We start from the raw sequence: 72,089 nt of genomic DNA on the forward strand, positions 1-72,089 counted from the left end.
AAACTGAATTCCTGATCTTCTTCCCTAAACCTGTTCCTTACTGTCTGCCCCGTCTCAACTGCGGACAATTCCACACTTCCAGTTGCTTAGGCCAAAATCCTTTGTATCATCCTGACTTGTTTCTTTCTCTCACATTCCACTTGTAATTCATCAGCAGATCCTGTTGCCTTTACCTTCAATTACATCTGGAATAACTACCTCTATCACTCCCACCCTGGTCCAAGCCAACATCCTCCCTCATCTAGACTACTGCAATAACTTCCTGACTGGTCTCCCTGATTAGTGGTAACTGATTGGATGTAAGGTATGGGAGAGAAGGAGGAGTCAGATGCCGTCCAGGTTCCTGGGCTTGGATGGTAGAAACTGCTTTCCAAAGTGGGATAGGAAAGAAATTGGCTTGGGGGTTGAGGGAAGAAAGTCACCCCTTCAGTCTCTTCTCTACCTAACAGCCAAGGTAACACTGTTGTTAGCTCGTGTAAGTCAGATCATGTCCCTGCTCTACTCAAAACCCTCCAGTGGTGCCCCATCTCATTCAGAGTAAGAGCCAAAATCCTTACAATGACCAACAAAGCTCTACATAATTTGGCCTTCACTAGCTCTTTCCATACACTCCACTCACTTTGATGTAGACACAGTAGCCTTTTTGATATGCCTTGAAAAATCAGGCATACGCCCACCTTGGGCCTTTGCATTTGTCATCTTCCCAAATACAAAAATGGCTAGCTCCCCCATTTCCATCAAGTCTTTGTTAAAAATGTCATCTTTTCAGGGAGGCCTTACCCTGACTGCCCTATTTAATTGTAACCCAATCCCCAATTCTAGTACTCCTTATCAGCTTTTCCTGCTTTAATCTTTTTCCTTAGTTCTGATCATCTTCTAACTCTGAACTCAACAAAAGCAATGTTGAGAAAGACCAGGCCAGATTCTACAATGAGAACATACAGCAGAACCTTCTACGGAATGCATCATAACATCCATAAATGACTTTTTTTCCCAATAAATTTATTTATTTATTTTTGGCTGAGTTGGGTCTTTGTTGCTGTGCACAGGCTTTCTCTAGTTGTGGCGAGTGGGGGCTACTCTTCGTTGTGGTGTGTGGGCTTCTCATTGTGGTGGCTTCTCTTGTTGCGGAGCACGGGCTCTAGGCGTGTGGGCTTCAGTAGTTGTGCCTCACAGGCTCTAAAGAGCAGGCTCAGTAGTTGTGGCGCAGGGGCTTAGGTGCTCCGTGGCATGTGGGATCCTCCCGGACCAGGGATCGAACCCGTGTCCCCCGCATTGGCAGGCAGGTTCTTAACCACTGCGCCACCAAGGAAGCCCCCATAAATGACTTTTTAAAAATATTTGTATATTTTGTTGACTGCTCTATCCCTAGCACTGAGAAGAGAACCTGATATACAGTAAATGTTCAATAAACACTTTATTGAATAAACTCAATGAATGAATGAATGAATCAAGCACATCTTAAAGACTGCCAACATTTAAGGTTTTAATGAAAGAGGATGAACTTTCAAAGGAGACAGAAGGAACAGCCAGAGATGGAAAAAGAACTAAGAGAGTCTAATACCCCAGACATAAAGGGAATTTCCTGAGTGAGAGTGTCTTTTCTTATTCATAACAAGCCCTTTTCAACCATACCTGAATTTATACTAATGAAGTTACTCAGGGCAGAGCCCTAGATTATCTTCAGGATTGGGGAACCAACCATGTGATCAGAGGCTTGGAACTTTCAGTCCACCCCCTGACCTCTGGGGAGGGGAGAGGTATTAGAGATTGAATTCAATCACCAGTGACCAATGAGTAAATCAATTGTGCCTACGTAATGAAACCTCAATAAAAACTCTGACAAGGTTTGGGGGAGAGTCCAAGTTGGTGAACTTGATGTGCTAGGAGGGTAGTATGCTGAGAGGGCATGGAAGCTCTGCACCAATGCCCCTCCACCCTCTCACCTCTACCCTAGAACTTGCATTTGGCTGTCCCTGAGTTATATATCCTTTATAATAAAATTGTTATGGAAACTATATGCTTTCTTGAGTTCTGTGAATTATTGAATTGGGGTGGGGGGTACAGGGAGAGGGACATGAGAATCCCTGAATTTATAGTCAGCCAGGCAGAAGTGGCAGTAACCTGGGCACCCCATTTGCAGCGGGCATCTGAAGTGGGAGCAGTCTTGTGAGACTGAGCCCTGAATCCAGGGTCTGTACTGACTCCAGATAGTTGGAGTCATAATTGAATTAAATTACAGAGGACTTCCCTGGTGGCGCAGTGGTTGAGAGTCCGCCTGCCGATGCAGGGGACACGGGTTCGTGCCCTGGTCCGGGAAGATCCCACATGCCGCGGAGCGGCTGGGCCCGTGAGCCATGGCTGCTGAGCCTGCGCATCCGGAGCCTGTGCTCCGCAACGGGAAAGGCCACAATAGTGAGAGGCCCGCGTACCACAAAAAAATAAAAATAAATTTAAAAAAATAAATTATAGAACTCCCAGTTGGTATCGGAAAATTGGAGAACTGGTCATTGTTTCAAAAAACCAAACATTCAGTCAGGAAGGGACAGAGTCTGATTTGAACCCAAATTTTGTTCCACAATGTAGTTAAAGAATAACTAAGGCTGCCAGATCATGCCACATGAAAAGAAAAGAGGGCAGAGGACAGATGTCACAAAATTCAATAAGAAAGTAAATGATTCCACAAAGAAGCAAATTTCCAGAGATACAGGAATTAAACTTGGATGAGTTGATGCTGAGGAAACCAAGAGAAAAGGAAGTTTAAAGGAAAGTAATCAATACTATTAAATGCTGTGAAGAGATTAAATAAGACAAGGCTTGACAAATATCTACTAAATTTAGTAGTTGTGGATGACAATTCAAACAGTACCTGGGGCTTGAACATAAAGAGTTGAAAAATGTGTTTGTTTTTTCTTCTTGAAAACTTTGGCCATGGTAGAAAGAGAAGGGATAGCAATGGGTTAGTAGTATAGGAGTGAGGGTTTCTACTATAATTATTGATTGTTGTTTTGGGTGAAAGAGGCTTGAACAGGTTTAAACAGAAATGGGCCAGAAGTGGAGAGTGCTTAATGGTAGATGCCAGGCCCACAGCTGAAGAGTCTGGTTAAAAAGCAGGCTGACAAGTTTTTACTTTTATTTTTATAACTTCTGTGTTGTTAAATTTTCTCAGCATGTACAATTGATATTTTCTCTGTATTTAATTTAAAAAAAAACAAAGAAAGATCCTTATTTCAAAAAACAAACAATCCTTTCTTCACCCCTGGCTGCTGCCCTCTCCCCTCTTCAGTCATTCTATTTCTGTTTGTATGAATTTGTCCACATGCCACTCATCCCTCTGCAACCTCCAGTCTGGCCTCCAGCCTCACTTCACATAAGCAGTATTTGTTAAGGTCGCTAATATGTTCTGTGTCATTAAATCAAAAGACATTTTCAGGTCTCTCTCTCAAATTCCTGACTTCTCTATTTGCACACTGGACATCTCCATAGGTATCTCTAAAACAGAGCTCACCTTTCTTCCCTCTGCCCCCAAACACTTCTTTTCCCACTTCAAAGAGTACCTTCCACCATCCCCCATCCAAGCTCAGAAACCGAGTGACACCCTGACTCCTCCTCTCTCCATGCCCCAGGTCTCATCCATTACCAAATCCCTTCACTCCCACCCACCCCCATGAGTCTAAAGTATATTCCTGATTCCAATACAATTTTAATAGTCTCCATCATGATCTTTCCGAAATATCGATCAGATAATGACCCTCAGAGGACATAACAGTCCTCCTTGGCTCCCGCCGCCCAGAGTAAACCCCCAGCATATTAGTATGGGTGGTAATGATCCTTCAGGATCTTGAAGGCCCCACCTGCTTCTCCAGCCTCATCTCTCCCTACACCCCTGTCCTAATAATGCCCAAACCTCACAGAAACTGTTGGTAGTTCCCTGAATTTGAGTGACCCCCATGCTGTCCTCTGGCATGGAGGATGATGCCTGGACACCCAGCACGTGCAATGTCCTGTCCTCTCCTACCTCAGTTCTGGGCCAACTCCCATCTGCCCCTCAAGACTTAACTCAGACTTCACCTGCTCAGGGATTTAGTAACTCATACAGAGACAGTGTTACTGTTAATCTATTGTAGCTTTCCTTTCCAAGACTCTTAAGGCATTTGGGTTAGTGTCTAATCCTAAATGGTTTTATACAAAAGTAAAGAAAGTATGGCCTATAGTAATGCCACAACTACAGAAGTGGATTTGTTTCTTTATGTACATGTTGGTGCCTTAAAATTTGTATTGGGCATTTGTAAGTATTTATAAATGGTGCTTTTTATTACTCATGGCATACCAAGGCGAAAATAAGCTTTGTTAAACAGAATTCTGTAAAGAATCCTTCTTATCCAGTACAACACACGCCACTCATTACCAGAATCTTTATCTAACAGCTTAGATCAACCAATCCAGGTGTCTTTACATAACAAATCTTACGGGAGTCTTTAACTCTGAATTCAATGAAAGTAATGTTGAAAAAGACTGATCCAGCACTCTGTAATGAGAACGATATAGCAGAACCTTCTTAGGAATGCATTATAACATCCATGAAACCCTACATTTGATGATGGCACTGGACCATGTAATTTTCTCCAGGGGTTTTATCTGTAAAATAGGGATAATAATGGTTCTTTCACACAATTATCCAGATGATTAACTAAAGAGAACTTTGAACTGGAGGTAAAAAGTTGGGAGCATCAGCATATGGATGGTGTTTAAATTGAGAATTGATGAGATAACCTAAAGAGAGAGGGTTCAGAGAGAAAAATAAAAAGCCCCAGCCCTCTTTCCAAATGTTTCCGATTCATTTTTTCATTCAACAACTATTTTCTGAGTGCCCATGATCAGTCAGTTACTGTACTAGACACTACGGATGTAGGGGTGAGCCAAAGAGACACAGAGAAAGCTTATAGTCTCCTGAGAGAGGCAGAGAAATATATATTTAACTACAAACTATAATAAGTGCTTTAAAGGAAAAGTTCCAGCCATTATGGAAGAATTTAATGAGGACCTAATCATATTAAATAAAATATTATATGTAAAGCACTTAGTATAGTGTCTGACACACAGTAAACCCTCTAGCCAAGGAAGGCCTCACTAAGAAAGTGACAATTATGCTGACAGCAAAGGATTAGTTGGAGTTGGCTACGTAGAAAATGGAGTGAAAGAGCACTGCCAGCTGAAGAACACACAAGGCCCTGAGGCAGGAAAGAGCTTGGGATGTTCCCAGAGCTGAAAGGGGACTTGTATGGCTACAGCACGTGATAGTTGGGAAATGATAACACTTTCTACCTGGCCACCCAAGGTAGAAATCTCCCTTTCCCCCAAGTGATAAAAATCATTTTAAGAAACCACACAACAACTCTAGATACTACACCAAAATAGTAATGATGCAAATGAATTGTATCTGCCTGAAAATAAGCCTGCAGTCTGCTTTCCAACTTCCCCTTTCACAGCCACCCTTCTCCCACTATGTTCCCTCACCTACCCAGCATCTCACTTTGGTACATTGTCCCAAGGATAAGAAGTCAAGAATAAGTCCTTCCTGAGGAAGAGTCCTGTGATAACAAATCAGAGAGAAATTCAGCAAGAAATATTAAACAAGGCAGCATCTTACTGTCATCCAGGCTACGTATAAATGCAAGGTTCCGAATTTAATTTAAAATTCAAAAGTGAAATGGTTATCAGAGGGATACATATTAACACCACTATTTGAATTGAAAAATTACAGACTCTTTCTAATAGAAAGATTGATTTCACTGACTGATTTTCCAGTGAGGGTTGATTTTGCCAATTAGTTCATATGGCAAACATTTTCCAAAACTTAAATATGCAGCCATAAGATTTTGACAAAAATATATTTAAAGTACATATTCATTATACAATACACAAAAATTATAAACCTTATAACTAAGTTTATGAGAAAAAATTTAAATATCAATTTTAAGATGTATGAGAATACATAATTTTTCAAAATTATTTTCAGGTTATTCTAGCAAAAAAACAAAAATGTGAAGACCACTGGCTTACAGGGTTAACTCAAGTGTCCGCTAACTGAATGGGGTATAGGAATGTGAAACAAGCAGAGGTCAAGGGTGATCCCTAGATTTATAACCAGGAAATATAAATTTGAGATTAACTCACAATTCATGTATGTTCACATTGAGAGTTGACAACAGTGCAAATAACTCCTGATGAGGGTAGCTGACTCTGTCTTGTGTATTTGCAATAATTTGCAATTATTACCTTGTGAATTTATATTTGTAGTAACAAATCCATTTTAGCATATGTGATTGCATTTATGTATTTGCTCTTTGAATTCTACTTTAAAATAGTTGTACATCTCATTGGTCCCCTCATTACATAATAAGTATAATAATTTTAAAAATTCATGTATGTTCATGGTTCATTAAGGTACCTCTTAAATTTTTTCCATTATACTTCATTAATTTTTTTTTTTTTTTTGGCCGAGCCCTGTGGCTTGCGGGATCTTAGTTCCCCAACCAGGGATTGAACCTGGGGCCCCCGGCAGTGAGAGCGCTGAGTCCTAACCAATGGATCACCACTGGTTCCCTACTTTATTAAATTTTAGAGGAGATGGTATACTACAGTGTAGGGGTGGAAAACTTTTCCCTTCTTCCTTTCTGGCTGGTCTAATAATTAAATTGACATAAAGCAGATTAACAGAAGAAAAACAAATTTCATGCATATCGGAGGCCCAAAGATACTCAGGCAATTGAGGTTTACATGCCACCCTCAGCTAAGAAGAAGGGGTAAGGGTCTGGGGCTTCAAACGGGAGGAAGGCAATTCACAGGAGGATGAGAAGAGCAAATGTTTGGTGAGCAAATATTTGATAAACAAATGTTTGCCATACCACATAGCTAAGTCTCTCTGATAAAAAGTTATCTTTGGTATTAGCTCTTTTCCTGCTGTCAATCTAAATTCTTTTAGGCAGTTAAGGGGAAGGTAAACAGCTCTTCCAAAGTCTGTTGGGCCTTGTTTGTCATCAACTTAAAATCCACATGCCAAAGTGGTATATTTTGGGGTCACATATTCTGCTCCCCCTCAATGGTAATATTGGAAATTTTGGAGATTTGTGAAGGTCTTGAAACTTAACTCTCAAGAATATCTAAGGTCCACTATAGCTTATATGTTCACGTTCATTCTGACTTCTGTTCTATAAAGAGGTCTAAGTTTGCAGTTTTAAAAAAAGTAATGTAAAAGTTTACCGGGGGTGGGGGGGAAGTTTACCAGGAAATAAGGCACCCAGTTTAAGGTTAAAAATTAAAGGACCAACTTGTAGTCCAAGATGCAGTAACAAGGACTGGATTTACCCTCTCACCTTAAAGAACACTGACCCTACCCCACTCCCCACAAAAAACACCACCACCACACAAAATATATGAAACAACAATTTTCAAGATACTGGACAGCAGCCAATGAAGGACAGTGATCCCTGAGAGACTGGAAACAAATGAGGAGAGAGCCCTACGATTTAACTTAAGAGGGTTTCCAGGCTGCCACACAGGGGAGGGGAACTCAGGTGAACCTGTTGGACTCCTGAGTTGAGGAAGTGCAGCTGAGAGTATGGGGAACCCAAGGTGGCTAGTGTTTGTGGGACAGAGTGCTAGAGAGGACAGACCTGTACAAAGAAAGAACTCCGGAGATCTGCAGAGTGTATTCAGAGTATTGATTGGTGCCTTTGTGTGAGGAAACTATCCCACAGATGCTGAGGAGAGAACTATTGAAAGAATGAGAGTAAACAGTGCCCAGCACTCACAGAGGGCCAGGAAGAGAGCCTGTTCCCAACAGCTTAGACTGGAAAACATCATGTTTCATAGGGCATTGGATAGAGTATCAAAAAGGTCTTTCTTCAGTAGTGGGAAATCATTAACCCTTGACTAATGGTTCTCAGCCAGGGGTAATTTTGCTTCCCCAGCCCCCAACCAGGGGACAATGTCTGTAACATCTGGAGACATTTTTGATTTGTCAGGACTAGAGGCAAGGTGCTACTAGCATCCAGTGGGGAGGCCAAGGATGCTACTAAACATCTTGCAGTGGACAGGACAACAAAGTATTATCTGGTCCAAAATGCCAACAGCGCTGAGGTTGAGAAACCTTGCCGCAGACTCAGCGCTGCTCTGGTCCTTCCTAACAAATCTTAAAAGCAAGACTCAAAAGGATCACACTGTTTCCCAGTAAATTAACTGCATCCCAGAGCAAAGCTCAAGATTTACAGGAATACAAAACTATCTGGCACCTGACAGGGTAAAATTCACAATGTCTGGCATTCAGTTCTTCCTCATCTAAATAAAGATCACCGGGCTTGCAGAGGTGCAGGAAAATACAACCCATATTGAGGAGAAAAATCAGCTAGTCGAAACCAACCCAGAACTGACACAGACACTAGAAGTGGCATAAAATGACATTAAAACAGTTATTATACCTGTATTCTATAAGTTCAACAGGTTAAGTAGGGATATGGCAGATATAAAAAAAGACCCAAATCAAACTTTTAGAGATAAAAGTACAATGTCTTAGATGAAAAATACACTGGATGGGATTTAACAGCAGATTACATATTTCAGAAGAAAAGATTCGTTAACATGAAGGTATAGCAATATAAACTATCCAAAATGAAACACAGAAAAGAGAATCTTTTTAATGAAACTTAAAAAGAAAGAAAAGAGCAACAGTGAGCTGTGAGACAATGTTATGTGGCCTAACATACAAGTATTTGGAGTCCCTAAAAGAAAGGGGAGAGAGAAGAGAACTGAAAATAAAGTTGAAGAAATAATAGCCAAAAATTTCCCAAATTTGATGAAAACTATTAATCCACAGATCCAAGAATCCCAATGAGCCCCAAACACAAGAAATATGAAAAAAAAAAAAAAACCATCAAGGCACATCATAGTCAAATTGTTTAAAAAAAAAAAAACAGTGATAAAGAGAAAATCTTAGAAGCATTCAAAGAAAAAAGACATCTCACATATAGACAAAAATAAAGATGACATCAGATCTCTCATCAGAAATAATGCAAGCGAGGGCTTCCCTGGTGGCGCAGTGGTTAAGAATCCGCCTACCAATGCAGGGGACACAGGTTCGAGCCCTGGTCCGGGAAGATCCCACATGCCGCAGAGCAACTAAGCCCATAAGCCACAACTACTGAGCCTGCGTTCTAGAGCCTGTGAGCCACAACTACTGAGCCCGAGCACCACAACTACTGAAGCCCACGCGCCTAGAGCCCGTGCTCTGCAACAAGAGAAGCCACCCAATGAGAAGCCTGCACACTGCAACAAAGAGTAGCCCTCGCTCGCCACAACTAGAGAAAGCCTGCGCACAGCAACAAAGACCCAACACAGCCAAAAATAAAAATAATAAATTAATTTTTTAAAAAAGAAAGAAAGAATGCAAGTGAGAATATAGTAGAGCAGTATCTTTAAAATACTGACAGGAAAAAAACTGTCAACATAGAATTCTATACTCAACAAAAATCTTTCAAAAGTGACAGTAAAATAAAGATATATTCAAACACATGAAAGCTGAAAGAACTCATTACCACACTACCCACTAGAAGAACCCCATACCACACACACAGACACACAGTACAAAAAATAAAGGAAGTTCTCAAGCAGAAGAAAATGATACCAGATGGAAATCTGGATCTCCACAAATGAATGAAGAGCACCGGAAATTAAAACTACATGGTTAAATGAATAAGATTTTTTTCTTATTATTTAAAATTCTTTAAAAGACAAATGACTGCATAAACAAAAATAACAGCAATGTACTGTGAGGGTTTTAACATTTACAAACGTAAAATGCATGACAAAAAGAGCATAAAGGCCAGAAGAGAAGAAATTACACTATTGCAAGGTTCTTACAGTAGGAATAGCCCTGCATCTACCAAAGAAAATGAATGCATGGTTAAAAGCCTTCCCACAAAGTAAACTCCATGCCCAGGTGGCTTTACTAGTGAATTATATCAAACATTTATGAAAAAAGTGCCGATTCTACACAAACTCTTCCAAAAAATTGAAGAGGATAATACTTCCCAACTCACTCTATAAGTCCAGCATTACTTTAATATCACAACCAGAAAAAGATATTACAAGGAAAGAAAAGTACAGACCAATATCCCTCATGTGGCTTATCTGGGGAAAGCAAGGTTAGTTTTACATTCAAAGTCAATCAGAGTAATTCACAATATTAAACAAATTAAAAAAGAAAAACGACATGATCATCTTAATAGATGCAGAAAAAGCATTTGATTAAATCCAACGTCCACTCCTAATAAAAACTCTCAGCAAATGAGGAATAGGAAGGATTTCTCCATGTGTTAATGAGCATCTATCAATACAACAAACGTACAGCTAACATCATACTTAATGGTGAAAGACTGAATACTTTCGCCAAGATCAGCAACAAGGCAAGCATATCTGCTTTCATCACTACTATTCAACACTGTACATGAGGTTCTAGCCAGTGCAATAGGCAAAAGAAAAATCTGTCCAGAGAGTAAAGGAAGAAGTAAAACTCAGATAACATGATCATCTATGTAGAAAATCTAAGGAATCTATTAAAAAGTTGCAGATAAAATGTTTGTCTATGTAGAAGATCTAAGAAATCTAATCAAAAGTTACTAGAAGTATCTGCACGGCTAGAGCCCATGCTCTGCAACAAGAAGCCTGTGCACCAAAAAGAAGAGTAGCCCCCGCTCGCCGCAACCAGAGAAAAGCCCCCACACAACAACAAAGACCCAGCACAGCCAAAAATAAAATAAATTTATATAAAAAAAATTTTAAAAAACAAAACTTACTAGAACTAGTAAATGAGTTTAGCAAGTTTACAGATATAAGATCAATATATTAAACAGTAATTGTATTTCCATATATAAGCAATAAACAATCAGGGATTGAAATTTTAAATGTTATTTACCATAGCATCAATACATATGAAATACCTAAAGATAAATATTACAAAAGATGTACAAGACCTGTATTACAAATTATAGCTGAGGGAAATCACAAAAGATTTAAATAAATGGAGATATACAACCTGTTCATGAGAAGTTTTGTTGATGAGTATAACTTGCTCATGAGAAGACTCAGTATGCTAAGATGTCAATTCAAATCCCCAACGGGTTTTTTGTAGGTACTGACAAACTTATTTTAAAATTCATATGGAGGGCTTCCCTGGTGGTGCAGTGGTTAGGAATCTGCCTGTCAATGCAGGGAACACGGGTTTGATCCCTGGTCCGGGAGGATCCCACATTCCGCAAAGCAACTAAGCCCATGTGCCACAGTTGCTGAGCCTGTGCTCTAGAGCCCGTAAGCCACAACAACTGAAGCCAGCGAGCCACACCTACCGAAGCCCACGCACCTGGAGCCCGTGCTCCACAAGAGAAGCCACCACAGTGAGAAGCCCATGCCCCACAACGAAGAGTAGCCCCTGCTTGACACAACTAAAGAAAGCCCACGTGCAGGAATGAAGACCTAATGCAGCCAAAAATAAATAAATAAAAATTAAAAAAAATCTGCAAACAAGAAATGCTGGAGAGGGGGTGGAGAAAAGGGAACCCTCTTGCACTGTTGGTGGGAATGTAAATTGATACAGCCACTATGGAGAACAGTACGGAGGTTCCTTAAAAAACTAAAAATAGAACTACCATACGACCCAGCAATCCTGCTACTGGGCACATAGCCTGAGAAAACCATAACTCAAAAAGAGTCATGGGGCTTCCCTGGTGGCGCAGTGGTTGAGAGTCCGCCTGCCGATGCAGGGGACACAGGTTCGTACCCCGGTCCGGGAAGATCCCACATGCCGCGGAGCGGCTGGGCCCGTGAGCCATGGCCACTGGGCCTGCGCGTCTGGAGCCTGTGCTCCACAAGGGGAGAGGCCACAACAGTGAGAGGCCCACGTACCGCAAAAAAAAAAAAAAAGAGTCGTGTACCACAATGTTCACTGCAGTACTATTTACAATAGCCAGTACATGGAAGCAACCTAAGTGTTCATCGACAGATGAATGGATAAAGAAGATGTAGCACATATATACAATGGAATATTACTCAGCCATAAAAAGAAATGAAATTGAGTTATTTGTAGTGAGGTGGATGGACCTAGAGTCTGTCGTACAGAGTGCAGTAAGTCAGAAAGAGAAAAACAAATACCGTATGCTAACACATATATATGGAATCTAAAAAATATATATATGGTTCTGAAGAACCTAGGAGCAGGACAGGAATAAAGACGCAGACATAGAGAATGGACTTGAGGACACGAGGAGGGGGAAGGGTAAGCTGGGATGAAGTAAGAGAGTGGCATGGACATACATCCACTACCAAATGTAAAACAGCTAGCTAGTCGGAAGCAGCCACATAGCACAGGGAGATCAGCTCTGTGCTTTGTGACCACCTAGAGGAGTGGGATAGGGAGGGTGGGAGGGAAATGCAAGAGGGAGGGGATATGGGGATATATGTATATTTATAGCTGATTCACTTTGTTAGAAAGCAGAAACTAACACAACATTGTAAAGCAATCATACTCCAATCAAGATGTTAAAAAAGAGTATATACTATATGATTCTATTTAAAACGTGAGAAATTGTAAACTATAAGTGACGGAAAGCTGACCAGGGACTTCTCTGGTGGCACAGTGGTTAAGAATCTGCCTGCCAATGCAGGGGACACGGGTTTGAGCCCTGGTCTGGGAAGATCCCACATGCCTCAAAGCAACTAAGCCCGTGCGCCACAACTACTGAGCCTGCGCTCTAGAGCCCACAAGCCACAACTACAGAGCCTGCGTGCCACAACTGCTGAAGCCCGCCTGCCTAGAGCCTGCGGTCTGCAACAAGAGAGGCCACCGCAATGAGAAGCCTGCACACCACAACGAAGAGTAGCCCCCGCTCAAAGAAACTAGAGAAAGCCCGCGCACAGCAACGAAGACCCAACGCAGCCAAAAACAAATAAAATAAAATAAATAAATTTATTTTTAAAAAAAGAAAGAAAGCAGACCAGTGTTTGCCTTGAGGGTAGGAGGCATACGGAAACTTGTGGGTGACAGGCTCATTATCTTGATTGTAGTGATGTTTTCATAGGTGTCTACATGTAGCAAAATTCACCAACTTGTACACTTTAAATACATGCAGTTTATTATATGCCCCCATTAAACCTCTATAAAGCTGTTTACAGTATTAAAGGAGAATGGTGAAAACACAAGTTTCACACAGTGGGCTTATTTCATTAAAGCACAGTTTTATCAAAAACAAGGATGAAAATTTATTCTTTGCGTAAGCCGCACAAACATCCAAGAAAAACTTCCATTTCCAAGACTACCAATCCTATTCCTAGACCGTCATCCGCCCCATCTCCTTCCAAACTCGGCCAGACATTTCATGTGTTGTCAACATGAATACCTCTGATAAATACCTGGTGAGGAAGCCAGGTCAGAGTGTGGGTGACGGATCCAAATGCACTGCCACTACCTGACAAATTTGAAAGTTATACTGAGTGAAATTGACCTAGAAGAGCTGTTGGTACATTTACAATCTTAGCAGGGCTGGAGTCTATTTATGGGTTTTGATGGACTCTAACTACATTGTAATTTGTACATATATACAATTTTAAGTTATCTGTATAACCTATCTTCTTATTCACTAACAGAAGTCATCTTGATTTATGGGTTTGTTTTATAATGTGCCTCTATCTGCATGCACCACATGGAAAGACAATAAACACAAAAAATACTTCGGGCTCTTGCTGCTAAACAAGTATTGAAGTAATGTGTGTGAGCTATTAAAAGAAGTACTACAATTAACAAGACAATTTGGCACTGTCCACGCCCTCAGGAAACTGGAATACTATACTGAAAAGGAGACAACTTCTCTTAGAGATAGAGGGTATGGTACGTGTGTTGGGGGAAGGGGGGCCATGAGATAGTCTCCTAAAATTACAGAATATCAACAGCCACCCCTTACGCCAAATCATCTTCAGTTTGAGTCGTTCTTACACGCCTTAACTCTCAAATTCCCTCTATCTCAGAATGCTATACCCTTACTCCCAGTTAATATGGTGGGTTTAAAATACACCGGGCATTCTTTCCTACTGACAAACTGATGGAGAAGTTCATGTAATCAAGGAAAATATCTGATACTAATTGCTCACACACACAAAAAAAAAGTAGAAGGGGCCTCTCTGAACTTAGACCCAAGCCCAAAGCCAAGTTTATTTATCTCTGATAAATCTCTCCTGATACTAATCCCTCCAGTCCCACCTTTACTATGTGAGTAGTTACAAAGCTCTGTTGGTGGGAAAATACTGTGTAATGATGTGCTGGAGGTAAGCAATTCTAGTAACCCGTTATTCTAGTAACCATTAAGAGTCTTAAAACTTCACCTCGGGATGGACTAAGACTGTGGTATATTGGTAAATATTTAATAAGGTAAGAAAGGAAGGCCCTCATTTGCAGTATCTAAGTGAATACTCCCAGTCAGTCAATTTTAAGCTACCACTGTGATGTGACTAAATGCGATGTTGGGAAGATGTGTGCCTAGTATTCCCCCCCATACAAATGAGATAAAGATAAATAACCTCAAGAGCACATACAATAGTAAAATGTAGTAAAAATAATTAGGTAGTTACAGTTTTTAGTATCTAATACTGTCACCGGCCAAGCCCATTAACAATTCCTGGGAAATAAAAATATTTATTACCCAATTCCTGGGTAATAAGACAAAGTTTAACCTTTTTCTTTCTCTTTGTGCTTAGTCCAGTTTCACTTGCTCACAGGGTGTTGCATGCAGAGATCTTACACCAGGCCCTTCAGACCAGAGTTCCCAGTGTGAAAAGGCACCTTTTCCCAGTGTGAAAAGGCCTGGCACCTCAGCTCTGGGCCCCTGTCCAGAAGTGCTGCACAGGCCCCTGCAATCCAAAAGAACCCTACAAAGCAGCCCCAGCCAAACGCCTTTGGGGAACAGCACGTACTCGAGAGCTTGAACTCCCACCTCTTCATTCTTTGACTTCGTTTGTGTTCGAACCAAACTTGGTCTCCTACTGGCTCCAAGATACCGGTCAGGACACTTGCTGGGGACTCACTGGGGAGTGTCATTACAATACCTTCATTTTTTTAATATTACTTAACTGTAGGTTTATATAATTTAAATTTTAATAATGGCAGTGTTTAAGGATTGGCTAGCCGAATACTTACAATTTTAACGAGACTGTTCAAGTCACCTTCAACACACCACTGGCCTGGGGGTACTTTCTTTCTGAGGTGAATACAAAGTAACTTCTAACTTCGGTGACTCCTACTGAAAGAGAAGGTCCTGGCAACAAGTAAAACTTGATATATTCTTTTTAATACAACAGTGAAGAAACAAGGGCCCAGGTACAATTAAAGAGCGTACAAGGTGTTAGGTGGTGGAGTGGGGCTTGGAGCTCAGATATGTCTCCAAAGCTAAGAGATGAATACATCCGTCAGGTGTTGCTACAATTTCTAGTTGAAAAAGCCAGACTCGAGGACTTTTAGCTCTGCCCGGAGCCTTAAGGGTGTGTGTGGAGGGGCGGCGCAAGAGGTGGGGAACGTAGCTTTCTAAGCGTTATGTCCTCTGCACCCAGAAGTCTCTCTACAGATCAATCCCAACCATGGATTTGTCCATGGCCTCCAAGAAAATATTCTATTCCTACAATCCGCTGTGTGCGCTCCTACCCACCTGACGGCTTAAGTCTTCTGCGCGAGGTAGAACTACTAGGGAACAGAGAGCACAGAACTCGGTCGGCCGACGCGAGTCGGGAAAAAAGCCAGCGAATCCTCATTAGTAGCGCGTGGCCGCCTGGGCTGAGGGGGCTGAGGGCCGTGAGCTGTAGCCGCGGACCCGCCCTCCCAGGCCTCCTGGTCCTCCCCAGGCCGCCGAGCCGCCGGCGCCCCGCGCGCCTCTCCAGCCGCCCTCTCGAAGCTTGACATTTGCTCCGGAAGTGGCTCCGGCGCCCGAGGAGGGCCTAGGATTTTACCGGACGAAAAGACCGACGCCCCCGCTGCCTTCACGCCCCGCCCTCCGCTCCCCTAAGTTAAAGAGGAAGAGCGGGCCGTTGGGTGGCTGGTTGGGTGAGTTGGCCCCTGCCACGCCCGGGAGCCAGCCGCCGCACTTCCGGCGGCCGGAGCCCCGCGCACGCTCGGAGCCATGTTGAGGAGCTGCACCGCGGCACTGCGCACGCTCCGGGCCCTGCGCGGCAGGCGGGAAGGCGCGTTCCCCGCTGCGAGAGACCCGGTACTCGCGCGGGTAAGTCCCGGGCGCTGGGCGGCGGAAGTGGGCAGAGGGGTGGGACTTTCCGTCAGGAACAACCCTGTGATGTGGATATGTTCAGCTCTTTATCCATTTCCTCAGCCAGCTGACCTCAGAATAAAAGCTAACATCAGCTCCAAGAGGCATCAATGTTAACGGGGTCACCGGATCTTTCAGTCCTGAGATTCAAGCCGTAAGAAACTGCACAGGAGGGTGACGCCGTTTGTTGGTTTTTTTTTTTTTAACATATTTATTGGAGTATAATTGCTTTACAATGGTGTGTTAGTTTCTGCTGTATAACAAAGTGAATCAGCTATACGTATACATATATCCCCATATCTCCTCTCTCTTGAGCCTCCCCTCCCATCCCCCCTTCTAGGTGGGGTGACCCGTTTTGAATAAGTGTGCAGGATGCTTGAGTCATGTTAGCAGGTCAAGGAATACAGCTGCTACTAATATTAATAAAGAAAGGTTGTGCCTTAAGCAAGGTCACATAGAAAACACGTGGTACAGTTGGAATCTGAACCGAAGCAGTCTGCCTCCTAACCATTACATTATACCCTCAGGAGAAGAGTACGTCTCTAACAAGGGTTTAATCCTAGTTCTCTACTACTAGTTTATCTACTACTTTACTTATCTACTAGAAAAACTGTTAAGATATTCCGTCTTACCATTTTTCAGTCAGCAATTAATACAGATATTTGCTGCCTCTCACCAGCTATATCCAAGGAATATCTAAAGATAATAGTTTATAGGGATATTGGCTTAATTCTAGATAATTAAATTAAGTGGTACTGCTTAAATTGTCCTCTCTGAAGGAGATCAGTTCAATGAAAATAATCATTTTGGACTCGTAAAGGACACACACAAGTGGATCCCATTTAATGATAGTTAAAACCATTTTAACATCTCTGAAAATGTTAAGTTCAAGAACTTTCTTTTTTTAATATTGATTTATTTTATTTTTGGCTGCATCAGGTCTTAGTTGCGGCACGCGGGATCTTTGTTGCGACTTAGTTGTGGCATGCGGGATCTTTCGTTGTGGTGCACGGGCTTAGTTGCCCCGCCGCATGTGGGAGCTTAGTTCCCCAAGACCAGGGATCCAACCCGTGTTCCCTGCATTGGAAGGCAGATTCTTAACCACTGGAGCACCAGGGAAGTCCCAAGTTCAAGAATGTTAAAACAATTTCTATACAGTCCTTATTATTAAGCAGTCTGCTTGAATGAATAATGAAATAATGTTCACTTTGAGAGAGTCAAGGTAACTAATAATAATTTATAATGAAATCAGCTTCCTTGATTGTTTTAATATTAGAAATAATAAAGACAACCAACTTATATTAAAATAAGTAATAGTAAATGGTTAAAAAATTTTAAGGTGAAGTTTTTAGCAAAAAGAAAGGAGAGGCTGGCACTTCTAATAGAAACATTTAATAAATATTGTAATGGGATTCTAATGGTATTAGCTTTAGGGAATAAGTAATAATTGATGGAATGAGGATGTTTTTATTGGCAGTTATTTAAATTTTTCCACTTGAAGTCTAAAGACTTGTGGTTGAATATAAAAAAGAGCATTAAGTGTGGGCCATTTATAAGAACAAAGATGTCAAAAGAGGATTCTAAAGTTACAGTCTCACTTCCAGGCTCGTGCAGAATATACTTCTCTTTTCAACTTTGGGTTAAAGTATCTACAAGACTGTGGTTGGGAGCCTCCAGATAGGGCTATGCGGTAGTCATGCTTCTTTCTTCTGGGCCTTGTGTCTTCTACCAGTTCTTCTCAATCCTTTGGAGACAGGAGATGATACCTCATTCCACTTATCACCATTTTAAGGCATTCAGGATTGTCTTGAATAAGTGGTTCAGCTTCTACTGTCTTAATTAAGAAATTCTTCGATATAAGAGGAAACCTGACTTTAGCAAGGATGTCAACCATAAATGGCTGGCAATTAGGTTCATCATATTTCAACCACCTGACTGCAGCGTCGTAAACCTGATCCTCTGCTCTCACAGTTAGAGTGTCCTGATTGAGGAGATGTGTAACTCACCTGGCATCAAGTTGTAGAAATTCATTAGTTTTATAAAATTCAGTAAAATGCTGATGAATAAAGTCATCTGCAGTTGCGTTCAATTTAGGACAGTCTAGACACTCTGCTAGCCCACTTATACCAAGACAATTGGAAGCATCAACTTGTTCTTTGAAAAAAATCAACACACATTTCTTCACAGGTTCAATCTAGTACTGGTTTGCTGCATCTAACAAAGGCTGAACATTGTTGCTATTCACAGAAATTCTAATGCTATAAGTGAATTCCACAAGTTATTTAATAATGTCAGATTCAGCATCTTTGAGTTCTACTTCAAAGAACTTTGATTCAAGCATGTTAGTTGTGAACATTGAGTTTAAAAAATAACTGGCTGCAGCAGGGACAACACAGTGAACAGCTGTCTTTCGTTCCTGGACCATAAGGATCACATCACACAGTGTTTTCTTTGGATTTATGTAGCTTGTCAACAAGGTTCTGCAGTCAGTGCCTCCCAGCGTGATTTCAAGTTGACCCTGGGTATAAATCCCTGGGTAGACCGTAGATTCAACTATAGTTGGGTGGTGGATTTAAATCACTGTTTCCGCATGTTATTCATGACGCCCATGAAGTTTGCCAATTTAGCTTCCTCTCGAGCAGCAAGTTTCTTTTCGGTCTTCTTGCCACTCTTCTCCACCCCAGAGGCTGCCATCCTCTGTCAGCACGGTTCACGCCTGAACCGCCGTTCCAGGCGAAGGGTTGCAGGCTCCCGATACTCTGGGGCTTCTGTTTATCAAACACCTTGACCGGGATGGGTGGCTACAGCGCCCTGCTCCCGAACCAGCGAGCCAGCGGCGGACCACTGCGGTAGGACAAGGCCCTGTGGCCCCCTCAAGCTCGCCGGGAAGTGACGACGCGGGCTCTGCTGCGTCTCCCACAGAACCGAAGCCCAGAGAAGGAGCCTGTGCCAGCTTACTTTTAAAGAATAATGAGTGCAGATCGGTTATTAATCCTGTACCATAGTGCACTTTGGAAAATAAAATGCCCTGTGCTAATCTCACAACAAAGATAGATTCGTTTCTTTAATATGTTGGTGTCTTGTAATCTATGTTGAGAATATTTCAGGCTTTATAACAGTAGTATTTACAGGGCTTACAAATCATGCTTCTTTTGGTTCAGTAACTTAATCTTAAAAAGAGACACATTAAAAAGTTGTAACTGGGCTTCCCTGGTGGCGCAGTGGTTGAGAGTCCGCCTGCCGATGCAGGGGACACGGGTTCGTGCCCCGGTCCGGGAAGATCCCACATGCCGCGGAGCGGCTGGGCCCGTGAGCCATGGCCACTGAGCCTGCACGTCCAGAGCCTGTGCTCCACAACAGGGGAGGCCACAACAGTGAGAGGCCCGTGTACTGAAAAAAAAAAAAAAGTTGTAACTTAAGTCCCACTTGAAAAATACATAATCAGAGATCTAGCAAGACCTTTCCTCTATTCAGGGCAACAAAAAATAGTGATTATCCCTCACATCCCTCATGCCCAGAGTCTATGCTGTGTATTTACAGGTGCCTTTACTTCAAGTATCTCTTAATTCTCATCTCCTTGGACTGAAACTTTCATTATTTTTATTTCTCACAACATCATAGTGTTCATCTGTGGTCCCAAACTCAACATGCCCCAAACTAAAATTAATGGTTTCACTCCTACTTTCCGCCTCCTGACGTGTACATGAACACTAACGAAAACCTCCCCTTTCTTTTCCTTCTATCCACTCCAACCTTCAAACCACAAGTCAAGAATCATCCAAAACTCTTCTACTTTCTCTTCCCCCATGATCTTACGCCTCCCTCCCACCCTCCCTACCCACCCCAATCATGTAGTTTTTAAAGTACATAAATTCTGGAAGTAACCTAACACACACAATTAGTCATAAATTAATATGTATTGACTAATACCTGTCAATTAAGAGGTAGAATAGGATGTGTAAGCTTTGGAGTTGTGAATTTGGGCTTACCGCATCCATAGGTCTCATCTTAAATAGGGAACTCTAGGTTTGATCAGTTCTAGCATCCTTTCATGGACCAGTGCAACAGAGATAATAAAGGCTTTTAGGAATTAGAATGACTCCCTTGACCCTGGGCTCTCCTACCTGATTGTAACTTTGAAAGTCTGGGGGATTCAGCTAAATGCAACAATCTTTTTTTTTTTTTTTTTCCCTTTTTTGGCTCTGCATGGCATGTGGGATCTTAGTTCCCTGACCAGGGATCAAACCCATGCCACAATCCTTGGTCCCAATATCCTAAATATCTCTTAAATCTTTTTCATTCCTCTCTACCTAGTTCACCTTCTGACCACATTTCTCCTGGACCTTTACAACAGTCTTTTAACTGGTTTCCTTACCATTGCTTCTCACCTTACAATTCATCCTTTACATCAGAGGGAGCTTTCTAAAACCTAATTTCATGTTACTGCTTTGCTTAAAACTCCTTAAGCCTCCCCATAATGGAAAAAGTACTTTGCCACTCAAGTACCACCTTCATGATTCTTTAAAGACTCCTTTCTTGGGCTTCCCTGGTGGCGCAGTGGTTGAGAGTCCGCCTGCCGATGCAGGGGACACGGGTTCGTGCCCCGGTCCGGGAAGATCCCACATGCCGCGGAGCGGCTGGGCCCGTGAGCCATGGCCGCTGAGCCTGCGTGTCCGGAGCCTGTGCTCCGCAACGGGAGAGGCCCGCGTACCGCCAAAAAAAAAAAAAAAAAAAAATCAGCTCCTGAAAATACCTAACCATCTGCAGACCTGTTCTGCCAGTGTTTCCCAGAGCACAGGGCGCCTCATGTCTGTCCTCCACCCTGAGCTCCTTTCCGGGGGTGTCGAAAGTCAGCAGGTGCAGCAGCACGTGATTTAATCCTTGTAGAGATGGATGGCAAGTGCCGGTTTGTAGTTGACGTGGCTGACCTGTGTTGGATTAAGGTTTAAAAAAAAGAAGGGGGTCTGAAGACCTGGGCTTAGTACCAACTCTGCTAATGGCTAGTTGGGTGACATTGAGCAAATCATTTATCCTCTCTCAATCTCCCAATTCTCCCAAGGAGAGAGGACCAGGTGATCCTAGAAATTTGTTTCCACTTCAAAACAACAAGCTTGGGGCTTCCCTGGTGGCTCAGTGGTTGAGGGTCCGCCTGCCGATGCAGGGGACACGGGTTTGTGCCCCGGTCTGGGAAGATCCCACATGCCGCGGAGCAGCTGGGCCTGTGAGCCATGGCCGCTGAGCCTGCGTGTCCGGAGCCTGTGCTCCGCAACGGGAGAGGCCACAACAGTGAGAGGCCCGCCTACCGCAAAAAACAAAACAAAACAAACAAAAAAAAAAAACCAAGCTTTTGGGAAGAGGAAAAGCAGCAAGATAGTCTTAGAAAATAAGAGAATATGTTATGAAATAGTATGTACCTCCCATTACTCTCCTTTTTTTCCTTTCTTTTAGAGGTGGTTTTCTACGGAGAAAGTCATTCCTAAGGACCATGCTCTCCCCAACCCCAGCTGGAGCAAGGACTTAAGACTCCTCTTTGACCAGTTCATGAAGAAATGTGAAGACGGCTCCTGGGAACGTTTACCTTCATATAAAAGTAAATATACTCAAAAGAGTGAAGATTTCAAAACCTATTTTCTTGGTAGGAATAGGTACACTCCCATAAAGAATATTTAAATATCAAATATAAAACTAAGAACAGATTGAAGTACTTGTTACCACTTGAAAAAGGAAGGAGGATAGTGCAGGGGGTTTGCTATATTCTCCAGTTTTATAGGCCAGAAATCTCAATAAATTTCACAGATTGTGGGAGAGCATGAAGTCTGTTGCCATTAATAAGAATGCCCCCACCATGGCATCATCATCACCATTATCAGGAAGGGGCCCCAGAAAGACTCCACCCTACCACATTCTCATCACCTCTCTGTCTTGAGGCTGTCATCACTAACCTCAATTTACTGTTTATCCCAATATATGGCTCTGTCACCCTAAGAAGCTCAGAGTACTCAAGTCATCCCGTCATCTCCCAGACTCTAAACTCCCAAGGCAAACTACCCCACCTCCAACACATACACATTGCACTTCCTGTCTTTTGTGTGTGTGTGTGTATGTGTTTTAATTAATAGACTTCTTTTTTTTAGTAGTTTCAGGTCTATAGAAAAAAGAGTGGAAAGAACAGAGTTCCCATATACCCCTTAATTCCTTCTGCCAGCTTTCCATTTATTAACATCTTGCGATAGTAAAGTACATTTGTTGTAATGGTGAGACTGTATTAATACATTAACTAAAGTCCATAGTTTACATTAGGGTTCACTGTGTAATACTTGATGAGTTTTGACAAATGTATAATGACATATATCATACGGAATAGTTCCACTGCCTTAAAAATTCACTGTGTCCCCCGTTCATCTGTCCCTCCTCCCGAACCCTTGGCAACCACTGATCTTTTTACTCTCTCCATGGTTTTGCCTTTTCCAGAATACATACAGTATGTAGCCTTTTCAGATTGTTTTCTTTCACTTAATAATATACATTTATTAAGGCACATTTATTTTTTCCACAGCAGTTAACACCATCTGGCATGCCTTGTGTTTATTTAACAGTGTGTCTCTCACCACTAGAGTGTTTGCTTCTGTCGACTTAAGAAAAAATGCACAATGTGAGAGTTGCGAGTTAAGTTTTATTTGGGGCAAAATGAGGACTGCAGCTCGGGAGACAGCATTTCAGATAGCTCTGAGAAACTGCTCCAAAGATGTAGGGGGGGAAGGTCAGTATATATGTGATTTTGGTGAAGGGGGAACGCATGCAATCAAGCATATATTTTTTTGCAGAAGGTTTCTGCTAGTCACGAGGAGCAGACATCACCGGGAAGGATTTTAGTGCTTTTCTAGATATGAGGAGATACAAGAATTGGGCTCATAAAATCGGTCCTGAAAATATCTATCTGAAGACCTATTCTGCCAGTTTTTCCCAGAGCACAGAGCGCCTCATTTCTGCTCTCCACCCTGAACTCCTTTCAGGGCGTGTTGAAAATCAGTAGCTGCAGCAGCACACGATTTAATCCTTGTAAGGGAGTTGGTAAGTGCCAATGGCAAGTGCCAATTTGTAGTTGACAGCGCCTCCTCATGGTCATAAACTCGACCATGATTTGGGAGGCATTTCATGACCATTTCGTCCCACGGTGCTAGGAAGGCTCATTCCTAGGTCTGGTGAAGATTTTGCTGATAGGCCACTCAGTGTGCTATTACTGGACTAGGTCTTTTAACAGTAACTAAAGACTCTGGACCACCTGTCTTACTAATCTGTTATGGTCCAGGAAAATTCCCTCTTGTTGTATCGTCCCATATCTAGAGTTACAGTATTACAATCATTGATCTCATATAAAACTATATATTTTTGTTGGAGGCTTTTGTTGGTAATGCAAGAAACAACAATCTTGTAAAACAGGAAAATAACATAGCTAGCAATATTATTAAAGTCATAAGTGAGAATTAAGCCAAGAACTTCCATTAGGTACAGCCCAGTATATCTTCAGCTCACCTGACTTAGTCTGTTCTGTACCAATCGTTATCTTTCAGGGAAATGGTGTATTGTCACTGTCCATAAGGCTCCCAGCCCAATTTCCTAGTTACTACGCTGGTTATCCTTAGTATAATTTGATTGTTCCCAAGGTAAAAGGGTGCCTTAAAACTTAAATGACCATAGCCTGGTGTTAACCACATAAATCCATCCCATAATTGCGGGAGCTTTTATTCCTTGGCTGAAATTTTGCTGTTGCTCTGATTGAGCTTGAGTAACTTTAGAGGAAAATTCATTTTTTTATGGCCAGGGTCAGAGCAGGTATTATTAACTGTCTAGGTGAGGGGATCCCATCTAGTAATATCAAGAGTAGCCTGAACAGGACTGAACTTTCTTTCTTCTGAAATAAATTTCCTAAGGACCATCCAGTTAGAGCCTTGGAGTAGAGCAATCCACCAAGGTAATCCAGAAGTACTAGACAAAGGTGATTGGCCACAAACCCAACAATTGGATTGATTTTTTTAAACTAGCATAAGATCGTGTCCATGATAGAAAACATTTGATTTATATGCAAAGGTCTGAGAAGTCAAGAAAGCTTTATAAATGATAATACGAATCAGGTCCAGCATCTTGGGTAAGCTGTCTGCTTCTGATGTTGTCTTCTTCTCATCCTGGTGTGAGTGTAGTTTCCTCTGTTTGAGCGGTGTTTTAAGGTGAGTTTGAGGTCAGCAGTCCTCTGTATAGACCAGTCCGGTGCAGCAGCCCTTTTTAAGTGGGAAGTATGAATCCAAGAGTGGATCCCTTTAGTTTTGCTGCACATGAGCTAGTTAAGGGTACCTGGTGAGGGCCTTTCCATCTGGGTTGGAGTGAGTCCTTTAAATGATGTCTTTTCCAATATACATAGTCCCCTGGTTGCAGGTCATAGGGCAAATGATCTTCATCCAAAGATAGATTACTGAGATAAGCTTCAAAAACAAACTTAGAGTGTGCTTTTAATAATACAATTTAACTTTATATCAATATAACATAACAACAAGGAACTACCCTGGAAGTGAGTCTTAGTAAATACAGACCTCCATTAACAAAACTGGGATTTAACATTCATTGAAACATCTTTTTCTCTCTAAAATTACCCTCATTTCTACCAAATATAACCAAATTAAGACTAATTTGTTTGCAAAATAAATCTGGTCTCAATACACTTGGCCTGATGATATATAACTATAATTGATCATATAGGCTTTTTGCTTGCTGAAACCTTTATAAGGAGTCTCAGGCTGGACTTTTAAAATACCTCTCAGGGCTAAGAAAGTCACCAAGGGCTTATCACAGATTTCACCTAACAGATCTAGGTGAATTCCTCCCTTTTCAAGGTCCCAAAATACCTTGAGTTTTCTGTACCTGTTAGTGAGGTAGCCTTCCTAATTTATCTGATAAAGCTACTGGCAACCTGAGAGTTTCCAGTGTCTGGAGCGGACAGATAGCAAAGATAAATGTTTCAATCCTGCTTACAAAGGTATAATTTACCAAATTACTATAAGTCATAATTAGTTTGAGGGGAAGGTTTTCCTTACACCTGGAAAACACAGATTTAAACCAGTAATTTTTCAGATAGAAACCATAAAATTTACAACCATATTCACCAGTTCACTCAGTCCTATGTAACTAATCCTTTTTGTTAACAGCTTTATGAAGCCATCAGGTTTTTCATTAGATTCTTCAATTTCTTACCCAGTTCAGCATTATGGTCTGAAAGTCAGAAACTTGTATTTATCCAAAAGTCCTTTCTATAAGTTTTCTTGAAGAAGAAGCATTTTTGCAAAGGCATTAGAGTGAAACTGTAAGTGTCTATAATGACAGAAAATTTAAGGCACGTTTAAAATCTGATTACAATGCAATTAACAAAGAAACTTGGTTACTACTGTGACATACAACACTTTAAGATAATAACTAGAATTATGACTGATAACATTTTACCAGGACAGATCAGAATTTTAGGAACTCCATATAATTTCTAGGATATCTTTATTAGTAACATTTACCATACAATATAACCTAAGAAGATTTATTACTCATTTGACATTACTTCCCATGTAATTTAACATACCAAATGAATCTAATTAGTTTAACATCTCTCTTTGGGATGTATCAGGGGCCCTTTGAAGCATCCCAGAGTTAGCTAGAGATCAAAAGGATGTCATTAAAATTTGATTTAGGAAGTTTTGTCAAAAAATATCAAAAAGGATTTAGAACACTCAGTCAGATAGGATCACAAGTCACTGTGAAACAATAGTTATTCACTTAGCCCAAGTAACAATAAAAGATTCCAAAGGCAAATACAGAACAGGTCACTTATAAGGTAAAGAAACTTGAAATCTGTTATCAAAGGCGTTTCAACATTGTCAGAAATCTTGCCCTCTTGAGAGAGAAAAAACAAATTCAAGTTTTGCACCCGCTTACTTTTGAAATTCATTTACGGGACTTCCCTGGTGTGCAGTGGTTAAGAATCCGCCTGCCAATGCAGGGGACATGGGTTCGAGCCCTGGTCTGGGAAGATCCCACGTGCCTCGGAGCAACTAAGCCCATGCGCCACAACTACTTAGCCTGCGCTCTAGAGCCCGTGAGCCACAACTACTGAGCCCACATGCCTAGAGCCCCCGTGCTCCACAACAAGAGAAGCCACCACAATGAGAAGCCTGCACACCACAACAAAGAGTAGCCCCACCCGCTGCAACTAGAGAAAGCCCACGTGCAGCAACAAAGACCCAACATGGCCAAAAATAAATGAACAAATAATAAAAAATAAATAACATTCATTTACTCAATTAAATTTATTTTAACCTTAGTCAATCCAGACCATGCACAAAACTCTTTTCTTGGGGTCCCCTTTCCACAAACCTTTTTATGACTTTCTGTATCCATCACTTTATTTCCCATTCAGAAACAGCCAGCTATAAGTCAGGCCTACTTCCTTTTCCCTTAAAAAAATGCGATTCCATTCCTCATGACTTCTTTACTAGAAACATACATCCTACTTTCCTACTGTATACTGAAATGTTTCCTTTATTATTTCTATTAACTTTAGTTACATGTTTAAATTAGAATCCTCAGCTCTTAAAACCTTAATTTCTTTTGAAAACTAAGTAAGCAATTATGAACTGTCCTTTACGTTAGCATTCTGTAGATTGGTGAACATAAATACCAGTGATATTTTCTAAAAACATTTGCTTTCTTTAGAGAATGTGGCACGAAACATATTCATTTATAATCCTAAATACCTTTTGTTTCCTGTAAAAGGAAGCCAATGTTCAGTAATTAATGTTTCAGTATCTTATTTTATTTGGGAATGACCTAGCTATTCAATAAGCTTCCATCACTTAACTTAATTTAGCACAACTCTACAATTTCAAGTTACCAGAACCTGAAGAGACTATTTTAGATAGACATTCGTAAAGCATAATTATTCTTAATAGAGTTTATCTAAAAGCACCTATCTCATTTACATTTTCCTTCCTTAAAAGTTTCTTCACATCAAGTTACTTTCCCTGCTGACATATTTGTAACAGATATAACAAGGTTTTATTTAGCTTATATTACACCTAGGTACAATAAAAGTATTACACTTAATGTTGATGACTCTAAAAACATGTCTGTATTAATTAGATCAACAAACTTAAAACATTAATACCAGATATTAATTTAATACTGAATATTTCCCAGTTCACATGAACCTGAAATTCATTTAGCTTAATTTCTCTTGTATTTAGAATTGTTTGATTTGTGCTTACTTTTTTAAATTTAATTTTATTTATTTTTTTATACATCAGGTTCTTATTAGTTATCCATTTTATACATATTAGGGTATATATGTCAATTCCAATCTCCCAGTTCATCCCACCACCACCTCCCCACCCCTGCCACTCTTCCACCTTGGTGTCCATACGTTTGTTCTCTACATCTGTGTCTCAATTTCTGCCCTGCAAACCAGTTCATCTGTACCATTTTTCTAGGTTCCACATATATGTGTTAATATATGATATTTATTTTTCTCTTTATGACTTACTTCACTCTGTATGACAGTCTGTATATCCATCCACATCTCTACAAATGACCCAATTTCATTCCTTTTTATGGCAGAGTAATATTCCATTGTATATATGTACCACATCTTTATCCACTTGTCTGTCAGTGGGCATTTAGATTGCTTCCATGTCCTGGCTATTGTAAATAGTGCTGCAATGAACATTGGGGTGCATGTGTCTTTTTGAATTACAGTTTTCTCTGGGTATATGCCCAGTAGTGGGATTGCTGTGTCATTTGGTAATTCTATTTTTAGTTTTTTAAGGAACCTCCATACTGTTCTCCATAGTGGCTGTATCAATTTCCATTCCCACCAACAGTGCAAGAGGGTTCCCTTTTCTCCACCCCCTCTCCAGCATTTGCTGTTTCTAGATTTTCTGATGATGCCCATTCTAACTGGTGTGAGGTGATACCTCATTGTAGTTTGGATTTGCATTTCTCTAATAATTAGTGATGTTGAGGAGCTTTTCATGTGCTTCTTGGCCATCTGTATGTCTTCTTTGGAGAAATGTCTTTAGGTCTTCTACCCATTTCTTGATTGGGTTGTTTTTTTAATTTTGAGCTGCATGAGCTGTTTATATATTTTAGATATTAATCCTTTGTCTGTTGATTCATTTGCAAATATTTCTCCCATTCCGAGGGTTGTCTTCTCGTCTTGTTTGTGGTTTCCTTTGCTGCGCAAAAACTTTTAAGTTTCATTAGATCCCATTTGTTTATCTTTGTTTTTATTTCCATTATTCTAGGAGGTGGAACAAAAAAGATCTTGCCGTGATTTATGTCAAAGTGTTCTTCCTATGCTTTCCTCTAAGAGTTTTATAGTGTCTAGTCTTACATTTAGGTCTCTAATCCATTCTGAGTTTACTTCTGTGTATGGTGTTAGGGAGTGTTCTAATTTCATTCTTTTACATGTAGCTGTCCAGTTTTCCCAGCACCACTTATTAAACACACTGTCTTTTCTCCATTGTATATCCTTGCCTCATTTGTCATAGATTAGTTGACCATAGGTGCATGGGTTTATCTCTGGGCTTTCTATCCTGTTCCATTGATCTATATTTCTGTTTTTGTGCTAGTACCATATTGTCTTGATTACTATAGCTTTGTAGTATAGTCTGAAGTCAGGGAGTCTGATTCCTCCAGCTCCATTTTTTTCCCTCAAGACTGCTTTGGCCATTCGGGGTCTTTTGTGTCTCCATACAAATTTTTTTTTTTTTTTTTTTTTTTTTTTTTGCGGTACGTGGGCCTTTCACTGTTGTGGCCTCTCCCGTTGTGGAACACAGGCTCCAGATGCGCAGGCTCAGTGGCCATGGCTCACGGGCCTAGCCGCTCCGTGGCATGTGGGATCTTCCCGGACCGGGGCACGAACCCGTGTCCCCTGCATCAGCAGGCGGACTCTCAACCACTGCGCCACCAGGGAAGCCCCATACAAATTTTAAGATTTTTTGTTCTAGTTCTGTAAAAAATGCCATCGGTAGTTTGATAGGGATTGCATTGAATCTGCAGATTGCTTTGGGTAGTATAGTCATTTTCACAATATTGATTCTTCCAATCAAAGAACATGGTATATCTCTCCATCTGTTTGTATCATCTTTAATTTCTTTCATCAGTGTCTTATAATTTTCTGCATACAGATCTTTTGTCTCCCTTGGTAGGTTTACTCCTAGGTATTTTATTCTTTTTGTTGCAGTGGTAAATGGGAGTGTTTCCTTAATTTCTCTTTCAGATTTTTCATCATTAGTGTATAGGAATGCAAGACATTTCTGTGCATTAATTTTTTATTCTGCAACTTTACCAAATTCATTGATTAGCTCTAGTAGTTTTCTGGTGGCATCTTTAGGATTCTCTATGTATAGTATCATGTCATCTGCAAACAGTGACAGTTTTACTTCTTCTTTTCCAGTTTGTATTCCTTTTATTTCTTTTTCTTCTCTGATTGCCGTGACTAGGACTTCCAAAACTATGTTGAATAATAGTGGTGAGAGTGGACATCCTTGTCTTGTTTCTGATCTTAGAGGAAATGCTTTCAGTTTTTCACCATTGAGAATGATGTTTGCTGTGGGTTTGTTAGGTTCCCTCTATGCCCACTTTCTGGAGAGTTTTTTCATAGATCGGTGTTGAATTTTGTCAAAAGCTTTTTCTGCCTCTATTGAGATGATCATATGGTTTTTATTCTTCAGTTTGTTAATATGGTGTATCACATTTATTGATTTGCATATATTGAAGAATCCTTGCATCCCTGGGATAAATCCCACTTGATCATGGTGTATGATCCTTTTAATGTGTTGTTGGATTCTGTTTGCTACTATTTTGTTGAGGATTTTTCCATCTATATTCATCAGTGATATTGGTCTGTAATTTTCTTTCTTTGTAGTATCTTTGTCTGGTTCTGGTATCAGGGTGATGGTGGCCTCATAGAAAGAGTTTAGGAGTGTTCCTTCCTCTGCAGTTTTTTGGAAGAGTTTGAGAAGGATTGTTAGCTCTTCTCTAAATGTTTGATAGAATTCACCTGTGAAGCCATCTGGTCCTGGACTTTTGTTTGTTGGAAGATTTTTAATCACAGTTTCATTACTTGTGATTGGTCTGTTCATATTTTCTATTTCTTCCTGGTTCAGTCTTGGAAGGTTATACCTTTCTAAGAATTTGTCCATTTCTTCCACGTTGTCCACTTTATTGGCATAGAGTTGCTTGTAGTAGTCTCTTAGGATGCTTTGTATTTCTGCAGTGTCTGTTGTAACTTTTCCTTTTTCATTTCTAATTTTATTGATTTGAGTCCCCTCCCTCTTTTTCTTGTTGAGTCTGGCTAATGGTTTATCAATTTTGTTTATCTTCTCAAAGAACCAGCTTTTAGTTTTATTGATCTTTGCTACTGTTTTCTTTGTTTCTATTTCATTTATTTCTGCTCTGATCTTTATGATTTCTTTCCTTCTACTAACTTTGGGTATTGTTTGTTCTTCTTTTTATAGTTCTTTTTGGTGTAAGATTAGATTGTTTATTTGAGATGTTTGTTGTTTCTTGTGGTAGGATTGTATTGTTATAAACTTCCCTCTTAGAACTACTTTTGCTGCATCCCATAGGTTTTGGATCATCGTGTTTTCATTGTCATTTGTCTCTAGGTATCTTTGATTTCCTCTTTGATTTCTTCAGTGATCTCTTGGTTATTTAGTAACGTATTGTTTAGCCTCCATGTGTTTGTGTTTTTTATGTTTTTTTCCCTGTAATTGATTTCTAATCTCATAGCGTTGTGGTCAGAAAAGATGCTTGATATGATTTCAGTTTTCTTAAATTTACTGAGGCTTGATTTGTGACCCAAGATGTGATCTATCCTGGAGAATGTTCCATGCGCACTTGAGAAGAAAGTGTAATCTGTTTTTGGATGGAAGTCCTATAAATGTCAATTAAATCTATGTGGTCTATTGTGTCATTTAGAGCTTGTGTTTCCTTATTAATTTTCTGTCTGGAAGATCTGTCCATTGATGTAAGTGAGGTTTTAAAGTCCCCCACTATTATTGTGTTACTGTCGATTTCCTCTTTTATAGCTGTTAGCAGTTGCCTTATGTATTGAGGTGCCCCTATGTTGGGTGCATATATAATTGTTATATCTTCTTCTTGGTTTGATCCCTTGATCATGATGTAGTGCCCTTCCTTGTCTCTTGTAACATTCTTTATTTTAAAGTCTATTTTATCTGATATGAGTATTGCTACTCCAGCTTTCTTTTGATTTCCATTTGCATGGAATATCTTTTTCCATCCCCTCATTTTCAGTCTGTATGTGTCCCGAGGTCTGAAGTGGGTCTCTTATAGACAGCATGTACATGGGTCTTGTTTTTGTATCCATTCAGCGAGCCTGTGTCTTTTGGTTGGAGCATTTAATCCATTCACATTTAAGGTAATTATCGATATGTATGTTCCTATTACCATTTTCTTAATTGTTTTGGGTTTGTTTTTGTGGGTCCTCTTCTTGTCTTGTGTTTCCCACTTAAGAGAAGTTCCTTTAGCATTTGTTGTAGAGCTGGTTTGGTAGTGCTGAATTCTTTTAGCTTTTGTTTTGCCTGTAAAGCTTTTGATTTCTCCATCGAATCTGAATGAGATCCTTGCCGGGTAGAGTAATCTTGGTTGTCAGTTCTTCCCTTTCATCACTTTAAATATGTCATGCCACTCCCTTCTGGCTTGTAGAGTTTCTGCTGAGAAATCAGCTGTTAATCTTACGGGAGTTCCCTTGTATGTTATTTGTCGTTTTTCCCTTGCCGCTTTCAATAATTTTTCTTTGTTTTTAATTTTTGCCAATTTGATTACTATGTGTCTCGGCATGTTTCTCCTTGGGTTTATTCTGTATGGGACTCTCTGCACTTCCTGGACTTGGGTGGCTATTTCCTTTCCCATGTTAGGGAAGTTTTTGACTATAATCTGTTCAAATATTTTCTTGGGTCCTTTCTCTCTCTGCTCTCCTTCTGTGACCCCTATAATGCCAATGTTGTTGCGTTTAATGTTGTCCCAGAGGTCTCTTAGGCTGTCTTCATTTCTTTTCATTCTTTTTTCTTTATTCTGTTCTGCAGCAGTGAATTCCACCATTCTGTCTTCCAGGTCACTTATCCGTTCTTCTACCTCAGTTATTCTGCTATTGATTCCTTCTAGTGTAGTTTTCATTTCAGTTATTGTATTGTTTAATCTCTGTTTGTTTGTTCTTTAATTCTTCTAGGTCTTTGTCAAACATTTCTTGCATCTTCTTGGTCTTTGCCTCCATTCTTTTTCCGAGGTCCTGGATCATCTTCACTATCATTATTCTGAATTCTTTTTCTGGAAGGTTGCCTATCTCCGCTTCATTTAGTTGTTTTTCTGGGGTTTTATCTTGTTCCTTCATCTGGTTCATAGCCCTCTGCCTTTTCATCTTGTCTATCTTTCTGTGAATGTCAGTGCTTACTTTTTCTTAAGCCAGTTAAGTAGAGGTCATTTACAAATTAACCTCAGCAGCATTATCCAAAGGGACACACGTACTGAGACATACATATATCTAGAGAGACACAACGAGAGATCTATATAGCTTCATTTTCTAAACTTAGTCATGAATCAGATATCAAAATGTAAAACTCACTAGTTTATAACTAACAGTTGGAATAAGAAAGAATTTTAAAGGCTTTGTTCCCTGTATTTTCCTCAGACTCAGGACTTAGAGCTGGTCTATATAAGATAATTTTTCCTGAGAGCCCTAGTTTCAAGGCACAGGGAGAGAAAATCAAGTTCTCCTAGTAGGACTTGTTCCTCAGGGTCAGAATTCTGAAGAGATATGTTTCCATTTTTTGAGGTTCTTTTTTTCCTTCAAGCTAGCTTTCTCTACTAGTTGGGAATTAAATGGGGGTTGGTTAACCTTCGACTGGCATTGTGTACTTAACTGGCACAATTGAAGGTTCATAATTTTCATAGATACCCCCTTTTCTTTCTTTTTAATGGTTTTAAAAAGTTGGTCTGATATAGTTTCAAGTAATTAATTGTTGGTTTCCTGAAAAGAAGTTACTCTATCATTTCCTCTTTTAGAAGCTTCTAGATACCAATCAAAGTAACCATTCCATTCAGTCTGTTTGATCTCGTGGCTGGCTTTTTTCTAACTGTGTGTGCAAAAATATTAATTTTGAAATATTAAAAGAACCCCAATTTGGTCATTTTAGGTTGAGATCTCCTTTGGTATATTTCCCCAATTAAGTAGGTACTTGCAAATACGAGTTTTGTACATACATAAACCTGCCTGGAGTGTTAGTCAGAGGCTGGCTTTCTGATGCCCCTTGTTTCTGTGTTTGAGAGGCTCTATCTCCCATTTTAAGTTGAATTTGTCAGGGATAAAATTTACTAGTGAAATTGTGTGGTGGGCCAGTGTGCTGCTTGTGAGCTTAGCTCCTCCAGGCATCACCCCGGAGTTGTTTCAGCCCTCTTACATGTCTCAGTTTCTCCCTTCAGTGGTCTAATGCCACCGCAGGTGCTCGGATCACTGAATGGCCAATTCTTATGCATGCCCCTGGATGAGGAAGCCTTTTAATTAATGAGTAGGTTTCCCTATGGGATCACTGCATGGCATGAGGACCCTGCCTCCACCACTCCCGTAAATTTCTCAGTCGCCTGAAAAAGCCAGAACAGGCTGGGAGGAGTCTTGTGCCCTTTCTTCGGAGCAAAGCTCTCATGTAATATCTTCACTTTTAACTTGACAAATTCTATTAAGGCAGCTGAACTGAGGAAAAGCATCAGATCAGCCTCTTACCTAACTACTCAGTGCAGACCACTCAGTCTCCTACAACTGAGCAAACCCTGGTATCTTTCAACCAGCTCCCCCTCCACAGTATCTTTCACCTGGGTGAGTATTCCCTGGTATCTTTCAACTGAGCCTCCCCCAGTATCTTTCAACTGGGTGGATATTTCCCTGGTATCTTTTAACCAGGGCCCCCACCACATATCTTTCAACTGGGAGGAGGCAGGTACTTGCTACTCTGCCAAATAAAACTCAGGATCATCAACCAACACGGGAGATCTGAGAACCAGGAGAGACTTACCCAAATTCATCTGGACTCTCCAAGGAGGCAGATGGGTGCAAGGGGCCTCTGCTGGTACCAAGGCTCCGGTTCCTCGTACAGTTTAGGTGAAGGAGAGAAGTCCACTCTGGGTTCCTTCGTGGTTGCCATAAAACTGTCAACTTGAAAAAAAAATGCACAACGTGAGAGTTGCCAGTTAAGTTTTATTTTGGGCAAAATGAGGACTGCAGCCCAGGAGACAGCATTTCAGATAGCTCTGAAAAACTGCTCCAAAGAGGTAGGGGCGGAAGGTCAGTATATATGTGATTTTGGTGGAGGGGGAATGCATGCAATCAAGCAAGTCTCTAGTGAAGGTTACCGCTAGTCACAAGGAGCAGACGTCACCATGAAGGATTTTAGTGCTTTTCTAGATATGAGGAGATACAAGAATTGGGCTCATAAAATCGGCTCCTGAAAATACCTAACCATCTGCAGACCTGTTCTGCCAGTTTTTCCCAGAGCACAGGGCGCCTCATTTCTGTCCTCCACCCTGAGCTCCTTTCCGGGGGTGTCGAAAGTCAGCAGGTGCAGCAGCACGTGATTTAATCCTTGCAAAGGTGGATGGCAAGTGCCAACGGAAAATGCCAGTTCATAGTTGACATTTCATAAGGGCAGAGATTTTTGTACGTTTTATTCCCCACTATATCGCCAGTGCTTAGAACAGTACCTGATACATAGTAAGTGCCTTATACATATTTGTAGGACGAAGAAAGATAAGAAGGAAGGGAAGAAACACACACCAGGGAACCTGCTTAAGATGCTCTACTTGTTTTTTTTTTTTTACCTAAAATCTCTTCCCTCCTGTAGTGAACACTCTAGTGATGAGAGACAAACCACTAAAAAACAAAAACAAAGTAGGTCAGATGGTGATACATGTTGTGAAAAAACTAAATGCACTTTAATAACAACAAAAAAAAGGAGATCCCTCATATAGGAATTGGGAGGAACAGTGGACTGCCTTCTTTTCTGTCTGTTGCTTTCTTTAAAAAAGAAAAAAGAAAAACCAGAAGTTTATTAGCACATATACCTCATGTATACCTGGGAGATGCCCAGAGAAAAGTGAGTAACTCCCCAAGGTAGCCTAAGCCACCAGTTTATTTTTTGTTATTAATTAATTAACTTTTGGCTGCGTTGTGTCTTTGTTGCTCGTGCAGGCTTTCTCTAGTTGCAGCGAGCAGGGGCTACACTTCGTTGCAGTGCATGGGCTTCTCATTGCGGTGGCTTCTCTTGTTGTGGAGCACAGGCTCTAGTCACACGGGCTTCAGTAGTTGTGGCATTCAGGCTCTGTAGTTGTGGCTTGCAGTCTTAGTTGCTCCGTGGCATGTGGGATCTTCCCAGACCAGGGCTCAAACCTGTGTCCCCTGCATTGGCAGGTGGATTCTTAACCACTGTGCCACCAGGAAGTCCTAAACCACCAGTTTAAATACCATTTTCAGCTAAAGACAAAAGGAGGGTGTTGGGGGTAGGGGGTGTTGTGAGGAGATTACCAAGAAAAGATGTAAGTTGCTGCTTTCTCCATTGAAAAGATTCTCTTGTGATTTAGAGTTGTTCTTCTCTTCCCAGTACTGAGAGGGAGACACCCATACAAATGGAGATTTCCTTTATAAATGTAACTTTTCCTTGCAAAAGGTTAACCTCAGTTGTTTTGGAATAGAAAACGGTTTGGGAGCTACAACTATAGTCTTAACCTTTCTCTGTCTTCTCTTGCTTTCTATTTTAAACCTTACAGCCAGTCATCTGGACTTAACTTGAACCCCTCCAATCATGGAGTACTTGGGACTGGGGTGCTTTTTTCATTTTGGACAGCCCTAACTGTATTGAGCTATAGTCTCTCTTGTACTTTCATCCATTCAGTTAGTTCTACCATCTAGGAACACACAGAATAAGTATAATCCTTTCATTTGGCATCGTTTTATATGGATTAGAATATATCAATATATATTGGAATTTAGGAATCACATCTATGTATCTCACTCCTGTGTACCTGCCAATTCTCATTGCCAGGCCAATCTTCTCTGTTGTTTTCTGGCTTTTTTCCCCAGAGGGTATTTCAGTCTCCTTCACATTCCTAGTTGCTTTTCCCAGGACATGTTCCAGTTTCTCAGATCCTTAGTATATGCTTCCCAGAACTAAGATTGAAACTCAAATTATGGTCTTTCCATGCAGAGTAAGACATTAGCACTAAGTAGGTAGCCACGTCACACTGTTGACTGACAGTCAGCTAACACCCTGTGTCTTTCATTTGAATTGTCTCCCCTCTTCTGCACCTATGTGGCTGACTTACTGAGCCTAACTGAAGAACTTTATATATATACCTAATATATATACATTCTTCATTTTTAGAGTCAGCCTGTAAAGACCTTTTTGCTTTCTTATTCACAACGTCCCTTATATATTCATTCAACAACTATCTGTTGAGTATCTGTGCTGTGCAAAGTGTTGTATTCCTGAAACAAGCCTGAGTACATAGATAGGGTTCCTGACTGCATGAAGCTTATACAGATATTTCTTATTTTACTGATTGTCTTTTAATCATCTAAACATACCTTTAGTAGGTGTTTGGGGATTGTGATGTTTGGAGAGTTTTTTCTTTGTTTTTTTTCTTTTGGCCACACCACACAGCTTGCGGGATCTTAGTTCCGTGACCAGGGATGGAACGCGTGCCCCCTGCATTGGGAGCACAGAGCCCTAACCACTGGACCGCCAGGGAACTCCCATGATGTTTTCTTGTTTTGTTTTGTTTTGTTAATTTTATTTACTTATTTATTTATTTTTGGCTGTGTTGGGTCCTTGTTGCTGCATGCGGGCTTTCTCTAGTTGCGGCGAGCAGGGGCTACTCTTCGTTGCAGTGCACGGGCTTCTCATTGCAGTGGCTTCTCTCATTGTGGAGCATGGGCTCTAGGAGGGCAGGCTTCAGTAGTTGCAGCACATGGGCTCAGTAGTTGTGGCTCACGGGTTCTAGAGCACAGGCTCAGTAGTTGTGGCACACGAGTTTAGTTGCTCCGCAACATGTGGGATCTTCCCGGACCAGGGATCGAACCCGTGTTCCCTGCATTGGCAGGCGGATTCTCAACCACTGTGCCACCAGGGAAGCCCAATGTTTTTTTTTTTTAATGACCTCAAGTAGGCCCTTAACATTGCCTGACAATCATATTTCATTTTTCCCTCGTCTACTCACTCTCCTGCTCTCCTAGATGACTATTGCCTACCTTCTTTTTCTCAAGCCTCACTCTCAGCTGATCTTGCCTCCTATTTCATGGAAAATAAAAGCAATCAGAAGAGAATTTCCAAGCAACCCCTACCTCATTCACCCTCTTCCCTGCGTCTGTGCCTGATGTTCTGCTTTTTCCTGTTATGAATGAACTGACCATACTCTTATGAGAGGCCAAGCCTTCTATTGGTGCACTGTAGTCTATCCCTTTGGCCTACTTAAGGATATCCCTCTCTGCTAGATCTTTCTCATCAGTGTACAGACATGCCACAACTGGGTTTCTCTCTTCCTGGTCTCTCTTAAACCTCTCCAAGCAGACTCTCACTCCCACCACTCCATCAGAACTACTGTCACCGGTGACCTTCATGTTGCTAACCAATGACCTTGCTCAGCTGTTGGCACAGCTGATAACTCCTTTCTCCTTGAACTTGGCTTCCAGGACACCACAGTCTTCTACTTCACTGGTTCGTCCTTTTTAGTTTCTTTTGCCAGTTCCTCCTTGTCCTCAAACAATGTTAGGGTGCCCCATGTCTCAATCCTTAGTACTCCTTGCTTCACTAAACTCTGTTGGTAATCTCATTCAGTCACACAGCTTTAGAGGCCATCCAAAATCTGACAACTAATTTCATGGTTGAAATATAGTGAGTGGGTTCAAATTCTGGTTCTACAACTTGAAGCTGTGTGATCCCGAGCAAGTTACTTTACCTTTTTTTGTCTCAGTTTCCTCATGGTATTTGCTGAATACTTCAATATTTTCTGAAGAAATTAATGAAACAGGGGCTTCCCTGGTGATGCAGTGGTTGGGAATCCGCCTGCTGGTGCAGGGGACGGGTTCAGTCCCTGGTCCAGGAAGATCCCACATGCCACAGAGCAACTAGGCCCTTGCGCCACAACTACTGACGCTCACATGCTCTAGGGCCCTCAAACCACAACTACTGAGCCCAAGCACCACAACTACTGAGCCTATGTGCTGCAACTACTGAAGCCCACGCACCTAGAGCCCATGCTCTGCAACAAGAGCAGCCACCGAAATGAGAAATCCACACACCTCAACAAAGAGTAGCCCCTGCTCACCGCAACTAGAGAAAGCCCATGCAGCAATGAAGACCCAACAGAGCCAAAGAAATGAATGAAACAAAAATAAAACTACCTTAACCAAGAAAAATTGTAGAGTTCATAAGTTTCTTTATAGAACCACCAATATAGAGAGAAATAAGAATTAACTGTTTTACAAATGAAGGGGAAAATTAGCAATTTGTGTTACTAATTCCATTCTAACTATTTATCATATCACAAAATTAATTGAATGTCCTTAACCCAGTGCAATCTGGCTTCTACTCTAATAGCTCTACTGAAATTTCTTCACTTAAGCCACTAGCGACCTAATTGCCGTATTTTGTGAGCATTTTTTAGCCCTTACTGTGCTGGACCTAACTGTTAATCTCATTCTCCTTGAAATGTTTTTTGTCTCTTGGCTTTCACAAACCTCTGACCAATTTTCCCTTTCTCCTTCTACCCACTCCTTAAATGTCAGTAGTTTCCAGGGTTCAGCTCCCACATGTTTCTGCTTATCCCTTCATCCAACCTATTGTCTCTTATCGGAAACTTGACCCTCTCAGAAGAGGGAGGAGTTTGAGGTCCTCCTTGCTACCCATACTTGCTTTCAAATTATTATTTCCCCTCCTTCTTAGAAAACACCCATTCCTTTTGAGGTTTATACCATCTCACTTTTTCCGACTTTATCACCCTCAATTTTCCCTTCTTGTAGCTGTCATCTACCAACTTTCCCTATATGTTGAGTTTTTCAGCACCTGGTTAACTCTTTTCCTCTCTACCCAACTCAGCAACCCACCATCCACGCCATGGCTCCTCAGTTTATTTACCTTCTCATCACCTATGACCTTTCTTTTGCACAGCCCCAGCAATGCACTCCTGAGGACATCTTGAGCCTTATCATCTTCAGAAAGTGCACAACCTCCAAATCCACACATTTAGACATCCTTTTTCTGACCATAACCTTTTTCCTTCCAGCTTACTTGTTCAAAGCCCCCACAGAAAAAATTCCTTGGCCTCATTAATACCTTCAGTTCATTGAGTCCTCTACTTTCTCATTGTCCCCATAGCCCTCTTTTATCTGAGCTTCTGTAGCATACTTATCTAGGAAAACCCCGGCCCTGGATGAATCTAAACATCTGCCATCTCTTATTTGCACAGGCCCTCACGTAGCTGAACATAGCTGGAGAAAATCACCCCACCAAGCAGAAAAGTTGGGTGATTGTGATTTTATAGTGTTTCAGTGATCTTCTCACTCATCTTTCTTATCCCTCTCCTTTCATCCAGCTAGCAGAGTGATTCAAAATTCAGATCTGATCATGTTACTCCTCTGCTACCTTCAGTGTTATCCCATGTCTTAAAAGATCAGTTCCTCTCAGATGTAACATGAATATGAAGCACCTGGTAATCTTGTTAAAATGTAGGTTCAGCTTCAGTAGGTCAGGGGTAGAGCCCAATATTCTGCATTTCTAACAGACTTCCCCACCATCTTTATTTTTCCCATTTTTATGAGGTAACCTCAAGGTTTAGTAATCTAAACCAGAAATTTTGAACTCCTAGCTAAAAAATTAGGAGGGTTTGATGCCTATCTTATCCTGAAGTCCCAGAGTGTTAGAGTTGGAACAGATCTTATAGGTCATTTAGGTTTATCTCCTCACTGTATGGATAAAGTATGGAGAAGGGAGCAAATTCTAGGCCAAAGCTAAGTCATGAAAAATTTCCCAACTTCCAAAACAAGGTTCTTTTCTACTGTACCACAAGACTGATTCTCAATTTTAAGTTTCTTTGTCTGGCCCTCCAAATCATTCAGTTTCTCAACCACTGCTAGAGCGCATATAGTATGTGCCTATCTGCCAGTTGTTGAGCACACAAAGTCCAAGAGACAGTGTGCCTGCCCCCAGATGCTCAAGGCCTAAATAATATCCTCCCTTGTCCTCCCCACTTCTCCCAGATCTTCTCATCTCATATCCTTTTCCAAGTTTGTAAATGTAAATTTGGTATCAATAAAAGAATCACCGTTATACATGGCAAATCATGATGAGCTGTGAAAGAAAGCTAAGAGTTTGGGGAATTAAATCTTAAAATGGGTATTAAAGGACAAACATGCCCTTCCCTCAGCAGCAGCTTTCAGGCTTTATTTTGAAGTTACCTACATTTTGACTCACAACCCAGAACACACAACTTGTGCACAGTTGTATAATTGAAAAAAACATATCTAAATGAGCACACTAGTACTTATCCAGGATACATGTGAAGCATTCATTTTCTTTTTAAAGTCTGCCTACAACCCACTAATTTGATTTCATGAGCCCTAATGGTTCTAACCCTGAGTTGGAGACTCAGGAGTCATAATCACTTTGAATACTGGGCTGACCTGCCTCTGTTTCTGATTCAGTATGATAACTATCTTCTGCTCCGGCTAAACTCATGTCTGCAAGGAAAACCTCTCTACTGTTACATTACTCACTTCCTTTAAATCTCATCTAAGTCACACTTATTCTAAGAAGGATTTCTGTCTATACCTTACTATTTTATTCCATATACCCTTTGTATTTATGTACTATATTTCATGACTGCCATGTGTTAGTACTTTGTTTTGATTTCATTTATTTTTACTATGTTCCCAGTTACACTAATTCCACTGGAGCAAAGATCCTGTATTCTGTTTCTCTGGGACCCTCCCAGCCCCTTCAGTTTTGCACCTGGTTGGCATTTTAATCAATCATCCATTGACCTGTGATTCTTGCAGGGTACAGATATTTGTCTCTGTCATGGTATTTTTCTCATACCTGTTTCTCATGTGCCCATCCACTTCATTTGCTTACAGACTCAAAGCTTGTGAAAGAACAACTGTCACAGGCCCAGCTCTTCACCAGAGGCTATGAGGATGGCCTGGGCTTTGAATATGTGATATTCTATAATGATGATGAGAAAAGGACAGTTTGCTTGTTTCAAGGAGGTCCTTATCTACAAGGGGTACCTGGGTAAGAATGATAGCCTAGAAATGTGGATCTAAGAGGTTGTTATCTTATAGTATCGCCCTGTATCCATGGACTACAATGAAGACATTAAAATGGTAATGTAGATTTATATTTATTGACACGGATAGATGTTTACTGTAAATTATTAAATGACAGAAGTATAGGACATAGGGCAAAAGAGTATAATTTTAGAGAGTATCATTAACATGTTAATATTGGTTTGTCACTAGATAGCCTTATAATTTTAAATTTCTTTTTCTTCTGTTTATCTTCATTTCCTAAATTTTTAAACAATGATGTGTATAGTTAGTTTAATAAAAACATAATATAAATTTTCTAAATTGGATTTTAGCTTTTTGCTTGCTTGTGACCTGGTTATCATTAGGTTCTGGCTTTGTTACAAATACTACAGTGTTATGCTATGAACAAAATGAAGGTGAGAACATGGATATAATTTGACATTCAGTACATTGAACATGAATTAAGTGGAACTTTCAGAAGTAGATTATATGGGAGGCTTGGATAATTTTTCTCTCTTAAGGGGCTGTTTTCAGAACTTGTGAACACATTTCTCTTTTCCTCTTGTAACTAGATTCCTTCATGGAGGTGCCATTGCAACAATGATTGATGCTACTGTTGGTATGTGTGCAGCTATACCTGGGGGAATTGTCATGACTGCCAATCTCAACATCAATTTTAAAAGGTAAAGTCATGGGTATTCTTTGCTTCCTAGATGTCATAAGTCAGGTTCCCCAGCAGCAGACCCTGAGCAAAGGATTTCTATGCAAGAAAGGAAGTACTCCCAGAGAAAACTATCTAGGGTGTAGGAGAAGAAGGACAGGGAAGGGGAAGAAGCCACCCAAGGTTAGGCGCTCAGTCCTGCAAAGGGTAGCTTCAGCCTGTTCATGTAAGGAACTCTGGAGTGAAATGTGTGCCTCAGTATTTTCCCTACCTCAGGCAAGGGAGCTGGAGTCCTCATATTCTCTCACACGTTCTTCATAGGATAAGGGCTATCCTGGGGACTATAAATTCCCAGGTACTTCTTGCTCACTGTGTTTGAGCAAAGCAGGCTCTAAGAAAAATACCCAAAAAACAAAGGTGAAAAAAAGGATTGAAGGGGATCTGAGTGAAGCACCAACATCCACTACATAACAAAACGTAAGTTTTACATAACTTCGCACAAAGAAGTAAAAGGGCAGCAAGAAAAGTTTGGTATCCGTCAAAAACAAAGCTCAGCATGAGCTTATTTAATTCTTCAATTATGCAGCTATATCTCTAAGTCATATAGTATGGATACTGGCATAGGCACAGAGAAAGAGAGCAATAGGGCAGAACAGAGTTTAAGAACAGAGTTCAATAGAGATCTCCAGATGAGGTTCTGTGGGTTATTATTTCACACAGTAGGAAGCATGTAGGAACATCTCCATTTTATACCCCAGAGAGTTGTATGGCTTATGTGGCAGTCATCAGGGAGCCATGCTTCATAGATTATGGGTTTACTTATTGAATATTTTAAGTAATACTTAGCCAGGCATATCCTACTCAGGGCATTCTATAGAAAAGGACTCTTCCCCCTAGCAAATATCATTAGTTTATTTCAGGGGTCATCACAGCTTTTTCTATAAATGTTTTATGCTTTGCAGGCCATACAGTTTCTGGCACAACTAGTCAACTCGCCACTGTAGCACAAAAGCAGCCACAGACAATATATAAATAAATGGGTATAGCTGTGTTCCAGTAAAATTTTATTTACAAAACAGGCAGCTGGCCAGTGAAACATAGTTTGCCAACTCCTGGTCTATTTACCTGCAGGCCCAGTGAGAAAAAATTAGACAGGGTCATTTGCCTCCTTTTTTTTCCCAGGAGTGTTTCTCTTTGCTCCCCACCACACACACACACACACACACACACACACACACACACACACACACACACAGAGTGAATAAATTGGAGGCCAGCTGCTTTAACTTCCTCCTCCCCAACTGCCAATATTAGTAACTTCAAAATAAAAATGACTTAAGATAGAAATTTATCATGTGAAAGAAATCTAGTATGGCAGCTCCCTGGTTCCCAGAGATGCAGGCTCTTTGTAGCTCATCTTTTTACAGTCCAGAGTGGCAGCAAGAGCCATCATCACATGTCCTACACAGCAGGATTGAGGAAGGTGGGGAAGAGCTGTCTTCTCTCTTTCAAAGAGACTTCCTGGAAGTACTACACAGCACACCCATTTAATCTCATTAGCATTAAGGGAGATTGGGAAAGTGGTCCCTTAACTGCTATCACTATCACCTCAAATAAATTCATTGTCAGCAACTAACACAACCACAGACGTATTAATAAATCCATGCTTATAAATAATACAACATAAATTATTTTAAATACTAAAGCATTAATTAAAAACATAATCAGATTTAACTAATTCAGTAAAGAAAATAACAAGCCTAGTATGGTAGTTTTTTCTAAGCAAAATTATCTCAGTGATTACAAAACTTATTATTTCAGCTACACTTAGCCTATTAAATGTTTTTCATTCTGGGTTTGATTAATTTCTTCTGGCTGTCAATACCTATATTTTCCTGAGGTTAGAATAACTCATCCTTATAAACTCCCCAGGCTTATGGCAATTGTGTCAGACTGTAAAGAAACCAACTCATATCAGCGAAATTTGTAGGTTCTAATCCGTCAACCTGGTGATTCTTGATGTGACGGGATTTTGCCTTTGAAGATGATTGGAACATGAGCCTGCATTCATGAGGCTGAGCTCCTCTTGGAGTTGAGGATTCCTTGCTGTGTCGGGGGACTTTCCAAATCTACACCTGTCCTTACAACCTAGTACTTCCCCTTATTTAGAATCTAAATCTACTTGTCTTAGTCATATTTATTCTGCCTTGGTTTACTGATTACCTACAATTAAATGCATCTCATTTAATTGGCAGAGGTAACATCTCTCAGGAGATAGGACAAGTGTCTATGTAGTTTTCTTTCAGGGATCTTCAACTGGGCAAGACATTCACCTTCTTTCTAGCTGGTTCTTTTCTGTAATCAGTCCTTTCTGTTAGGGGAATAATTCTTGCATTTTGTTAAGGGAATAATTCTTGCATTTTCCAGAATTGTTTGGCTTCCTCACAGTTCTCTGCCTATTGGTGTGGAGGAGGGGATTATTGGGGGTTCTTATGGAGATTATGCAGGACTTTGAACACCCAAATGGCATACATCCATGGATGTAAATCCACTGAATGTGCATAAATATTCTTTTCACCTGTCAGCTCACCTGCACCTCACACACTTTGGGGGAACATAAGAGGTAACAGTCCTGATGCAGATGCTAAGGGCTGTACAAGTCTTTGCCTTGTTCATGCAGACTCTCAAGCCTTTTTGACAAACACGTGAAAGACTCCTTGATGAGCATAGGTATCCTCTACATACCTCTACCCACACTTTACAGCTAAGAAAACTATTGGTTTGCTTATGCCATGGTGTGTGTAAGCATAATTCTTTGAATACAGCCTCCCCAAACCTTACCTGTACACACCCCTTACTCTGTGTCTACTATTTCCTACTTCTACAGAGTAAAATACATATAAGACAGATACATACTTCATAGAAGAAACACTTACTTGTCAATACTCTTCTCTATGTGTAAACTGCTTAAAAAATTAAACTTATCCTATCATAATTGTCCTTGAATTATAGCTATGGTTTTATACTCCTTGAGCTAGCTTTTCCTTTTTTTGAGAATCATTAGGAACTTTCCATAATGTAGTTAACTACAATTATCACCCTCTTTTCTATGCTTATGTTACATTTGGCCAATAGAAGTCTCTTTAGACTGACTCCTTGTGCTAGCTTTTAAGTACTCTTGTCTCCTGAGAGACAGTATAATCACTAGTTAAGAGGACAGACATTGGAACAGGCTCAAATGCCCATTTTGCCACTTATTAGCTGTGTGACCTTCAACAAGTTACTTAACCTCTCTGTGCTTCAATGTCCTCATCTTTAAAAAGAGGATAATAATACCTTCCTCATAGGGTCATTGTGAGCAATAAATGAATTAACCCATGCAAAGCATCTAGGACAGAATCTGGCCCCATAACAAGTACTCAGTAAGTGTTAGCTGCTTGTTATTTTTATCATTAACATTGTTGTTATTATCATTACTTTTACTTCTAACAACAGTAAGGTTCATCTGTGCCAAGACATAGAATAGCTAGTCTACAAAGATCCCTGATTCCTTTTAATGGAGAATAGTGCTAAAGACCAGAAAAATATTAGATTGTTCCACATGTATTCTCATGGTGGGCAGGATGACCTTGCTGCTAGGCTATTACAGTGTCAGAGCTGGAAAGTTATTAATGTTTAATAAGGTCATGAGTTCACTCTGATACTTTAGATTTAACATCTTTCATGCCTTATATTTTTAAAATATTTTTTAAATTTCTAGCTATAATTAAAAAAAAAGGCATAACATAAAATTTAGTGTCCTAACCTTTTTTAAATGTACAGTTCAGTAGTATTAAGTATATTTACACTGTTGTGAAACAGATCTCCAGAACTTTTTCATCTTGCAAAACTGCAACTCTATACCCATTAAACAATAATTTCCCATATCCCCCTTCCCTCAGCCCCTGACAACCATAATTCTACTTTCTGTTTCTGTGAATCTGACTACTGTTGTTACATCATATAAGTGGAATCATACAGTATTTGTCTTTTTATGACTGGCTTATTTCACTTAGCATAATGTCTTCAAGATTCATCCATGTTGTAGCATATAACAGGATATCCTTCCTTTGTAAGGCTGAATAATATTCCATTGTATGTATGTACCACATTTTGTTTATTCTTTCATCTGTTGATGGATATTTGGGTTGCTACCACCTCTTGGCTACTGTGAATAATGCTATAATGAACATGGGTGTGCAGATATCTCTGTGAGGTCTTGCTTTCAGTTCTTTTGGATGTATACCCAGAGTGGGATTGCTAGATTACATGGTAATTCTACTTTTAATTTTTTGAGGAACTACTATACTGTTTTCCATAGCTGCTGCACCACTTTACAGTCCCACCAGCAATGCATAAGGGTTCCAGTTTCTCCACATCTTCACCACGACTTGTTATTTGGGTTTTGTTTTGTTTTTTAATAGTAGCCAACGTAATAGATGTGAGGTGATAGCTCACTGTGCTTTGATTTGCATTTTTTGAATGATTAGTGACATTGAGCATCTTTTCATATGCTTGTTGGCCATTTGTATATCATCTTTGGAGAAATGTCTATTCAGGTCCTTCGCTTGAAGAAGCATTTTTTAAATCAGGTTCTTGTGAGTTTTTTTGTTGTTGAATTGTAGGAGTTCTTTATATATTCTGGATATTAACCTCTTATCAGATATACGATTTGCAACCGATTTTTTAGGTTGCTGTTTTACTCTGTTGATTGTGTCCTTTGATGCACAGAAGTTTTTAAGTTTGATGTAGTCCCATTTGTCTATTTTTTTTACTTTGTTGTCTGTACCTTTGGTGTCATATCCAAGAAATCATTGCCAAACCCAGTGTCATGAAGCTTTTCCCCAATGGAGGTCTTCAGTCCATTTCACATTATTTTTTGTATATGGTTTAAGGTAAGGGTCCAACATCATTCTTCTACATGTGGATATCCAGTTTTCCCAGCACCACTTTTGAAGAGACTGTCCTTTCCCCATTGAGTGGTATTGGTCACTTGTAGAAATTCATTTGACCATATATGAGAGGGTTTATTTCTACGCTGTCTGTTCTATTCCATTAATCTATATGTCTGTCTTTATGCCAGTACCACACTGTCTTGATTATTGTAGTTTTGTAATATGTTTTGAAATCAAGATGTGTGGGACTTCCAACTTTTTTCTTCTTTTTCAGGATTGCTTTGGCTATTCAGGGTCCCTTGAGATTCATGTGAACTTTAGAAAATTATACTCTATAAACAGTTATTATATTATTTTGTATTTTTCCTTTCTCTTATTATTCAAGGAATTTTTCATTGTAAGGGATAGATCTTTTTTTTTTTAATGTATCGGTGGTGGTGGTAATGTTTTTAATATTTATTTATTTTTATTTATTTATTTATTTATTTTTTGCGGTACGCAGGCCTCTCACTGTTGTGGCCTCTCCCGTTGCGGAGCACAGGCTCCGGACGCACAGGCTCAGCGGCCATGGCTCACGGGCCCAGCCGCTCCACAGCATCTGGGATCTTCCCGGACCTGGGCACGAACCCACGTCCCCTGCATCGGCAGGCGGACTCTCAACCACTGCGCCACCAGGGGAGCCCTTTAATATTTATTTTATTTATTTATTTATTTTATTTTTGGCTGCATCAGGTCTTAGTTGCAGCACGTGGGATCTTTGTTGCGGCATGTGGGATCTTTCGTTGCAGCACGCGGGCTCTCTAGTTGAGGCGCGCGGGCTCAGTAGTTGTGGCACGCAGACTTAGTTGCCCCGCAGCATGTGGGATCTTAGTTCCCCAGCCAGGGATCAAACCTGTGTCCCCTGCGTTGGAAGGCAGATTCTTAACCACTGGGCCACCAGGGAAGTCCCAGAGATAGATCTCTTAATTCACAATAGCTTAAGGAAAAAAGGAACATATTGGCTTACATGGTTGAGAAGACAGTTATGGCTGGGTGCAGGTATTCAATGATGCCATTAGGAATCTGTGCCTGTGTCTCAGCCACACTGTTCCTTTAGGTCTTCTTCATCCTCGGGTAGCCTTTCCCAATGTAGTGCCACAGCTACCAGGCAGGCTTGTATCTTGCAAGCCTAGCAACTCCAGCAGAAAAAGAACCCAGCCCCAAGGGCTGCAGCACAAGCTCCAGGACTGACAGTTTCAACCCATGCCCACCTGCACAACCAGTCACTGGGGGGGCGGGGGGGGGGGCAGGGGGCAGGGGGGTAAGAATCAGCTGTCAACTCTAGTTAACCTACATGGGCTGAAAATTGAGGTGATTCCCCAAAGAAAGGGGAAGGTAGGTGTGTGAATGAGAGAGTGTGGTGAGGGGTAGGACAGATGGATAAATGAAAGATGCAACGTTAGTAGGAAAGGGAGATGCTGAGCAGGCAAGAACACCTAATGTCCCCCGGGTCTTAGTAAATCCTGGATTGGCAAAGCTCAGTTGTTCCATCGAGAAGTTCAGGAAAATCTACTGGGAGCAAAAACTGGACAGAGGGATAATCAGAGTGTTAATTTCCTTTCCACATGGAGTAGTTCCTTCACCCACATGATGGTACTATAGGAACATAAAACACACCTCCCTACTCTACATTATGTTTCTACCAACTAAAATTATACCTTTAAAGAGATACCTTTTTCATTATAGTACTATATCTCTAAGATTCCCAGAGGTGATTGTAACCACTAGATACATATAGCTATATAAATTTAAATTTGAATTAATAGAAATTAAATAAATGTAAAGATTCAGTTTCTCATTCACAATAACCACATTTTGAGTGCTCAGTAGCCATCTGTGGCTACCATATTGGACAGCTCAGCTGTGGAGCATTTCTGTCATCGCAAAGTTCTGTTGGACAGCACTGAATTAGCACATTAAGCTGTTACCAGGAGTTTGTTATTCAGTGTCTTTCTAGTGACAGTTACTCTAAAGGGGATTGGGTGAGAAATTGACAGAGACTGACAGAGAAAATGAGAGAAGCTGACTGGGACCATCCCATGGTCCTATTTTCATTTCTTTAAAGGATTTCAGCTCCCTTCAGATGGGACAGCCTCTGCCATCGCAGAGCTGGAATCATCTGGTGATTTCTTTGAACCTAACCCACAACAGCAGTCTCTGGACTGGGTGCCCAGGAGCCACCTGAGAGCAATGGTGCTTGGGAGGAAGGGGGTGTGAGCAACTGGTGGTGTCAGCATTTTATCTAAAACAGCACCCACTGATACCAGGTATCATAAACTTCCACCCCTGTCATGCACTTGATCATCCCTCAATGCCACATAAATCTGATAAAAGCTGGATTTTTTCATTTTTTTTTTCCTGCAGACCTATCCCCCTCTGTTCTGTTGTTGTGATAAATAGCCAACTTGATAAAATTGAGGGGAGGAAATTGTTTCTTTCCTGTAATGTTCGAAGTGCTGATGAGAAGATCCTGTACTCAGAGGCAACAGGTAAGAAGCTGCCACTTTCTATTTTAGGTTTGGTTTAATTTATTTTGGGTTTTTTTGTTTTGGGGGGTTTTCGTTTTGTTTTGGTTTGGTTTTATAACCCATACATGCCAAGAAATTCTTAATTCCCTGCATGCAAAGAACAAGTTAAAGGTATTCTTACTCATTGCTGGTAGAGAGCTGGTATATCTCTCAAAATTATAGTCATGTACCTTTTGACCCATTTTCAGGATTTTATCCCATAGGTATACTAACATGTGTGCAACATTACAATGTGTAAGGTTGCTGGTAGAGAGCTGGTATATCTCTCAAAATTATAGTCATGTACCTTTTGACCCATTTTCAGGATTTTATCCCATAGTTATACTAATATGTGTGCAACATTACAATGTGTAAGGTTGCTCTAGGGTTCCAGTAGTTGTGCTACTCATGCAACGTTATTTGGACTAGCAAAAGATTGGCAAAATATAAATATCTATCAATAGGAGACTAGGTAAAGAGACTACAGTTCATCCATAAACTATATTGTGTGTACCATAAAAAATATTGTGGAATATTGTGGTGCCATAAATAAGGATAAGGAAACTCATTTTTGTATGATATGGAGCTATATATCATTACTATATATTGAATGAAAAACACAAGCTACAGGACAGTGAATGTGTTTATGTTATCATCAGTGTAGAAAAAGTAGAGAGGTTCTTCCCATTCTCTTGCCTTTTTCTTCTTCCTTCCATTTCACCCCTTCCTTCCTTCCTAAATATTTCTAAAGCTATTAGGTAGAGTCAGGCATGGTAGGCTGGGGGATAAGGGGGAAGCCACAGGGAGGGGTGGCTACAGCAGCCCATCGCTGTCTGGGAGCCTGAGTGGAGTGGAGGGTGCCTGCGCAGGGGAGTGGCCCAGCACAGGATGTCAGAGCCCAACTATGGGAAGGAAGGAGTCCCTATGGGGAGCAGCGTGGGTGTCAGAGCCCACAGGGAGAGAGGGTGGCGTCTGCACAGGCTGGCAGCCGTGACGGGAGCTAGGTTTCTCACATCAGAGGAGTTCCAGATATGGAAAAAGAGTTAACAAGAATGAGCACTGTTGTGTTGGATTGGAGTTTGAGATACTAGACATGGATATTTTCTCAGTCTTGCTCTTGCAAATACTGTTGTAATGAGTAACTTTGTATATCGTCAGCTGTCACAGGGCCTTTGCAAGTGAGGGGTCCTGGAAACCTCACCTTCAGTAGCTTCAGACTTAGACAAGTTAATTTAGATATCCAATGCTTTTTGTTTTGTTTTATTTATTTATGTTTTTAATTAATTAATTTATTTATTTAATCTGGTTGCTCCAGGTCTTAGTTGTAGCACGCGGGATCTAGTTCCCTGAACAGGGATCGAACCCAGCCCCCTGCTTTGGGAGCATGGAGTCTTAACCACTGGACCACCAGGGAAGTCCCTTTTTGTTGTTTTTATTTTTTATTTTAATGGACCTCAGATGCACATGTTTGGGTTACTCAGAATCCTTGATTTAGGATACAGAGCCATTATTGGTACGTGAATGGTCATCTTTTACTTACTCATTCACTAATGTATTTATTTTTCTAATTTAATAATAAACATCCTGAAACCTACAATCAAACAAGAACCAGAATCTTAATAATATTATATCCCTACCTAATTACTTTTCCCTACCTCATCCTCCTATTTTTCCTTCAGAGGTAACTCTGATCTAGAATTTTGTGATTTTCATTCCTTTTACCTTATTGGGTTTTTTTTTAAGTTTGATTAAGAATATATTTATTTTAAAAAAAGAATATATTTGTGCCTAAGTAATATATTGTTTAGTTGTTTGTTTTTGAACTTTGTAGAAAAGAGATTGTGCTATATGTGCTTTTCTGGGACTTGATTTTTTTTTCTACCCAGCTTCATGTTACTGAAGTTCACCCATGTGGTTGGCTATGAAGTTTGCTCATTTACTGCAGTATAATATTCCATTGTGTGACTATACCACAATGGATTTATCTCTTCCTCTAATGGTGGGCCTCTGACTGTTATGAATGGCGCTACTATTAACATTCTTAGTCATGTATCCTGCTGGTGTATATGGGCAAGAGCTTGGCATATACTTAGGAGTGGAATTTCTGGGTTGGAGGGTATAAGAGTGTTCAGCCTTACAGGGAAATGCCAGATTGTTTTCTAAAGCTGTACCAAATTACATTCCCACCAGCAATATATGACATTCTGTTGATCCCTATCTTTTCTAGCAATTGGTAAAGTCAAATTTCTTGATTTTTGCCAATCAAATGGTTATAAAATGGTATTTCAGTTTGATCTAAAGTTGCATTTCCCTGATTACCTATGGAGCTGAGCATCTCTTCATATATTTATTGACCATATTTGTTTCCTATTCTGTGAAATTCCTGTTTTCTCAGCCTCTTTTATTGGTTTTTTTCCTCTTTTTTTTTTTTACTGATTTATAGGAATTCTTTATCTATTTTTTATAAAACGAATCTTTTTGTTGGCTATATAAGTTGCACATATCTCCTTCTAGTATATAAGTTGTCTTTTATTTGCTTTAAGTTATCTTTTTTATGAACAGAAGTTTTTAATGTAAATATAGTCACATTTATTAAATTTTTTCCTTTATGGTTAATGCTTCTTGTATCTTGTTTAAGAAATTCATTTTTCCCTTAAGTGTCAGCTGTTTGCTGGAATGATAGATAAAAGAAGCAGGAGGAAGATCATGAATAATTTGAATCCACAGTCAATGTAAAAATCCTATTCCAGGCTGTGGCTTATACTTTCTGTCTCACTAAACCTTTCAGTATCATAAAGGTAACAGATGGCTCAGTTTTAATTTTACTTCCTTTCACTTCCTTGACTATCTCTAATGGAAGTGGTAATGAACCATGAAATGACCAAGTGGCAGAGGACCTGGTTACCCAGGAGAGCTAATACAGTATTGTGAGAATCAAAAGTTGATTCTTTTTTTTTTTTTTAATAAATTTTCTTAAGGTTCTTTCCTTTTTTTAAACTCTATTATTTTTATTTTATTTGTTTTTGGCTGTGTTGGGTCTTGGTTGGGGCACACAGGATCTTCATTGCAGCTTGCGGGATCCTCCACTGTGCTGCGCAGGCTCCTCATTGTGGAGCGGGGCTTCTCTCTAGTTGTGTCACATAGGCTCCAGAGCATGTGGGCCGTGTAGTTGCTGTACGTGGGCTCTCTAGTTGTGGCCTGCGTGCTCAATAGTTGCGGCACGTGGGCTTAGTTGCCCTGCGGCATGTGGGATCTTAGTTCCCCAGCCAGGGATCAAACCCGCATCCCCTGCATTGGAAGGCGGATTCTTAACCACTGGACCACCAGAGAAGTCCCCAAAAGTTGATTCTTAATTTGGCTGAAAAATGAGAGTGGGCAGATATCCTGAAGGTGCCAATATGAATCAAAGTGCTTTTGTGTGTGTATATATGTATTTCTACTTAGAGAAGACCCATCAGATAGATTGAAGTCAGTTGACTTATAATCATCTTCTGTTATTTTGTTGTTTAGGCTTATTTATAAAGCTGGATCCTGAAAAAAGTTTGATATAAAAGAGCTTCTGGTGAATTCCACACCAATCTGCGTAAGGCTGTCCCTCCTGCAGAAGAAGCAGTTGTCTTCAGTCCTATTCTACTCACCCACTGTTGAATCCCCCATCGGGTGAAGCCTGCTAACACGGACCTTCCTAAACAAGCCTTTTGAATACAATTCCAGGAGCTCCATTTCCACCTTCCAAACTTTTTTACACAGAGACACTCCCTGTGAGAGTATCAGCAGTTCTTTCTGTCTCCTTAGGATAAGTGTCTGGTTCTCCTAAAATTTTAATGGGCTCCTTAAGTTTGCATAGGTGTGATGTCTGATCCGTTGCATTCTGGAGAAAAAAATCATATTGAAACTTTTACCACAAACCTGGAAATGCCAGAAAACCAAAGGAAGGAATAAATATGTGGGTGCACGAATATGTGTGTGTGTGTGTGTGTTGTGTGTGTGTGCATTATAAATTACAAAACCAGCTTTGTTGTATCTAAACAAATCTTTTTGGCTACAGTAGGAAACACAACTAGTTCCTGTAGGATCGGATACCTCACATCTGTTGTCTTGGATTCTAAGGATTAAACTACTGTGCCATTTTAACATAGGCTGTGTTATTGTATCTTACCAATAGCATAGTATTGGTAATAGCATCACTGGAAGGAGCCTGTATTCATTTCCTAAGTGTTTTAATCCATTTGGACTTCTGTAACAAAATACCACAGACCAGGTAGCTTATAAAAAACAGAAATTTATTGCTCACAGTTAAAATGGAAAGTCCAGGATCAAGATGCCAACATGTCACCTTCTGGTGAGGGCCCACTTACTGGTTCATATCTGGTACCTTCTCACCGTGTCCTTATTTGGTGGAAGGAGCTAGAGATCTCTCTGGATCCTTTTTGATAAGGACACTAATCCCATTCATGAGGGCTCCACCTTAAGCACTTCCCCAAAGCTCCACCTACTAATACCATCACACTGGGCGTTAGGATTTCAACATATGAATTGGGCTGGGGGTGGGTGGTGGGGCAGGGTCTATCTGTAGATAATCCCAAAGAATCTACAAAAAAAACTAAAGCTAATAAACGAATTCAGCAAAGTTGCAGCATACAAGACCTCATAAAATTTTTAAACTTTTGTGCATCAAAGGACATTATCAAGAAAGTAGAAAGGCAACCTATAGAATGGGAGAAAATATTAGCAAAAAATATATCTGATAAGGGTTTAGTATCCAGAATATATTAAAAATTCTTAAAGCTCAACCCAAAAAAAGCCCACAATTTAAAAATGAGCAAAGGACTTGATTAGACATTTCTCCAAAGAAGGTATACAAATTGCCAACAAGCACATGAAAAGATGTTCACCATCATTTGTCGTCAAGGAAATGCATATCAAAACCACACTTCATATTCACTGAGAGGACTAGAATTTTTTAATAGAAAATAACAAGTGTCAACGAGAATATGAAGAAATGGGAACCCTCCTACATTGTTGGTCAGAACATAAAATGGTGCAGCTTCTATGGAAGACAGTTTGGTGGTTCCTCAAAAGGTTAAACATAGAATTACTATATGGCCCAGGAATTCTACTCCTAGGTATATGTCCAAGAAAAATGAAAACATATGTCCACACAGAAACTTGTACACAAAAGTTTATAGCAGCATTATTCATAATAACCAAAAGGTGGAAACAACCCAAGTGGAAAATAACAAGTGTTGGCATAACCCTCAGACAATGCTAGTGGGAATATAAAATGGTGTGACCACTGTGGAAGACAGTTTGGCAACTCCTCGAAAAGCTAAACATAAAATTACCATATGACCCAGCCATTCCAAAGGAATTGAAAAGAGGGACTCAAACAGGTACTTATATGCCAGTGTTCATTGCAGTATTATTCACAGTGGCCAAAAGGTAGAAGCAATCCAAATGTCCATCAGTAGATGAATGGGTAAGTAAAATTCATAAAATAGAATATTATTCAGCCATTAAAAGGAAGGAAATTCTGACACATGCTACAACATGGATGAACCTTGAAAACATGCTAAGCAAAATATGCCATACAAAAGAGGACAAATATTGTATGATTCTACTTGCGTGAAGTCTCTTGAGTAGGCAAATTCATAGAGACAGAAAATAGAATAGAGGTTAAAAGGGGGCTGGGGAGAGGGAGGAATAGGGAGTTATTGTTTAATAGGTACAGAATTTTTCGGGATGATGAAAAAGTTTTGGAAATAGAGGTGATAGTTACACAATATTGTGGATGTAATTAATGCCACTGAGTTGTACACTTGAAAGTGGTTAAACTGGCTAGTTCTATGTTATATTTTTTTTACCACAACTTTTAATATTTAATGTAATATACAGAAAGCATTGAATTATATACTTTAACGTGTGAATTGTATGTTAAATTTTATCTCAACAAAGCTGTTAAAAAAGGTAATACTTAAAATGCAAGTACAGGGACTTCTCTGGTGGCGCAGTGGTTAAGACTCTGCGCTCCCAATGCAGGGGCCCTGGGTTCGATCCCTGGTCAGGGAACTAGATCCCACATGCATACCTCAACTAAGAGTTTGCATGCTGCAACTAAGGAGCCCGCCTGCCACAACTAAGACCCGGTGCAACCAAATAAATAATTTTTTTTAAGTAATTGAGAAAACTGCAAGTACATGTTTCCCCCATTATCCCAAAGTACAGTGTTCCTATGAAACCTTTCATAAACTGAAATAGTGTAAAGCAAAGAAGCAATTACCTAAGGACACATCTTGCAAATAAATTGAGATAAAGCACAGATGCTCACAAACACACTTCAAAGCTGTGGCTGCTTGTTGCTGGGATGTTGAGTGTAGTTCCCTGGGAAGGAGTTGGCAGTGCCACTCTTGCTGCTGCTCAGGGTACCCACTGCATCTAAAAGACTTGCTGTAGGGACTTCCCTGGCGGTCCAGTGGTTAAGACTCCGTGCTTCCAGTGGAAGGGGGCGTGGGTTCAATCCCCAGCCAGGGAGCTAAGATCCCATATGCCATGCAGCACGGCAGCCAAGAAAATTTTTTAAAATAAAAAAAATAAAAGGCTGGCTGTAAAATGCTGAATGCTACTTTTGCTTTTCAACTTTTTTCATAAAAGCGAAAATCCTCTTCAGGTACCTTTCAGTTAGTGAAAACAGGTACTAATATAGGTCTTTTGTAAAATCAAATTTGAGTAAAGCAAACTTTTGAAGAGCAAACACAAGAAAACAGCAGAGCTGTCACTTACATTCCAGGAGTCCTTTGTCTGTCACATTACAAGCATAAAACTGACTGACGTATTCTGTTTCATTGATCTCATTTAAAATACTATTATGATAAGGTGTTTCTAGTAAAAGCAAAAATATGATTTTATTTATTTATTGGCTGTGTTGGGTCTTCGTTGCTGTGCTCAGGCTTTTTCTAGCTGCGTCGAGCAGCTTGGTTGCGGTGCGCGGGCCTCTCATTGCTGTGGCTTCTCTGGTTGCAGAGCATGGGTCTAGGCAGGTGGGCTTCAGTAGCTGTGGGACACAGGCTCAGTAGTTGTGGCTCGCGGGCTCTAGAGCGCAGGCTCAGTAGTTGTGGCGCACAGGCTTAGTTGCTCCATGGCATGTGGGATCTTCCCAGACCAGGGCTCTGCATTGGCAAGCGGATTCTTATCCACTGTGCCACAAGGAGGTTAAGACTCTGTGCTCCCAATGCAGGGGACCCAGGTTTGATCCCTGGTCAGAAAACTAGATCCTGCACGCCACAACTAAGAGTTCACATGCCACAACTAAAGGTCCCGCACATGGCAACGAAGATCTCGCGGGCTGCAACTAAGACCTGGCGCAGCCAAATAAATAAATAAATGTTAAATAAATAAATAAATAAAATGAATGTGACCTTACTTTGTACCCCACGCTTGGAAAACAGATGTGACTGTCCCATTGGTTTTGAAGGTACCACCTCTCAAGTGATCGGGTATGAGAAAGGGGGAATTTCAGGTGCAGGCCTGGCCAGGCCTGTGAGCACACATGTGTACGCTCACAAACACACACACACACACACACACACACACTCCTTCAGGATTTGTCACTTTCTGAGCTTAGAGATCCTGCCTCTCTCTGCCTCTTAGCATTTCACAAATAGGAAATCAGTTCCAGCTGAGCAGTTGGGCGAGCTCTCACGTTTCTGGGAGGAGCTCAGGCTTCCCTCGGTTGGCCTAGTTCCCTGACCCTGTACTCTGCCGGGGGGGCCCCCCTCCTTCAGCCCAGTGACCACACCAGGCAGCAGCACTTGGAGCCAGCAGCTGCCCATCAGCTACCCAGCTCCCCTGGGCATGGGGTCTTCTGCCACAGCCCTGCCTTCCCTGTGTTATTCTTCTCCCAGGTGAGCATCCCAGCAGCCCACCCAGAGCCCCTCTGGGCAGAGTACTTAGCAACAACTGCTTTTAACTCCACCCGGTGTCCCAGGTTCGGTGAAGACAGCTTTTTCTCCTGTCTTGATCAGTCTGAGGCCGAGCCTCCCATTAGCACTTCCCACCCACAGCAAAGACCAAGAACCTTAGAAACTGGATAAAGCAAAAACCCTGAAGCACCGTAGAGCCAAATGATTAATCAGTTCCAACATATTTTCCTTTCCAAAGGGCCCACTGTGGGCACCAGAGTATAAAATGAATCTCAGGAAAGTCCCTCCCAGAGGGAACCAGGAAAAGACAGCTGACCTAGGAGGACTCAGAGAGGACAGATCTGGGGCAGACAAGCAAGAAACTTCTGGAAGAGCGATGTGAGAAAGGCCCAAGAATGAGCTTAGAACCAGGGGACATGATCAGCTGCGTGCAAGACAAGATCCAACCAGAGTCTGGCTCATGCAAAATTTTTATACATTAGTTGCAACATTTAAAAGTTAGAAGTTTTCACATAAAAATCTGGATTTGTGCTGGCTTTTTTGGGAAAATGAGAAGAGCTGGCAACTGGGTCTGGATTCTATGGTGGCAACTCCTGAATGGAACATGGCCAGCACAGCCCCCTCTTGGGGCCCTCAAGTTTGCCCATCGCTCTCTGAGTGCACAGCGGCTCGTTTCCAGCCTGCCCCCTGACGCTTAGCTCATAAGAAGGTCAAGAAACCAAGTGTCCCTGAGGGCAGGACCAGCCTGGGCGGGAGTCTGGAGATCAGCCATGAACTGATAGGGAGATGGGCGGTCGGTCGGGGAGCCCTCCAGAAATTGCCCTGTGTGAGCCTATAGGGCGGAGTCTTCAGGAAGGATTTGAGTTCACAGTGCACCAAATAGCAATGGTGTCCAGGAAGGCTACCAGGGAAGTTCCTTCCGCATCCAGAAAGGCCAGATGGGTGTCATCCCAGACAGAACCCCTCCAAAGTGCTGGGAACCCCCCATCACAGCAGGGAGCCGGCCAGCCCTGCTGGCCATCAGGGGAGATCCACCACATGTCCAGAATGATCTGAGAAGGCTTCCAGGTCCCCCCAAGATGAGGAGGACTTTGTAAGATTTCTGGAAATGTTATAATTTTCCTCTTTAAATGTCTTGAAACAACACAAAAATCTTTAAACAAAAAAATGTCCTATGAACTTGTTTGGCGGGCAGCAAGGGAGGAGGGCAGGCCGGGGGGACTCAGTGCTACTGCGTAGTCAGTCCTGGGAGGGAAGGGAGCTTGAAAAGAGAGAAGAGGGCACGAGTTTACATTTGGGAGGACCCGGGACCAAGAAGTGACCTGCCAAACCTACCACGGCCTTGGTTACCCGTGTTGCTTCGCTCCAAGCCAAAGAATTTTCCAGTTCAGTGGTGTGCCGGAGCCAATGCCTACCAGCTTGCAAGAGCTGGTTGAGCACACCTCTTCCCAGCCTCATGGTCAGGGTCAGTGGCATCATATCGGTAGCCTGAAATCAGCCACCATGGGAATATTTACACAGCAAAAGCTGGCAAATGCTACCAACTAGAGTTCTCTGCCCCACCAGGAGCTGTTAATCCCTTACCACTTACCAGCACACCACCACTGGTTCTTCTGGGCACCACCTGCCAGGTCAGGCCCACGATGTGCTTCTGGGGATTTGTCATGTCTCAGCCAGAGAAGCCCCAAACTCAACACTCCCCCACAAGGTCCCAAACAGGAAATGCACCAGGCAGATAACAAGCTAAATGAGAATCCAACAGGAGTTCTGAATTACGCTGAACCTTCACTGACTTCCCTGTTTTCTAATTGCTTATCCAGGTCTGGGGAGAAGATTTTTCTCTGAGCCGAGTGTTCTTTGTTCTCTCTGAGCTGAGTTCACACAGAAGGAGAAGGGCTGTGGCCAAAGACCATGTTCGAGGCACTAGCCAAGCACCTTTCCACCTCCCTGGGTAGCTGAATTCCCAGCCCCCGTGTCGGAAGAGCTCTGTGTTGCAGAAAGAATCCACAAGATGTGTGAAATGGTGGGAAAGGAGTCCAAAAGGGGGAAAAGAGCGCTTTCTTCACAATCCTAATCTGTCTCTTCCTAGATGGCCTTGGACAACCAACTTCCTCCGTCTTGTGCCAGCCACCAGAATTCAGCACCCCACATACGATTTTGCCATCACCATAGACATTCTCCTCAGATATCTTTCTCTCTAATTACCTTCCATCTGTCATACCCTTGATCCCATTATTCCTGCTCTTAAATATCACAGACATCGCCAGATCTTCATTTCTTTTATTTTCACTCTTCCCCCCTCCCAGCTGGGAAATGGAGGCTGGTCATCTCAACCACTGTCCTTTAATTTCCCTGTATTCTCCTGGACCACAGCATCCAGTTGAACCTTGGATATTATCAATTCAAGGAAAATAAAAGTTATACAAGAAATAAAAAGTAACTATAGCATATGGCAAGGCTGAGAACAAAATTTTTGTAATCATAATGATGTAAGGATTTGAAACTTGATTTAACCAAAAATTGCAAAACAACTAGTAAAGTAGGAGGGTGCCTACAGGAAAAGCTTCCTGTGTTTCCCCTTTACTTTCACACACACCTCTGATGTCAGATGTGTGGGGTTTTCCTCCACACCAAGCAATTCTCTGCAACACCAGTTGGATGCCCTATAATTCAATTCTGACACTAACCAAAGTTAGTGCAGACCCCACTGGTTAAAGGCTCAGTCCCACGAGACTGTGCCCCACTTCAAATGCCAGTCGCAAGTAATAGGTCACCAAGGTACCCACAACTTCTGTCTGACTTGGCTACAAATCAGAGGTTCCATGAGCCCTCCTCTCCTTGGATTTGATTGTTGGCTAGAACAGTTCACCAAACTCAGAGAAACACTTACTTACGTTTACCAGCTTACGATTTAATGAAGGGTATGATAAAAGATACACACGAACAGTCAGGTGAAGAGATGCATAGGGCAAGGTCTGGGAGGATCCTGAGCACAGGAGTTTCTGTCCCCATGGAGGTGGGGTGTGCCAACCCGGAATTATTTTTAATTTTGGGATTTTTATGGAGGCTTCATCACGTTGGGATGATGGATCATTAAGTCAGTCTCCAACCCCCTCCCCTTCCTGAAGGATGGGAGGTGAGATTGAAAATCCCAAGCTTCTAATCATGGCTTGGTCTTTCTGGTGACCACCCCCCCTCCTGAGGCTATCTGGAGTCCACTCAGGGTCACCTCATTGGAACAAAAGATACTCCTGTCACCCAGGAAACTTCAAGGGATTTAGGAGCTCTGTGTCAGGAAGCAGACAATGAACTCAGGCAATGAAACAAGGATTTCCTTTCCCAGGTTCAGTTACTGATTCTTCTTGGGATGACAGCCCCTGCCTCCTCCTCGGGCAACCTTCCTGGGATCAGCTTCCAGCCTCCGGGGCCCCCTGTGGATCACTCTCCTTCTCCCTACTCCCTCTTCCTCAGCCTCCCCTTCAGTCCATCTACCCTTTCTAAGATTCCTCTTTTCACTCCTGTCTCCTCCTCGAGTCCCATCTCCCAAATCAAGTATCACACATAGAGGCTGGCAGAGGGAATGAAGGAATGCTCAGTATCAGGGGAGGGTGGGGCAAGCCAGAGGATACGGGGCATCCTCTCCAGCCCACGGCTACTGCATAGGAATGAAGAGCCTGTTGCCAGATTTTTCCACTTATCTGCTTTGTATGAAACTCCCTGTTTTATTTTATTTTATTTTATTTATTTTTGGCTGCTTTGGGTCTCAGTTGCGGCATGTGGGATCTTTTGTTGTGGCACACAGGCTCCTCTCTAGTTGTGGTGCAAGGGCTTCTCTCTAGTTGCAGCGCACGGGCTTAGTTGCCCCATGGCATGTGGGATCTTTTTTCCCCGACCAGGGACGGAACCCGCGTCTCCCTCATTGGAAGGTGGATTCTTAACCACTGGACCACTAGGGAAGTCCCAACTCCCTGTTTTTAAATGTTGACAACTAACTCAAATATCTATGATTAGACCCAGAGACTAAATCGACCAAAAAACTGGGTTCCCCCAGTCCTTGAAGAAGTTTCCTTCAAACCTTGACAAGAGATGAGGAAAATATTTGTATCCTAGTCTTCTAGGACAGCTAACTACAGGAGGTGGGATAGAGTCTTTAAATTTCCATATTAAATCAGTACGATCTTTCAGAACCTACCAAACACATCATCATCACCATCATTATAATTCCGTCTTTGCATAGTTCTGACCTTTAGAACACACTTTATTCTAGTGCATTAAAATCTGGGACTTTTAGTTGAAAACTGGCAGTTTTAATTCAGTACAAGAAATACCACGCACCCTTGCAGATGCTCACTGAGCACTCCTCCCCACTCCCCCACTCAAAGCTGGCTCTTTTCCAGGCTCGTCATCAGCAAAGCCTCCTCTGCCCCGCTGCCTGCCTCACTCCCAGCCTTGTCTGCTGCCATCACCCGCTCCCTGGGGTTCCCAAAGCACAGAATGCCCTTGCTGAGCTGCTCCCTCCCTGAATGATTTTCTGGCCTCCCCTTCCAAGGCCTCCCCCCACCCCACCCCACGCCTCCCCACCCTGTCCTCACCAGGGACCAGCAGGTGGAGGCTTGCCCGGGCTGCCCTCTGTATGAGATAGAAGAAGGGAGTGGCTGAGGGCTGCGAGTTGGTTTTCTGAGTCCCAGGATCATACCAGAGCTTTCAGAGTCTTGCTGCAGAGCACCTGCCACAAACACTCCACCAACACACGCAGACACTCCACCAGTAGCCTCCAATCAAGGATTAGACCTCCCTTATCTTTCTGGGAATATTACTGAGTTCTCCCCGGAAAAACTCCGGGGGCAACTCTCCAAAGCTTCATATATGCTATACTATTTCATTATGTACTTTTTTGCTCCTTTCATAAATATTTCTTTCTGAACTCAGGCCAGCCCTGCTATGCATTCATGCCCAAGCAGCATCTGCCCCTCCCCAAGTGCTGGGGGTGGGGGTGGGTGACGCTGGACCAGGTAAAGTCCCCAAGCATCTATGGGTGTTGTTATCAAACCAGCCCAGCCTTGCCTATTCATCTGTGGTGGCAGCTTGCTAATGAAAGCCTTGTGACAAAGAGTGAGGCTTCTCTCAGAGGTGGCTGCCCCGACAGCCCCAAGGGGCAGCCGGAAAAGTGCACTCACTCGCCTCGCTGCCGCAGCCCTGCTGATCCGATCCCGGGGCTCAGCCATGATAAGAAGAGGCCTCCGGGTGGCAGCAAGACTTGGCCACCACGGAGCCCTTCCTGGCGGCCCCTACATCCTGCCCACGTTCAGCCCTGCCTCAGCATTCGGATCCTCCATGGACTCCCTGGAGAGTGAGTGCGTGCCCCGTTCAGCCAGATGGGCAGCCCCTCTCCTAGGGGCCGCGGGTGTAGGGAGCACCCCAAATCTCCTCTTCCCAGATTGTGGCCGGGGCAGGTGAGCAGTTTGTTGGGAGCTATTTGATTTGGCAAAGGAAACCAAGTAGCCCAGATCCATAACTAAGACTACCAGGTTACTTTCAACCTGATCTGAATCTTGTGTGGCCACCACTTACTTTCCTCCTATGGCGCTCAGACTGTTGCAGCTGAGTTGTGACACCCCCCAGACAAAGGACCCTGTGTGTGGCCGACTGCCCATGGGTGCGTTTGGTGCGTGAGCATCCGGCATCACAGAGGACCCCTCCTCATACCACAGAAGCTACCGCACCACTGTGGGCGCCCAAAACAGGTTTCAAAGTAGGCCCCCTTCCCCGGGCAGGCCCACGGCTATGGACAGAGCTGGAGTAGCCCCTGAAGTGAGGGGGTGATAACAGTGGTCCTCACCTGTGGTCACACCCCCAGGGTAGACAGTGTCTCAGGATGAGCTCTAGTCTGACCATCAGCTCGCACACTCACAAGCTTGGCAACCTTAGCCGTGTTTCTTCAGTTTCCCCATCTGCAAGGTGGGGCTAATACTAGCTGTGCTCAGCCTCAAAGAACAGCTCACAGGCTTTAAAACGGGACAATTTTAATGCGCCACCACAGAGCAGCGTGCCTCTGTCAGCCCCCATGCCTTTCCTTCCCTTCCTTTGCACATTAGTGTCCCCTTCCCTGGTCACCCACAGGAGTCCCCAAGGGTCATCTCCCTCAAGTCAACACTGGCGGAAGGGATTGAGGAGCCCAGGAACCCAGGAGCACACTACCTACAGGTCCCGAAGCCCAAGCAGCAGCCCACCTCCCAGGAAGCTGTCTAGTCTCCCGGATTTTTCCTGCCCAGGTCTCAAGATTCTGTCAGGAGAAGACAGATTTGAAGAATTATGCCCTCCCCAATGCCAGCTGGTGTCCAGACATGCTGAACCTGTACCACGAATTTCTGGAGAAAACTAAGGCCGATGGCTGGATCAGACTGCCCTCCTTCAAGTCCAACAGAAACCACATCCAGGGGCTCAAGCTCCCATTAGTGTTAACAGCTTCCTCAGGTAAGGCCTGGGCGCAGAGGGCCCGTTGGCACACATGCAACCCAGCCCACCAGGGTCAGATCAGCCAGCCCCCTTCCCTGTGGTCAGAGCTGCTCGAAAAGGAAATTCACAAGCTCTGTGCCAGTTCTCAGCCAGAAGTTTTTTCTGCTAACTCCACCCCTCCCGCTGCAGCCCCAGGCAGGTGGGTGAGAAAAGCATCCTCTCAGGCCCCTGGCTCCCCTCCTCCCAGGGGAAGAGAGCGCACCCTAGCAGCTACCTCTGCTCCCGGCCCAGAGCGCACCCACCGGAGAACTGCTGACTCAGCTCCCTGCCCCGCTGCCTTTCTCACCAGGGCTGCTTCCCTTGCTCTCAAGCCTTATCCCAAGTCTTCCTCCCCACCCCACAAAGGTCTGAGGACTCCCCCTTGCCCACTGCAGACCTCCGCACACCATCCCTGCTCTGCTAGGCCCAGAGGCTCTCCTGAAACACCCACGGATCCGAGTGATAGAGTTTTCCACTTTGATCTCTCTGTGTGTGCGTGTGTGTGAGCACGCGTGTGTGTTAACTTGTCTCTCTCATTCACATATGTGTTCTTCCAGCCCAGTGATGAATGGGTGGTACATTGGGTTTAGGGAAAAAACAAAGCAGGTGCACCAAAATTTTTTGAAGACTTTGGATTCCATCCAAAAAGGATATAGTTCTTATAGTCGCCTTGAGAAAAATAATCAGAACTTTGGGGGACTCTGCTGCACTTATTTTTCTGTTCAGTATTGTTATTTTGAATTATATGTGAATTAAATGCCGTACACTTTAATTTTCAATGTTTAAGGTCTCTTGCCCCGACCCTACACCTATTCTCAGCCAGGGAACTTCATGAGGGTTTCTTCCTCAAGACTCAGGGCTCCCTGAGGACACGGCTGTGTCCCCACACACCCAGGGCTCCCTGAGGACAGAGCTGTGTCCCCACAGTCCCAGGGCTCCCTGAGGACAGGGCTGTGTCCCCACACACCCAGGGCTCCCTGAGGACAGGGCTGTGTCCCCACAGACACAGGGCTCCCTGAGGACAGGGCTGTGTCCCCACAGACACAGGGCTCCCTGAGGACAGGGCTGTGTCCCCACAGACACAGGGCTCCCTGAGGACAGGGCTGTGTCCCCCTCAGACCGAGGGCCCTGAGGACAGGTCCGTACCTTGCTCTCCAATTGAAGGTTCCCTGAGAGCAGAGCCTGTATGTCCTCTGGTTCTCTCCTCAACCCTATACCTGAGGCCGGGCTCCATCCATGCTGCTGAACGACTGGCCCTTCATCCTGACTGGGCCCCATGCCCTCACGCACTCTTTTCTTCAGCTGTGTCAATCCCCATCTCTCCCCAGACAAAAGTGACTGTCACATCTTCACCAGGTGTATCAAAACGGAAGGACAAGGCTACGAGTATGTCATCTTTTTCCACCCATCCAAGAAGAAGTCCGTCTGTCTTTTCCAACCAGGCCCCTACCTGGAGGGGCCCCGAGGGTAAGGCCACAGGCAGGCCCAGTGGGGGACATCTTTGGCTGCTTCCTGGGCTTGGCTCAGGAGATGGATTGGGTGCAACCAGGCTCTGGGATCTGTACCTCTCTCTAAGGAGCTGGGTTGGGAGTGGGAAGCTCTGGGCTCCAGTCTCACAGTATCAGACTTGAAAGGATATTCTGTCATCTGGTCCAGTCCCCACTGTGCAGATAAAAAAGAGCCTCCTTATTCAGGTCTGGGAATTTTCCAGTAAGAAGGGGTCTTAGAAGCCACTTTGAGAAGGATGTGTTGGACTTGGAAGAAGACAGGATCTGGAATTAGGAGCCAGGCTCCCAGTCCTGCTCTGTCAGGCTTGCTTGGAGACACCGAGCAAGCAATTTAACCTCTAGCCTTCGGTCTCCTTACCTAAATCTTGGTGCAATAATATCTACCTTCCAGAATAGCTGATAGATATGATATTATGGGCCTATATGTATGTGCTCGTAAACCATAAAGCACAATATAGCTATCAGGCCATCTATCCAAACTTCACCTTCTATCCGTGGGCAAACTGAGGCACACAGAGGTAAGTTATCTTGCCCAAGGTAGCACAGGCAATCAAGGTCAGGACCAGGTCTCTAATCCAGGAGCTGGGACTCCAAGTCCATTGCTTCTCCCACTGTACTCCATTGCCTCCAAACGGGCAATAGACCCAGGAAAGAACTCACACTGGACATAAATACATTCACGAGGGAAACCAGGCTGGCCCTGAGCTTCTTGCCCGAGAATACTGGGTCACCATGTCCACGGGTGTCTGCCTTCTCCACCCTTGTTCCTGCTTTAGACACTCACTGAATGCTATTGTTGGTTTCAGAATTCCTGCAAGGGAGAAGAGGGAGGAGGGGGAAGGAGAAGCTTTAGGGTCCCAAGGCCTGAGAGAGACTCAATTGCAGTTAAACAGAATTCAAAGAGCTTAATAGATGTCAGCACCTCTACAGGCCATGGATTCAGACTGCAGCCCTTTGTCACCTTGGCCATCCTTAAGGTATCTTCCATGGGGACACTGATTTCCACACTAGCGCAGGCAGACACTGGGGGACTAGGTCAGAGCTCTACCCAGGCCATGGGTCCCCTCCGTTCTGAAGAGGAACACCCCCAAGAAGGCAGGGATAGGATGGAGTGTGGCTGACTTTATTTAGGGCCCCATGGAGGTGGGGCCGTGGAGTCAGAGGAGGACCACCCAACACTGAGGCCAGAGGACTGAGGGGGTCCAGAGAAGAAATGAGCGCCAAATTAGAAAAACCCAGTTCAGTCTATCTCCTGGGTAAGGAAAAACCCAGTTCTTCCCTGCTACGTCTGTCTTTCCTGTGAGTCTCCTTTACTCTCATACAGAACACTTCCCTTCCGACACTTCTGGTCACCAAATGCTCGCAGATTTTTCCCCACAACAAGAAATGTCCTGTGATGCCAGCTGGGTGTCCTACAATTTAACTCCATTCTGACACTGTCTACCTAGAGGTAGTGCCAGATCCCACAGGTTAAAGTCTCAGTCCCACAAGACTGCTCCCACCCTTCTTCAGATGCCAATGGCAAGTGTAGGTCCCCAGGTTACCCACAACTTCTGTCTGATTTGGCTACAATTGGTGGTTCCCAGAACCCTCTCCTGTGGTTGGATTAATTTACTAGAACCACTCACAGAACTCAGAGAAACACTTATAGTTACCAGTTTATTAAAGATATGATAAAGGATGAACATCCAGGTGGAAGAAACCCATAAGGTAAGGTCTGGGAGAATCCCAAGCGCAGGAGCTCCAGTCCCTGCGGAGTTGGGGTACGTCACTCTTCTAGTGTGGATGTGTTCGCCAACCTGGAAGCTCTCTGAGACCCATACTAGTTGGAATTATTATGGAGGCTTCAACACATAGGTATGATCAATCATTAACTCCATTTTCAGCCCTTCTCTCTTCTCAAGAGAATTGGGGGAGGGGCGGGGGGCAGGGCTGAAAATTCCAAGCTTCCAATCATGGCTTGGTCTTTCTGGTGACCAGCCCTCAACCAGGAGCCAGCCGGGAGTTGCCTCATTAGAAAAGACACTCCTATCACCCAGGAAATAGAGGTTTTCAGGAGCTCTGTGCCAGGAATCAAGGACAGAGACCAATATATGTATTTTCTATTATCTTGACAAGTACCCACCCAGCCCCTAGGCAGTGAGGCCGGGTAGGCTTCTGGCTGACCAAGAGCTACCCTGAAGCACCTACACACTTGCGGATGGGTCTCCTGCCTGGCCAGTGAGGACAACGAGGGAAGAGCAGGCTTAGGGTTCTTCGGCAACAACTCTTCCCCTCCTTCAAGCAATATGAGAAGGGAGGTGACTAGAAGCGTACATGAGGTTTTGTAAACATTACCTCATTTGATCTGATGAGATAGAAATTATTTTTATTCACAATTCACAGTGACAAAACTAAAGCTCAGAAAGGTTTAGCAACTTGCACAAGATCAAACATGTGAACGTGGAGGCAAGGAGTCAAACCAGGTGGGTGTGGTTGCATGGCCCCCAGCTGGGTGCCTTTCTATTGTCCCCAGCTTAACCAGCAATGGAGCTTTGGCATGAAGGTCAGCTTACACAAGTGAGAATGAGAGTTTTATGTGCTGTACATAAAGCAAGTGTTGGCATCATCCTGCTGAAGCCGGCTCTCAGCTTTCCACCGGCAGCACTGCTCGAGAGTCTACCTCGTCAGCACTTTATAGGTCCTAGGTTAAGTTCCACGTTTACCCATCTTGGAAATGTGGGCTCAACACTGGCCATAGTGACTAGTGAGGTGAGAGCTGGCCCAAGGTCATGGTTTAGAGACTAAAGCCCAAAAGTTCAGGGCCTTTATCATTCCCTGTAGGAGTGCACCTTTCCAAATTATGGTAGTTGCCGCCAGGAATTAGCTGATGAATCTGAAAAAGGTTTTTCCATTAACTCTAACAACAAAAAAAGTTTTTTCCTGGTGAAATAAAATCATGGTATCAGTGGTTGCTAACACATGCTGCAGCGACATGGAAGACAAGTCAGCTGATTTTGACTGGTTTGATCAGACGGGATCCAGATCTGTTTCCTTTCCATTCCTGGGGAAAGATGGAGGTGGGGTTGTTCCAGCCCTGGCCTTGCCCCCTGCCCCCACCACTAGGTTTGCCCACGGAGGGTCACTGGCAGCCATGATAGACGAGACCTTCTCTAAAATTGCTTACCTGGCTGGAGAGGGGCTGTTCACACTAAATCTCAACACCAGGTTCAAAAAGTAAGTACGGATCCTTGGGGTGTTGGCCGTTGAGGGGACAGCCATGCGTGGCAGTTGAGGTGTAGAAGTCCTGCCTGTCACTCTCCTTCCCCAGCCACACGGTCCTCTGGTTCCCGGCCAGAATGCAACCTCTGCTGTCAGACTCTGGTTGCTGGCAGATGGGCCCTGAGCCCAGAACCACTTTAGTCCTTGAGGCAGGGCGGGATGAAGAGAAGGATGGGGGGACAGAGAGGTAAAGGGATGGCGGCCAGGGGTTCATGTGAGGGAGGGGCTAAGCCGCCTCCTCTCCCAGCTTGATCCGTATGGGCTCTCTGGCTGTGCTGAACGTTGGCGTGGAAAAGGTTGAGGACCAGAAGCTTTACATATCCTGCATTGCCCAGAGCACAGACCAGCAGACCGTTTACGCCAAAGCTTCAGGTAGAGAGAGCCTCAGCCCCAGGCCCTGTCCTGCCACCCCGACACCCAGAACAAACAGAAGGGGAATGTTAAGGATCCAGTCCCAAGCCGGGGTCCAGCTTTTTAGAGTGGGGTTGGGTACTTGCAGGAGACACAGACAAAGTGAGGGAAAACCCAACAAGGTTTTTTTTTTTCTATGTATGAGTGGCCCAACCTGTACCACAGGAGAGGACCCAGGTACTGAGTAACTGGGTGCACATGCTCTGAACACCCCATCAAGCTCCTACCATCCATGCTCTGGCTCCTGCCACTTGGCTCCCCCTTCTCTGGCAGGTACTTTCCTCCAGCTGCAGCTGGAAGAGGATTCATCTCAATACTACACACTATGCCTTCAGGAGAGCCTACTGCCAACCGCCTTGCCTACTGGGACACACCCCAGAGCAGCGGGGGGTGTCCGGGAAGTAACTGGTGAAGTGAGGGAGAAGGCACTTTCCTTTGCATAAATAAAGTCTCACAGCCCCGTTCGCAGTCCAAGACCCTTCTGCAGTTGGAAATGAAAATCCTTCCAGGGCCTTCCACATACCCACCTTCCCATCTAGCACCAATAGAAGCGATGTACTGAGACCTGCCAGGGACCAGGCACTGGGTGAGGCACCAAGCACACAGCGATGAAAGACAGGGCCCCCGGCCTCGAGATGCACAACTGTGGGCCGGGAGCAGAGTGCCCCATCAGCTCCTCCCACCCCACCGTGGCTCTGGTTATGGGTGCAGTGCAGACACAAAGGGGGGGGGCGGGCAATTTTACTCTAGGAAAGCGATCAAAGAAGGCTTTCTAGAGGAAGCTGTGCTTGAACGGAGTCTCAGAAGTTAAGTGGTATCCACCAGGCAGGCAGGGGACTATTCCAAACAGAGGGACTATTGCGAGCAAAGGCACAAAGGGATGAAAGAGCACAGCGACTTTGGAGAACAGCAAGGTGTTGATAAAGGGAAAGAGAAGGGGTCAGGGCAGGTGCAGGCCATGGAAGGCTCCTTAAACCCTGCAATGGAGCTTGAACTGTGTCTTGTAGGCAACAGGGAGCCTTTAAAGTGTTTGGGAGTGACATAAAGTTTTGTTTTTTCAAAAGATGACTCTGGTGGCAATAAGAGGTCAGCAAGACTGAAGGTGGGAGCACTGGTTAGGAGACCCTTGCAGGGCTCCAAACTAGAGATAGGAAGGACCTGACATGGTTCAAAGCCATGAAGGTGAGAGATATGGAATATGTTGCAAACAAAAGAGTACAGAACTTTGCCACTAATTGTATGTAGTGGATCTGAGAAGGGGAGCCTTCAAGGATGACTCCAAGTTTCCAGCTTGGTGGTTCCAGGTGGCATCATTGGGAATACAGGGGAGCAGGTTTGAGGTGGGGGAAGATAATGAGCTCAGTTTCACACGAATTGAGCTGGAAGTGCCCATGGAACCCCCATCACATGGTGATCCCCAGTGGTTGAGAGTCCGCCTGCCGATGCAGTGGACACGGGTTCGTGCCCCGGTCTGGGAAGATCCCACATGCCGCGGAGCGGCTGGGCCCGTGAGCCATGGCCGCTGAGCCTGCGCGTCCGGAGCCTGTGCTCTGCAACGGGAGAGGCCACAACAGTGAGAGGCCCACGTACCACAAAAAAAAAAAACAAAAAAAAAACCACTAAGGAAGCTAAGAATAGGACAGGATGGACCATCCTTAAGAAGGCGAGGTCAACAGTATCAAATGCTAAATAGAAGGCAAGGCAGATGGGAACTAAAAAGAGGCCTTTGGACTTGGCAGAGAGGAAGGTGGTGGTCTTCTTTGCCAGGAGGTGGGAACAAAATCCAGATTATGGTGGATGAAAAACTGAATGGGAATAACAGTGTGAAGCTAGATGACTCTTTCTAGGAATTTTGTTGTTGTTGTCATTGTTACGTTATTTAAAGAAAGAGATTTGAGTATATTTATAAATTGTTTTGGAAGGAGCCAGTGGAGAGAGGCTGAAACCCTAGGAGAGAGAGAGGTGTCCTCCAACAGAACAGCTATATGGTCTTAGAGATGGATCAAGAGCACAGTGGAGACAGGAGTCACGGGACAGCATCAACATGACTCTGAGACCAAAAGGAAGAAGTGGGGCGTGCAGAGCAGGATGGAAAGTTGCCAGGATCTATGCCAGAGCACCTCGACTTCCTCAGTGAAATAGGAGGCAAGGCCATCAGTGGGGAAAGAGGTCCGGAGGAAGGGGTGCACATTTCTAAGGAGGAAAGGTTTGATGTGAGGGGGAAGAACAATGGACTGGAGGAGGCAATGGCCACCCAGGAGAAGACTGTACCTCCTCTGGGCCTGCAGAGGACAGGGGTGGGAAACTGAGCAGCTTCCACAGGGATAGGCAGGATTCCATCAAGCCCAGTAGGTGGAGGGGATGTCCAGGGAGAGGTCAAAGATTAGAGGAGTTTTACCAAAGAATGAGAGCTCCAAGTGACATGTCATAAAGGATTTTATTATTAGGTATGGTAATGCCAAGTGCTGAGACAGATAAACCTTTACATCTCCATAATCTAACCTGTATCTTAAATAGACTGTACTTTTCACTCACACAAAGTCCAATTTTTGGTGTCTAGCAGTCATTCAGGAACCTGACTGACAAGCATGATTCAA

The 72,089-nt window shown here is 42.7% G+C and overlaps 2 protein-coding genes and 1 pseudogene across 2 annotated transcripts in view; 2 read left to right on the forward strand and 1 right to left on the reverse strand.

The window, feature by feature from the left end:
• The first annotated feature begins 16,094 nt into the window (after positions 1 to 16,094).
• On the forward strand, positions 16,095 to 54,451 carry THEM4 (thioesterase superfamily member 4). Its single transcript, XM_029227903.1, has 6 exons — positions 16,095 to 16,310; positions 21,801 to 21,942; positions 41,584 to 41,740; positions 42,330 to 42,440; positions 49,756 to 49,880; positions 53,409 to 54,451. Exons 1-6 carry the CDS (start codon positions 16,212 to 16,214, stop codon positions 53,447 to 53,449), a joined length of 675 nt encoding a protein of 224 aa, XP_029083736.1. The 5' UTR covers positions 16,095 to 16,211; the 3' UTR covers positions 53,450 to 54,451.
• LOC114898427 lies at positions 17,721 to 19,362 on the reverse strand (annotated as a pseudogene).
• Positions 54,452 to 63,040: 8,589 nt separating the features above from the next.
• Positions 63,041 to 72,089, forward strand: part of THEM5 (thioesterase superfamily member 5) — a 16,621-nt gene continuing 7,572 nt past the window's right edge. The window contains exons 1-6 of the mRNA XM_029226947.1: positions 63,041 to 63,171; positions 64,098 to 64,291; positions 65,641 to 65,779; positions 68,926 to 69,036; positions 69,329 to 69,453; positions 69,766 to 69,905. Of these exons, the coding sequence (XP_029082780.1) occupies positions 63,041 to 63,171; positions 64,098 to 64,291; positions 65,641 to 65,779; positions 68,926 to 69,036; positions 69,329 to 69,453; positions 69,766 to 69,905 (840 nt within the window). The remainder of the gene's footprint in view (positions 63,172 to 64,097; positions 64,292 to 65,640; positions 65,780 to 68,925; positions 69,037 to 69,328; positions 69,454 to 69,765; positions 69,906 to 72,089) is intronic.

Source organism: Monodon monoceros, unplaced genomic scaffold (genome assembly GCF_005190385.1).
Source record: "Monodon monoceros isolate NGI ecotype Baffin Bay Population unplaced genomic scaffold, NGI_Narwhal_1 Super_Scaffold_18, whole genome shotgun sequence".
Classification (NCBI taxonomy): domain Eukaryota; kingdom Metazoa; phylum Chordata; class Mammalia; order Artiodactyla; family Monodontidae; genus Monodon; species Monodon monoceros.

Excerpts from the sequence above, each read along its gene's own strand:
- THEM4 (XM_029227903.1), top strand. The coding sequence starts at position 16,212 with ATGTTGAGGAGCTGCACCGCGGCACTGCGCACGCTCCGGGCCCTGCGC. Across the intron at positions 16,311-21,800 it reads GAGACCCGGTACTCGCGCGG|AGGTGGTTTTCTACGGAGAA; the intron begins GTAAGTCCCGGG and ends CCTTTCTTTTAG. Across the intron at positions 42,441-49,755 it reads CTCAACATCAATTTTAAAAG|ACCTATCCCCCTCTGTTCTG; the intron begins GTAAAGTCATGG and ends TTTTTCCTGCAG.